Here is a 72,089-nt window from a genome sequence, read left to right as displayed (position 1 = left end):
ACACAGGGGCTCTAATTTCCTCGAGAAGCTTATTCCACAGGCAGGGGGCTACCACCGAGAAGGCCCTGTCTCTCGTACCCGCCAAATGTGTTTGAGGCAACGGCGGGGATGAGAGCAGGGCCTCCCCAGAGGATCTTAAGCTCCGAGGTGGGACGTAGAAGGAGATACGTTCGGACAGGTATGCTGGACCAGCGCCGTATAGGGTTTTATAGGTCAAAACCAGCACTTTGAATTGTGCTCGGAATTGGATTGGCAGCCAGTGGAGCTGACACAACAGGGGGGTGGCATGCTCCCTGTATGATGCTCCAGTGAGTAATCTAGCTGCCGCCTGTTTGACTAATTGCAGTTTCTGAAAGTCTTCAAAGGCAACCCCACGTAGAGTGCATTGCAGTAATCTAGTCGGGATGCGACAAGAACGTGGACCACTGTGGCCAGATCTGACTTCCCAAGGTACGGGCACCGCTGGCGCCCAAGTTTTAACTGTGCAAAAGCTCTCCCGGCCATCACTGAGACCTGGGGTTCCAGGCTCAGCGATGAGTCCAGGATCACTCCCAAGCTGTGAACCTGCGTCTTCAGGGGGAGTGTAATCCCATCCAACACAGGCTGTAACCCTATACCCTGTTTGACCTTAGGACTCACCAATAGGACCTCTGTCTTGTCTGGATTCAATTTCAATTGAATAATAATAACTTTATTTATACTCCGCCACCATCTCCCCAAAGGGGACTTGGGGCGGCTTACATGAGGCCAAGCCCAGCAATGCATTACAACAAAATAAAACCAAAACACAAAATAAACACCACAATAAAATAAATAAAACATAAGAATACAATCAAACAATGCAAAATACAGTGATAGATATACATCATAATCACAATGAGCGAGCTACATGTACAAGGTAAAATGATAAAAACTCAGAATGAGATAGATATGAAACGCAAATATTTGCGAAAGAGAAACTCATTGGAAAACAGAGTAATGGAGACATGGAGACAGACCTGCAAACAGGCAGAGGGAAGTACAGTGTGAGGACATACATTATGGGGGAGCGAACAAAAGGAGCAACAGAGCAAAAATTGGAAAAAAAAACACAAGTTCATGATCCTGAAAATATCATTTTTTTTAAAAAAACTTCCTAAATATGGAACAAAAGAAGGAGAAAAAGGGGGCTATTTCATCTTGAAAATAGTTCATCTCCAGTAAATAGGGATAACTGGAATACACCAGGATAGAAAATGCAATGGATTGCTTTTTATTTCCTTCAGATGGTTTCAGCTTCAGATGGTCCAGCGCTCGGCAGCCAGGTTACTAACAGGAGCGGCACTCAGGGAGCACACCACTCCTCTGCTGAGCCAGCTCCACTGGCTGCCAATCCGCTACCGGGCTCAATTCAAGGTGCTGGCCTTGGCCTATAAAGCCCTAAACGGTTCTGGCCCCGCTTACCTCTCCGAACGCATTTCCGCCTACGAACCGACTAGAACATTAAGATCGTCTGGGGAGGCCCTGCTCTCGATCCCGCCTGCGTCACAGGTGCGCTTGGCGGGGACGAGAGACAGGGCCTTCTCAGTGGTGGCCCCTCGGCTATGGAATGCCTTACCAACAGACATCAGACAGGCACCTTCGTTGCTGGCGTTTCGGAGAATGGTCAAGACCTGGCTTTACGAACAAGCGTTTGGCTAGGCAATGCAACTAACTAAGGAAGACGGTAACTGAACATAGGAACGGCACAATGACTATGAGAATGGATCTGACTTTAACGGAGGCGCTATATATGTTGTTTGTTGATTTGTCTGTCTGATGTTAATTGTTGTGGAGCGACATTGTCGTCCCGGTTGTTGTATTGCTGTGTTTTTAATTGCACTGTAAACCGCATTGAGTCGCCTGCCAAGGGCTGAAATATGCGGTATAAAAGTGAAGCAAATAAATAAATAAATAAATAAATTCCCTGCCACAATTTTTGTCTTCCACGTAAAGCAATAGGAACCCTTCACTGGCGACTTGGCAGCTGAAGGAGGAGATATATTGTGGCCATGCCACTTGAAGAAGAGAATATGCATAACATTGCATAAGTGAAGGAACAGCAGCACACAAAAATTATCTCATGATCATGTGACGTAGCCCTGCATCTAACAAACAAGCCATGCACAAGAAGGGGATTCAGACCACTTGCAACATTCTGAACACACAAAGCTTCCTTATCCTGACTTCAGGCTTATTCATTAGCCCATGATTGTCGTTTCTGTGTCTCAGGCTCTACAAGTCAAGCAGGAAGCACATCGAAAGAAAAATGCCCAATTAGGCTCTGAGTCAGCAGTGACAGACTAGGAAAGATCACAGTTGTTAAAAGACCCACTGTGCATTAGGTGTGAGAGAAATTGAATTCCACGCTAGAGATGACTTGGAAAGGCATCAAAGATAAAATACCAGTTTAGTTTGTTTGATTGACAGAGGGCCCTTCCAGAAAGGCCGTATATCCCAGGATCTGATCCCAGGTTTTCTGTTTATCCCAGACTAGCTGTACCTGCTACACATTGCTGTGACCAACCTTCCCTACCTCTTTCTTTCCTTCCTTCCCTCCCTCTTTCCTTCCTTCCCTCTTTTTCTTTCCCTTCTTATTTCTCTTCTTCTTTCTTCTGTCTCTACCTGTTTCTTTCCTCCCTTTCTTTGCTCTTTGGTTACATCCTTCTCTCTTTCCTTCCCTGCTTCCCTCCCTCTTTCTGTCTTTCATTCCTTCTCTCCTTTCCTCCTTCCTTCTTTCCCTCTTTCCCCCCTCCTTCTCTCTTTCCTTGCTTCCCTCTTTCCTTCCTTCACTCATTTTCTTTTCCTTATTTCTCTTCTTCTTTCTTCCTTCTCTACCTATTTCTTTCCACCCTTTCTTTGCTCTTTGATTACATCCTTCCTTCTCTCTTTCCTTCCCTGCTTCCCTCCCTCTTTCTGTCTTTCGTTCCTTCTCTCCTTCCCTCCTTCCTTCTTTCCCTCTTTCCCCCCTCCTTCTCTCCTTCCTTCCCTCCGTTTTTCCTTCCTTCGCTCTTTTTCTTTCTCTTCTTCTTTCTCTTCTTCTTTCTTCCTTCTCTACCTATTTCTTTCCTCCCTTTCTTTGCTCTTTAGTTATATCCTTCCTTCTCTCTTTCTTTCTTTCCTTCCTTCCCTCTTTCTGTCTTTAGTTCCTTCTCTCCTTCCTTCCCTCTCTCTCTCCTTTAACTTTTTTATTTCCTTTTCTCCTTCCTTCTCTACCTTTCCTTCCTTCCTTCCTTCCTTCCTTCCTTCTCTCCTTCCTTCTTTCCCCCTTTCCCTCCTTCATTCCTTCCCTCTGTCCCTCCTTCTCTCATTATTTCTCAACTGTCCCTTCCAACTCTATTTCATGAGTCTATTTAATTTGTATTATATAGTAATATATAATAGTAACATATTATATAGTAATCTATATAACTAATATATAAAATATTATAATTATATCTTATAATATATATTATATGTTTTATAATATATATAATAGTTATATATTATGAAACATATGTATTATATACAAATATATAAAATAGTAATACATAAAGTATTGTAAGTGTATATATGTGTGTGTGTGTGTGTGTGTGTGTATATATATATATATATATATATATATATACACACGCAACCAGTCAACCAACATCCATAGACGTATATATTCAGGAGGAGGAGACCACCCTCCTGTCATAGCAAGGAAAGAGAAGGGGTTCTGTGCGGCAAACCTCCACCTCCACTCCCATGGTGCCCACTCTTGTTTGTGTGTGAGTGTGTCTGTGTGTGTGTATGGCCATGCATGTGCGCCTGGCTCCCAATGCTTTAATGGCTGGCTGTTTTCTCGTGTGGAAGAGGGGGTGGGGGCGTGTCCATGGGTGCCTTTGTGGACATGTGCTATTTCTCTCCATAGGAATTTTGGGTTTAGAAGTCATTTCTGCTTTTTTTTAATTGTTATTTTGAGTGAAGGACATACATTGAGTTGTTAGGTGTATGTTGGCCAAATTTGGTGTCAATTCATCCAGTGGTTTTTGAGTTATGTTAATCCCACAAACGAACATTAAATTTTTATTTATATAGATTATCTGATAGTGTGGACTCATATAATCCAGTTTAAAGCAGAAAACCTGGGATCAGATCCTGGGATATAGGGCCTGTCTGGAAGATCCCTAAGAGTCAGAGGATAAGAACACAATACAAAGCAGGAATGATAGATAATATATCTTCTTACCTAGTTTTGGGAGCAGGTAAGTTAGAAGCAATATGAAGATCCATGGTCCTATCATCTAAGAAAAAATAAAACAAAGCATTTTCTCTTAATATGGTAAACTGAAGAGCACACCCTGCAAAAAAATTGTGTCAAAGAAGAAGAGCCTTTTGTGTATTTTTGTTATATTGGACAATGGGATAATTAAGCACAAAGCATCAGTCTCTACCAAAGAAATCAATGTCTCAAAACTGAATAGATGTACTGTGTGGTCCTATGTAGATTTAAACTGGATTAAACTGGATTTAATTCCATGCAGGAATTTCAGTAAGAGTTGGTTGATTTGTATTATTTTTTTATTAGAATGCAGCTTTCCTTCTCCCCCCTCCCCCCACACTGGCCTTGTCATTTATTGACTTTTGACATAGACACTTTGATTCCTGCTGGATGAATAGAGCCTATATTAGACGACGTATGTATTCTCTGTCCCCCAGCCCCTGAATGATATCCTATCTATATAAAACATAGGCCTACCAATTTATGGGTGTTAAAAGAGGTGTGCATGTCTGTATTTGTGTGGCTCCTAATCAGCGATCCTTAGCACTGCACATTCCAGCAAAGCTCATATTCGGACAACCCCAGTCACCTCATTAGAGTCAATCTCCCCACATTAGATGACATATCCCTGCAAAAAGCCTAAGTTTGTGCACTGTGATCCACAATACAGTTATGTGTGTGCGTGTGTGTGCGCGCGCACACACACACGAGAGAGACAGAATTCTCAGTGGTGGCCCATTGCCTGTGGAATTCCCTCCCTATCGAAATTAGATCAGCACCTTCCCTTTTGGTCTTCAGAAAGAAAGTAAAGACATGGATGTGGGACCAAGCCTTTGGGCAGTAAGGTATAAAGTAAATAGGAATTACACCAAATTTGGCCACAAAACACCTACTAACCCAAAGAGTGGCCATCACTCAAAAATTGATTTTGTCATTTGGGAGTTGTAGCTGCTGGGATTCATAGTTCACCTACAATCAAATACCATTCTGAACTCCGCCAACAATGGAATAGAACCAAACGGGGCAGACTGGATTCCCATGACCAAAAGAAAATACTAAAAAGGTTTGGTGGGCATTGACCTTGAGTTTGGGAGTTGTAGTTCACCTACATCTAAAAAGCACTGTGGACTCAAACAATGATGGATCTGGACCAAACTTGGCACAAGCACTCAATACACCCAAATATGAACACAGATGGAGTTTGGGGAAAATAGACCTTAACATTTGGGAGTTATAGTTACTGGGATTTATACAATCAAAGAGCATTTTGAACCCCACCAATGACAGAACTGGGGCAAACTTCCCACACAGAACCCCCATACTTAGGCCATCCAGTCCAACTCCCTTCACCAGGGCAAGAAAACGTAATCAAAGCCCTCCTGACAAAGAGCCATCCAGCCATAGATAATAGATTTATTTATTTACTGTATTTGTATACCGCTTTTCTCACCCCGAGGGGAACTCAAAGCGGTTCATATAGATTGATATATATGATTCACACACACAGATATAGTATCATAGATTTGAAAGGGACCCCTAAAGAAGCACAATTATATGTTGCATGTTCCAGAGTAGGCAAACCAGACAATCTCCACATCCACACTGACAAAGAAACAGCAAGAAATACTGTTTACCCACAAGCATCAAGAAATTACATATATTAGAAACCAACACTTTCTAATTACTTTATTTTCCAAATCACCAGACTGGACCACAACAATACGTGGCAAGGGACGGCTAGTGTGTGTGTGTGTGTGTGTGTGTGTGTGTATACCTAATATTGTAGAGTTAACTTTTTACATACATACACACAAGAGATGATGTTTTCATATGTGAAAACATAAGAAAACAAAATAGAAAGAATAAACAACACTGTGAAAAATAATATAAGCAGCAGAGGAGCTATTTCAAAAACATCTTCTCAAAATAATCCACACTACAAACTGGCCCATCAAATGTATTTAGCATCTGTGTTTTTCAAAAGCTACCTCTTGAGACTTCCTCTTAAGATGTATAATTTCATTATTTCCAGCCTATTAATAAACACTCTGCTATATTATCAGTGACAAGATGCAGGCTTTTCAAATACTGTTGATAAGAGAGATACCTTTGCTTTGCTGGAAAAGTTCAATTCCCCATCAAGAAAGAGCTTCCTTAATGGTCAAGGCTGGTCTTGAAGCCTCCTTCCGAAGGTTATGCTGGAGTGGTGTGGACTGGCTATTTGTTCCCGTTATATAAGCCATGAACTCCTGGTCACTAAAGAGGAAAGATAAAAGGTGGCTGCTGCTTCCGCTCAATTCTTAACACAATGGTGCGATCAGGAAAATCAGTTGCCTTAATGGCTACAAAAGAACAATGAAGGGAAGTTGTATTAAATACTTTTACAGGAACAGATAAACCTTGAAATGTGGTATGTACATACATGCGCATGAAAGTGGAAAAGGAAGGAAAATAGTCTTGCTTGGATATTGCAAACAAGATGTTTAAACCTATCAAAATAAAGAGAAATAACTGGCCTTTTAGTCATATATCTTGCCAGTACAAAGGACTGCACCACTTCATTATATCTCTATTGGCCTAGCAAATTCTGATTGTGCCACTGGTTCTGTAGGAGTAGCTTAGTTTGGCTTAATCCTTGTTCTTAAAACTTCCACTAATGGCATTTAAGGCAAACTCCCATTACCACCGTACTACGAAGCATTGGGATTGATTGATCACTTGTCCAAACAGAATCTCACCCCAGGCAAAAACTGTTGAATCCACAGATGGATGTATACTCCAGTTCTCAGCATTTCTTCAATGAAGCTTAAGAAGATGTGCCACATGTTACAAATTGTGCAATAAGAGAAATCGTTGTTCAAAAACATGGGCATTTCCTGAGAGCAAAAAAGAAACAAGCAAAAACAAACAAGCAGATAATTTCTACTTCTATTAAAAATGTTTACACATAAAATACTATCAACAGTCATACTATCCAGATATATTCTGCAACTTACCCAAATGTAGAAATGACAATGGTGTAAGCCTAAAGATCCAGTTATGGACATATTCTGATTCACAACTACTCAGTTGCATAATGGATGAATTGGGCCAATCTTCCTTGAAATTCTTTTGCATCACATACTTCTTCATCATTTTCAGATAATATTTGTCAACACCCAAATCAGAAACTTGGACACATCAGAGCACTGCTGGAAATAACACATAACTCAGAGGATATCTGGCTAAGCATGAATCCAAGAAATACTACAAGGAAGCCAAAGTAGGTATACCTTTCAATAAGTGTATATATGAAATATTATGGCCTAAGGGTGCTTCCAGACAGTGCCAAAATGCATGTTTTAAAGCTGAGGCAAAAAATTCTGGGACCTGACAGCAGGTCCACACACAGACCTGTCAGTCCTAGGAAATGATCCCTCACCACCCTCACAGCCTTCCTTTGTAGTGGATCAAGATGGAGAGTAGACTGGCAACATCTGGCAGAAGTTTTTATTATTATTATTCACTCTATTATGTGCTGGACCTCATATGCGTATAGCTTAATGTAAACTCAAGAAGATTTCTTATCTCTTTCTTCACCCAATTGTTAATTCAAGCCCTGTTTAATATTATAAAGTTTAAAAAAAGGTTCAGAGAGTTCGAATTGCTTTCCAGTTGTGCTTCCCTTGAGCCACTTGTGCATCTTAACTTTGTGTTTTGATGGCCCAATGAGCTGGCCCGATGAGCTGATCCATTGTTTTGGACTTTTAAAAAGTGCATGTGTGCTGGAGCAGTCCACACAGGGGGAAGGGAATGTGTGAAACCTTGTGAAGGTGTGCATTTTGAGGGTGGAATCAGATTTAAATGCACCTTTTTAACACAATCTTTTCCGCAGTTAACTCAATTCCACCTTCCTTTTAACCCAGTTACTTCCAGGTTTTTAGCAATGTGTATAAGGGCCCCTGATCCCTTCAAGCAGGTCTGCACAATTATGGCCCTCTGGGTGTTTTATTAGACTTCAGCCCCCAGAATTCCTGACCAATGGACAAGCTCGCTAGGACTCCTGGGAGCTGGAGTCCCAAATACCTGGAGGGTCACATCCAGTCCACCCCTGCCAAGAAGCAGGAGAATCACATTCAAACACCCCTAACAGATGGCCATCCAGCCTCCAAAGAAGGAGCCTCTATCACACTCCAGGGCAGAGAGTTCCACTGCTGAACAGCTCTCACAGTTAGAAAGTTCTTCCTCATGCTGAGGTGGAATCTCCTTTCCTGTAGTTAGAAGGCATTGCTCTTTGTCCTAGTCTCCAGGACAGCAAAAAAACAAGCTTGCTCCCTCCTCCCTATGACTTTCTCTCACATATTGATACATGACCATCATGTCTCCTCTCGGCCTTCTCTTCTGCAGGCTAAGCATGCCCAGCTCTTTAAGCCGCTACTCATAGGGCTTGTTCTCCAGACCCTTGATCATTTTAGTCAGCCTCCTCTAGACATATTCCAGCTTGTCAACATCTTCCTTAAATTGCAGTGCCCAGAACTGGACACAATGTGATTCCAGGTGTGGTCTGTCCAAGGCAGGATAGAGGGGTAGCATGACTTCCCTGGATCTAGACACTAGACTCCTATTTATGCAGGCCAAAATCTCATTGGCTTTTTTTTTTTTTTTTTTTTTTTTTGCTGCCACATGGGGGACCTTGTCGAAGGCCTTACTGAAATCCAGTTAAGCTACATCCACAGTGTTCCCTGTATCTATGCAGCTTCTAACTATCACAAAACGAGATCAGATTAGTCTGGCATTACTTGTTTTTGATAAATCTCTATTGACTATTAGCGATGACCACATTCCTCTCTAAGTGTTTGCAGACCACTTCCTTAACAATCTTTTCCAGAATCTTGCCTGGTATCAATGTGAGTCTGACCAAACGATAATTGTTTGGGTCATCCTTTTTTCCTTTCTTGAAGATAGGGACCACATTTGCCCTCCTCCAATCTGCTGGAACTTGACCCGTTCTCCAAGAACTCTCAAAGATGATTGCCAATGGTTCTGAAATAACTTCCACTAGTTCCTTCAGTACTCTTGGATGTAGTTGATCTGGCCCTGGGGACTTGATATCCTGTCTGATCTTGGAAACGAAGCAGCATAAGCCCTGGGAGACTACCAATGAAAACCAGATGCTGTAGCTATACTTCAGAGAAACTAGCAAAATCATCTAATATTCCTTGCCTAAGAAAAACCCTTTGAATTAATGGGAGTCACCATAAGTTAGCAGGCAATTTGAAGGCACATACAAACATATATATTTCCTTCTTTATGCATTACACATTGCACAGGCTAAAAAAAACCTGTGTCATACAACTCCAGATACAACTGCCAAGACCCCATCGTGGTCCTGATATAAACATCACAATTGAAGATCCTTCTACACATGTCTAGAACCCGTAGGTTTTTTTCCAGATTAGTCTGAGGTGTCCAAACTAATCCTGTTTAATCTGGAGTAAACCTTCATTTCCAGGTTTACTCTGGGTTAAAAAAATACCTGCGAAGGTGCGGACATTACAGAAAATTATTCTATCTTCTGACAAGTACACAACCATACCACAGCTATTGAAGGGAACTTCATAAGCTCTCTCACCACCTATTTTTAGCAGTCTTAGGGCCCTTCCACACAAACCTATATCCCAGAATATCTAGGCAGAAAATCCCACAATAATCTGGTTATCTGAGTCCACACTCAGATAATGTGGGGTTTTCTGCCTTGATATTCTGGGATATAGGGCTGTGAGAAAGGGCCCTTAGATAGGCAATGGAACAGAACTCCAGAACTCCCTCTGAAACTATCCCCCAACTAAACACCCAAGCAAAATTCATCTATTGGCCTCATTTGTTTGCTTCATTCCTATATGCTTACAGTAGCACTTGCTACTTCTACATTCATTTAGAATATGCAAATGATTGGTGCAGTTTCTGAGAGAAAGCACATGACATTTTTTGCTACCGTGCATACAGCTAGGTGCCAGTATCGTAGACTCTAGAGTTGTCCTTACTGTTCCAATGCATTCTCTGAAGGTCTGTTGCTTCTCAGAATTCTGTAGAAAACATTCTTGAATTACGATATGCATGAAAAGATGGTGAATTTTGTAACAATACATTTTCACTGTGCCTCAGACTGAATTTGAAATGGAAACGTATTGATAACAGTGATAAGAGTGCATCCTGTTCAAACTGAAATTCAGCTTCTTCTTCCAGTTATCTTAAAAAGTGTCACTGTTATAGCAAGAATATCTGTTGTTTTGTTTCATGTGAACAGACCCAGAAAATTAGTACCTACATAGTCTGTGTTAAGTTATGATGTATCCAATGAGTCCATGAAGCCACCAAATTTACAAAGACATCTTGATACTAAACACAACAAACATCCCACAAAGAGCATCAGACTTTTCAAAGGAAAAGAGCAGAAGTTTCAGGAGAGGAATGTTGCACAGAAGCGGATTTTAGCCAAGTCCCATGCAAAAGACACACAAGCAAGAGGAAAAAAGAGCAGAAAAAATGTTACTCTTATCAGTAGAGGCATAAACAGTGCAACAAACTTACATAGTCCTGGTAAGTAACACTGAATAAGGCTTCTTCATCTTCATTCAGAAAGATCAAAACATCCTAGCGTCCCCCGGGCAACGTCCTTGCAGACGACCAATTCTCTCACACTAGAAACGACTTGCAGTTTCTCAGGTTGCTCCTGACACGACCAAATCTTCATTCAAATGAGAAAGCAAAACATAAACCTTGAGTAAATAGCTATTCCACCATAGCAAAGAGCATCGCTGTTAAAGCATAGCAGTATTACAGCATATTGCTTCTCTTCCTCAGAGTAGCATACAGATGCTCACTCCGACCTGGGCTGGCTTTGAACTCATGACCTTTCGGTCAGTAGTGATCTTAATGAAGGAATTAAAGACGTGGATGTTTCGTCATGCTTTCGATTGACAACTCCTATGACAAATGGCCTGCATCATTATTTGAATTGTCATTTAATCTGATGTCCTATATTATATTAACTGATCCTGATAATTTGCTGTTTCCATGATATTTCCTATGCCGTTATGCATTGTTATCCACCTTACTAAACCACCTTATCCTTTAACCAGTTCACATAGTGGTTTTCCTCCCCCCACCTTCAAAATTAGTCTGCCGTTATTGTTGTTGCTAGCTATTATTGTTATGTTGTTTTACGCTGTTTTATGCTGTCAAATCAAATCAAATCATTTATTTCGGTTATTGACCAGCACAGGAAATAGAGTCACATTTTCATACAAACTCCCATCCATATGAACTCCCTTCTCGTTTAGGATTCCCAATCACAGGATCATACCCTGTATCTTCCTAAGTTAAGGCAGTTGTGAGAATGTTTGCTTGTGTGAGACGGAAAGAGATTTGATTGTTTGTGTACTCATTTAGCACTCTATTGTTCTATTTTGTTTTGGTGGGCTTTTCTATCATTCTTGGTTGGTTGTGTGAACTGAGAGAAGGTTTGTGAACTCAATAACTTTTTAGTTTTTTATTGTGTGTAACCCTAAGTTCTCTGCCTGAACACATCGTCTCAGGGAGTCAAAGCGTTTCCTGTGAGGAAGAGAGTGAGAGGCTCTTTCTGCACTGCCATATAATCCAGTTTAAAGCAGAAAATCTGGATATGACAGTGTAGAAGGGGTCAGAGACTTTTGGTGTGGGAGGAGCTGGCAGCCACTAATATTCTCGCACACCCAGTTCCTGAAGTCTGGCATTCAGAAAAGGCCGACGGGGGTATTTTGCATGATATTTAGTGAGGCAGTTTTGAAGCAGAAGCCTGGAGCTCTGTTTCAATGTCTATTTAAGATTATTGAATATGGATGTTGAGGGAGCTACTGCAGCCAACAGCTAAAGCTCTGATCATTTTGTGGTCTTCCCAGGAGGTACTGGTAGGTGCAAGTTTGTTGGGAAACAACAAACAGCAAGTGCAAATTTGTTGGGGGAAAAATCCAGTACCTTGAGGCTTGTATAGAAACTCTTCAGCATATTAGGAAGCATGAGGTTTTTTAAAAAATACTGCAGAGCAGAGTATTTTGGATGAGGAACACATAGGAAATGTAGCTGAGATGGAGCACATAATAGGTGAAGAACCAGTACAGAAATACCTGATTACTCTAAATGAGACCAGATGAAATGCATCCATGCACTGGCAGAAGTAATCTCAGAACCACTGGGAATAATCTTTGCAAATTCCCAGAGAACACATATCCCAGTAGACTAGAGGAGGGCAAATATTATCCCCATCTTCAGAAGAAAAGAGAAGACAAAACAAGACCTAGGCAGTATGACATCAGTACCAGGAAAAATGCTAGAGCTGACTATAAGCACTTAGAAGGGAATGCCAGGCTCACTAAAAGTCAACACTGATTTCTCAAAAACAAGCCATGCCAGACTAATGGTATCTCTTTTTTTACGTTGGAGGCCTCTTCCACACAGATGTATAAACTCCATATTCACCTGGGTTATATGGCAGTGTGGACTCAGCTAACCCAGTTCAATGCAGACATTGTGGATTATCTGCCTTGATATCGGGGGGCCCATCCAGGCAGCCCCTTTATTGTGGAAACTTCTGCAATAAAAAGAAAAACTCTGGTTTGTAGCAAATTAATTTGTTAGTGCATTTATTCCATGCCTTCTTAGAAGGCATGGGATAAATGCACTATTTCCAGTGTCTGGACTACAGTTGGGACACGGTTACCACAGTTTACCAGGCTAAATAAGCCTGGTAAAATGTGGGAATGCCAACCCCACTCTCCTAAGCCCCCAGACCCTTTAGAAAGGTTAAACTTACCAGCCTGCAGTATTCCCTCCATGCAGTTCTCTGGGTGTGTACAAATGATACGCCAGGACAATGGGTGGGGGGGGGGGGGGAGGAAAACTGTTTCCCCATCCCCACATCCCCACCCCGCTCTCCTGGCACGTCATTTTACGTGCTGGGAGAGCTGCATGGAGGGAATACTGAAGGCTGGTAAGGTTTTTTTTTTTTTTTTTACTTTTCTAAGGGTCTGGGGGCTTGGAGGGAGGGGGTAGGGCTTCCCCACATTCTCTTGGGCTAGTTCCGAGAGAACGTGTGGGCAACCCACCCCAGAAAGCATGCTCTTTCTGGGGTAGGTGCGGACAGCCCTCCCAGAACATCCACGTTTTTAAAATGCAGGTGCTTTTGGGATAAAGGGCTGTCTAGATCCAGCCTGGGTTATATGGCTGTGTCGAAGGTTCTGGAATTATCTGGTAGAGTGGTTCTCAACCTGGGGTCCCCAGATGTTTTTGGCCTACAACTCCCAGAAATCCCAGCCAGTTTACCAGCTGTTAGGATTTCTGGGAGTTGAAGGCCAAAAACATCTGGAGATCCCAGGTTGAGAACCACTGTACCTGGTAGATCAGTGGTTCTCAACCTGGGGTCCCCAGATGTTTTTGGCCTTCAACTCCCAGAAATCCTAACAGCTGGTAAACTGGCTAGGATTTCTGGGAGTTGTAGGCCAAAAACATCTGGGGACCCCAGGTTGAGAACCACTGTGGTAGATGAAGGGAATGGTGTGGATGTAGCACATCCTGATCTCTATAGGTAATTCACAAGGTCTCCCGTAACATTCTTGCAAATAAGGTAGTACAATGTGGACTAGACAATGCTATTGATAGACAGATTTATATTTGGTGTGAGGATGATCATCGATGGGTCTTCTTTATCCTGGAAGGGAGGGCCTAGAGGGCAACCACATAGTTCTGTCTTGAGTCAAGTAGTATTCAACATCTATATAAGTGACTAGGATGATAGAAGAGGGTGTATGCTTATCAAATTTGCACATGACTCCAATTTAGGGCCCTCCTGTACAACCCCATATCCCAGAATATCAAGGTAGAAAATCCCACAATATCTGCTTTGAACTGGGTTATCTCAGTCCACACTCAGATAATGTGGGATTTCCTGCCTTGATATTATGGGATATAGGGCTGGGTGGAAGGGCCCTCGGTATCCTAGAGGACAGAATCAGAATCCAAAGTGACTTTCACAGATTAAAGAGTTGAAACAAAAACAACAAAATGAATTTCAAGGGGAGAAATATATGGTTTCACACTAAGGAAGGAAAAAAAGAAATGCAGAGATATAGAATGTATGACACTTGTCTTGACAACAGCAACGTAAATGTCGGGTGTTTTTATATTGTGTTATGCTGTTGTTTATTTGTTTTATGTTGTTGTTTTATTAATTTTAATGTTTCCTATCTTAACTATGTTGATCAGGCTTGACCCCGTGTAAGCTGTCCTGAGTCCCTTCGAGGGGATGGAGGCGGGGTACAAAAATAAAGTCTTTATTATTATTCATAGATCCATAGGGTCTTCCATCTTGAATTCTTTGATTGTGTATCCCAATGTAGTAGAAGGAAAAGGAACTGGATGTCCCTTGGGGTCTCTTCCAATTCTATGATGTGAGAGGGAATGGAAATTTAAACAATACAAAAATGGCCTGTACTGTATTTATTTTTCACCAAGCCACAGCTTTTTAGATACAATTGTTCTTTCTTCAACACAGACTTTTTGTTCATTTTCCTCTTTTATGGTGAAGCACTCAGCTGTTATGTAAATCGTCTCCATCCCCATGAAAATGACATATCTCCTTTTGGAGAATGTGACTTAACCTAGTACAAGAAAACCCATGTTACTCATTGTGAGGATGGTTGAGTCTTAAGACATTCACTGTTTTTAAAATGAGCAATTGGCGCAAATATGCTTCCTCCACCTACTTGGCGATTTTAAGACAATCATAAGAAAATCCCTTTTCCAGATTTTGAAGCATATTTTGAAGTTCTGTGCATATTTCATAAGATTTATTTATAGTTTGCTAGATTGCTATAGCTAACACTTTAACACTTTTATTTACAAGATTTGAGATTTCAAACCTAGAAGCCAGCCCAAGTTGAATTGAGCTTCTGACCAATTTTGCGTAGCTTGCTGTCGACCTTTGCAGCCCAAAAGACAGTTGAATCTATCAAGTAGGAAATTTAGGTACCGCTTATGTGGGGAGGCAAATTTAACTATTTTACAAGGCCATAAAAATCCCCAGCAAGCATGCAAAGAATGAGGAAGTACCTCATCAGTGTCACAAATGGTAGGTGAAGGGACAACTCCCATGGTGGCCAGAATACCCTCAAGAAAAGCTGGAATGTTAAATTGCCTCTGTGTCTGTCTATATATGTTGTGTGTCTATGGCACTGAATAGAAGGGCGGGATATAAATACTGTAAATAAATAAAAAAATAAAATTGTGGAATGTCTGGGGCGGGAGAAGTAACTCTTGTCTGTTTGAAGCAAGTATTAATTGTGCAATTATCCAGCTTGATTAGCGATTAAGTAGCCTTGCAGCTGCAAAGTCTGGCTGTTGCTGCCTGGGGGCATCCTTTGTTTGGAACGTGTTAACTGGCACTTGATTGTTGGCTGTTTGGAACCCCCCTGTTTCTGAGTGGTGTTCTTTATTTACTGTCTTGATTCTGTTGTTTTTTAAATACTGGTAACCATGTTTTGATCATTTTCATATTTTCCTCCTTTCTGTTGAAATTGTCCACATGCTTGTGAATTTCAATTGCTTCTCTGTGTAGTCTGACATGGTCGTTGTTAGAGTGGTCCAGCATTTCTGTGTCCTCAAATTATATTCTGTGTCCAGATTGGTTCATCAAGTGCTCTGCTATAGCTAACTTCTCTGGTTGAATTAGTCTGCAGTGCCTTTCATGTTCCTTGATTGGTGTTTGGGCAGTGCTGCATTTGGTGGTCCCTATGTAGACTTGTCCACAGCTGCATGGTAAACAGTAGACTCCTGTAGTGGTTAGAGGATCCCTCTTATCTTTTGCTGAATGTATTTGTTGAAATTTTTGGTGGGTCTGTAGATTATTTTGAGGTTGTGTTTCTTCATCAGCTTCCCTATGTGGTCAGTGGTTCCCTGGATGTATGGTAAGAATACTTTTCCTCTACGTGGATCTTTATCTTTCCTCTCATGGCTTGGTCTTGGTCTTGCAGCTCTCCTGATGTCTGTAGTGGAGTAACTATTGGCCTGTAGACCCAGCTTAGGTGTTTAGTTCACCTTGGAGAAGGTGGGGTTTGCAGATTTTGTTTACACAATCTGTCAGGGCTTTAATTGTGCTTCTTTTTAGACCTGGGTGATGGCTGGAGTTTTTATGTATGTATCTCAGTGTGCATAGGTTTTCTGTAAACTGTGTGGCACAATTGTTGATTTGATTTGTGTAGGAGCCCCCAGTGGCACAGTGGGTTAAAGCGCTGAGCTGCTGAGCTTGTTGACCGAAAGGTCGCAGGTTCGAATCCGGGAAGCAGCATCAAATCCACTATCAGCCCCAGCTTCTGCGAACCTAGCAGTTGGAAAACATGCAAATGTGAGTAGATCAATAGGTACCGCTCCGGCAGTAAGATAACGGCACCCCATGCAGTCATGCTGGCCACATGACCTTGAAGGTGTCTATGGACAATGCCGGCTCTTCGGCTTAGAAATGGAGATGAGCACCACACCCCAGAGTTGGACATGACTGGACTTCATGTCAGGGGAAAACCTTTACCTTTACCTAGGATATCTAGAATTTTTTTCCTTCATTTTCTTTTTCCATGGCAAATTAGATGTTTGGGTGGATGCTGTTGATGTGGTGCAGTAATGGACTGGATGATGGCAAACAAATTGAAACTTAATCCAAATAAGACAGAGGTGCTCCTGGTCAGTCAGAAAGCAGATTAAGAAATAGGGATCCAGCCTGTGCTAGATGGGGTCACACTGCTCCTGAAGGTACGTGTTCGCAGTTTGGGGGTCCTCTTGGACTTGGCACTGAACCTGGAGGCCCAGGTGATGGAGGTGGCCAGGAGGGCCTTTGCACAATGAGAACTTGTGCATCAACTGCGCCTGTTCCTTGGGAAGCAAGGTCTGGCCACAGTGGCACACACCTTTGTTGCATCTCGTTTGGATTACTGCAATGCACTCTACATGGGGCTGCCTCTGAAAAGTGCTCAGAAACTTCAGCTGGTCCAAAGAGCTGCAGCCAGATTGCTAACTGGTGCTGGCTATAGGGAGTGGACAACCCCCTGTTGCAGCAGCTTCTCTGGCTGCCAGTCTGTTTCCGGGCACAATTGAAAGTGTTGGTTATGACCTTTAAAGCCCTAGATCAGGGGTCCCCAAACTACGGCCCGCGGGCCACTTCCGGCCCGCCAAGGGCCCTGATCCGGCCCGCGGAGGAGGAGCGCCCCCCCCCCCCACACAGTGCCCCTCCTTTGGCTGGCTCACGCTATCTGTTAGGCCCGATGGACAGCGCGAGCCAGCCAAGGGAGGCTGCTCCGCATGGTCTACTCGCGCGTAAAGCACCTCGCGAGGTGCTTTACGCGCAAGTAGACCACGCGGAGCAGCCTCCCTTGGCAGGCTCACGTTGTCCATCGGGCCTGATGGAAAGCCTGAGCCAGCCAAGGGAGGCTGCTCCGCGTGGTCTACTTGCGTGTAAAGCACCTCGCGAGGTGCTTTACTCGCAAGTAAGCCGCGCGGGCCTGCTCCTCCCTTGGCAGGCTCGCGCTGTGCATCGGGCCTGAGCCAGGCAAGGGAGCCTGAGCCAGCCAAGGGAGGCTGCTCCGCGTGGTCTACTTGCGCGTAAAGCACCTCGCGAGGCGCTTTACACGCAAGTAGACCACGCAGAGCAGCCTCCCTTACTCGCAAGTAAGCCGCGCGGGCCTGCTCCTCCCTTGGCAGGCCCGATGGACAGCGTGAGCCAGCCAAGGGAGGCTGCTCCGCGTGGTCTACTTGCGCGTAAAGCACCTCGCGAGGTGCTTTACTCGCAAGTAAGCCGCGCGGGCCTGCTCCTCCCTTGGCAGGCTCACGCTGTCCAAGGGAGGCTGCCCTGGTGCTCCATGCAGTCATGCTGGCCACATGACCTTGGAGGTGTCTACAGACAACGCTGGCTCTTCGACTTAGAAATCCAGATGAGCACCACACCCCAGAGTCAGACACGACTGGACTTCATGTCAGAGGAAAACCTTTAACCAGGAAAATCTTGGAAGATCCAGGGTGGGAGAAAGAACTCTTGTCTGTTGGAGGTAGGTATGAATGTTTCAATTGGCCACCTTGATTGCCATTTCATAGCCTGACAGTTTTTAGGGAGAATCCTTTGTTGAGAGGTGATTAGCTGGCCCTGATTGTTTCTTGTCTGGAGTTCCCCTGTGTTTGAGTATTGTTATTTATTTACAGTTATAATTTTAGATTTTGTTCAGACTGGAAATAGGAAGATTTCCCATTCTCTTCTCCTGGAATTGCTGTCTAAAGAGGGCTAGAAAGAACCCCCTCTAAGGGTCCTTCCACACAGCAAAATAAGATATGTGCAATGTGCATAGGAATTTTTTAATTGATTTTTTTTAAAAAACTATAGTCCGGCCCTCCATCGGTCTGAGGGACAGTAAACTGGCCCCCGGTTTAAAAAGTTTGAGGACCCCTGCCCTAGATGGTCCAAGTTTAGGTATTTGACTGACCACATCTCCTTGTGTGAACCTGCCCAGTCCTTGAGATCTTCAGGAGAGGCCCTTCTCTTGGTCCTACCTCCATCTCAAGCACAGTCGGTGGGAACGAGAGAGCAGGCCTTTTTTCTCAGTGGCTGTCCTTCAACTCTGGAACCCCTGCCCAGGGAAGCCAAAATGGCCCCTTCTCTTCTGTTCCTTCCAGCGGCAGACTAAAACCTTTTTATTCAGGCAGGCTTTTAAATATGAAGGTGTTTAAGGCAGGGGGTGCTGTGGATTTATATGCTTTTATGGTTTTAACTTCAATTGGTTTTAATATGAATTATGCTTAATATTATTTTCATATTTGTATATTGTATATTTTAAGTTGTATCGTAATACTTTTAATTGTGAGCCACTTTGAGTCTCCATATGAAGAGAAAAGGTAAGATATAAGTAAACATAACATGCTGCCTAAAAAACTCACAGCAACCCGGCATTATTTTCATTAAGGAAAATTACAAACTCAGGGCCTAGAGACTGGTGGAAATAATAGTACTCCCCTCAGCCACAGAAAATGAAGTTTCTGGAGTATAACAACTACTTTCAAAGTAAGTACCGCACAATTTAACAAGAAATAACACTTTCAAAGCAGGTGAAAGCTTCTCTGGGACCAAAGGGAAAAGCAGTCTTTCTGGAGCCCAGCAAACAGTCCCAGTGTAAGTGGGAGGGGAGGGGAAAGAGAGAGAGGGAAGAAGAGGGAAAGAGAGGAAAAAAGAGAGGGGGAGAAGGGGAGAGACAGAAGAGTGAGTGAGGGGGAGGGGGTCAGAGAGAGAGAACAGAGGGAGGGAGGGAGGAGAGAGAAAAGGAGGGGGAGAGAGATGAGAGAGGAAGAGAGGGAGGGGTGAGAGAGAGGGGGAGGGAAGGAAGGAAGGGGAGAGTGAGGAGGGGAGAGGGAAGAAGAAGGGGAGAGGGAAGGGTGAGAGAGGGAGGGGTAGAGGGAAGAAAGAAGAGAAGGAAGGGGAGAGAGAAGAAGAGAGGGGGAGAGTGAGGTGCTAGAGAGAGGAGGGGAGTGGAAGAAGAGAGAGGGGGAGATGGAGAAAGAAGGGAGAGGGAGGGGTGAGAGAAGGAAGGGTAGAGGGAAGAAAGAAGAGAAGGAAGGGGAGGGAGAAGAAGAGAGAGGGAGAGTGAGAGAGGAGGGAGGGAGGGGGAGTGGAAGAAGAGAGAGAGGGAGAGAGAAAAAGAGAGGGGGGTGAGGGGCCAGAGAGGAGGGAAGAAGGGAGAGGGAGGGGGAGAGAGGGGGGAATGGGAAAAGAGAGGGAGGGAGATAAAGAAGGGGAGAGGGAGGGGGAGAGAGAGGGGGGAGTAGGAAAGAGAGAGAGAGAGATAGCAGGGGGAGAGAAGAGAGGGAGGGGGGAGAGACAGAAGAGAGGTGGAGTGAGAGGGTCAGGGAGAAAGAGAGAATAGAGAGGGGAGAGGGAAGTGGGAGGGATGGGAAAAGGGAGAGAGAGGGAGGGAGGGGAGAGAAAAGGAGGGGAGAGGGAAGAGAGTGGGAGAGAGTAAAGGGCCAGAGAGATGAGGGAGTAAGGGGCGAGAGAGAGGAGGGAGCGAAGGAGGGGGAGAGGGAGGAGGGGAGAGGGAGGGAGAAAGGGACAAAGAAGGGGAGAGGGAGGGGTAGAGGGAAGAAAGAAGAGAAGGAAGGGGAGATAGAAGAAGAGAGGGGGAGAGTGAGGTCCCAGAGAGGAGGGAGGGGGTGAGAGAGAGGGAAGAAGAGAGAGACATGGAGAAAAAAGGGGAGAGGGAGGGGGTGAGAGGGGGGTAGAGGGAAGAAAGAAGAGAAGGAAGGGGGAGAGAAAAAGGGGCAGAGAGAGAGGGGAAGAAGGGAGAGGGAGGGGGGAGAGAGGGGGGAGTGGGAAAAGAGAGGGAGGGAGTTAAAGAAGGGGAGAGAGGGGGGAGAGGGGGAGTGGGCAAAGAGAGAGAGGGAGATAGAAGGGGAGAGGGAGGGGGAGAGAAGAGAGGGGGAAGACAGAAGAGAGAGGGAGGGAGGGGGTCAGGGAGAAAGAGAAAATAGGGGGAGAGGGAGGGGAGGGAGGGATGGGAAAAGTGAGAGAGAGGGAGGGGAGAGAGAGAAGAGAGGGAGGGGAGAGAAGAGAGGGAGGGAGAATAAAGGGCCAGAGAGATAGAGGGGGAGAAGAGAGGGGGGGAGAGGCAGAAAGAAGGAGAGAGAGAAGAAGAGAGGGGGAGAGAAGAGAGGGAGGTGTAGAGGGAAGAAAGAAGAGAAGGAAGGGGGGAGAGGGGAAGAGTGAGGAGGAGGAGAGGAAGAAAGAAGAGAGGGAAGAGTGGGGAGAGAACAGAGAGAGAGGGAGAGATGAGGGAAGGGCGAGAGCGGGGCCCGCAGGCCTGGCGTGACGCCGGCGAGGGCGGGCGGAGGAGCCCAGGGAGCGGCCCTGGGGGCCGGGGTGGAGCCCGCGACGAGCCGGTCTGAGGAGTGGCCCTAGGGAGCGCCTTTCCCTGCCGGGGCTGCTCAGACGCGCCTCCCGCCTCGCCACGCAGAGAAGCACCGCCGCTCCCGCTGCCTTCGAGTCGCCGCCATGCCCGTCAAGGGGGGCACCAAGTGCATCAAGTACCTGCTCTTCGGCTTCAACTTCGTCTTCTGGGTGAGTCCCCAGCACTGAGAGCAGGCTCGCCTCAGCCGCCGCTCACCTGGGCAAAGAAACTCTCCCCTCCCCTCCCCCGCCCGGTCGAAAACCGAGCGCGAGCCCCTTCTCCGAACCCTTCCGAAGCGTTCCGAGTGAGGCTTTTTTTCCCCTCCTTTCCGAAGAGGCATTTGCTAGGGAACTCTAAATGCAGAAGGAACTTTAGCGCGCGCGCTCTCCACCGAGTAGAAGCCGCCCTGGTTGGCTTCTTTGAGGCAAAAAAAGCAAGAAAGCCCCGGATGGTGGGCACGCGGACCCCCCCCCCCCTTCTTCTCCCTTCCCAACCTCCCAGGTGCCTGGCTCCTTGGAAGGTGAAGCCACAGTAGTGCGTTCCCATCAAAATACTGTAATACTCCAATAATAATAGTTGGTAGAGACCCCATGGGCCATCTAATCCAACTCCTTGCCATGCAGGATAAGCACAAAGTACTCCTGACAGATGGCCATCCAGCCTCTTTAAAAAAAAAAAAAACCTCTAAAATCAGGACAGTAAATAAAGAGCAACACTCCAAAAGCAGGGGAATTCCAGACAAGAATCAATCATAGCCAGCTAACACCTCCCAATAAAGGATTCCACCAAGCAGCAACCAGCCAGGCTTTGAAGCTGCAATGCCATTAAAAGTAGTCAGTTACAACATTCACACCTGCCTCAAACAGACAAGCGTTCTTTCTCCCACTCTGGATATTCCACAGATATATAAACACAGATATGGAGCCCCCAAGATGCAGTGGGTTAAAGCGCTGAGCTTGTTGACTGAAAGGTCGCAGGTTCGAATCTGGGGAGCGGCGTGAGCTTCCGCTGTCAGCCCCGGCTTCTGCCAACCTAGCAGTTCGAAAACATGCAAATGTGAGTAGATCAATAGGTACTGCTCCAGCGGGAAGGTAACAGCGTTCCATGCAGTCATGCCGGCCACATGACCTTGGAGGTGTCTATGGACAACGCTGGCTCTTCAGCTTAGAATGGAGATGAGCACCACACATGAGCTTCCACTGTCAGCCCTAGCTTCTGCCAACCTAGCAGTTCGGAAACATGCAAATGTGAGTAGATCAATAGGTACCACTCCGGCGGGAAGGTAACGGCATTCCATGCAGTCATGCCAGCCACATGACCTTGGAGGTGTCTACAGACAACGCTGGCTCTTCAGCTTAGAAATGGAGATGAGCACCACACCCCAGAGTTGGAGACCACTGGACTTCATGTCAGGGGGAAACCTTTACCTTTACTATAAACCCCACTTGCCTAGTTTAGACCTCACAACCTCTGAGGATGCCTGCCATAGATGTAGGTGAAATGTCAGGAAAGAATGTTTCCAGAACATGGCCGTACAGCCCAGAAAACTCACAGTAACTCATCCAGCCTCTGTTTAAAAGCTTCCAAGTAAGGAGCCTCCACTATACTCCGAGGCAGAGAGTTCCACTGTTGAACAGCTTTTCCAGGGCCTTTCCACACAGCCATATAATCCAGACTATCAAGTCAGATAATCCACAATATCTATTTTGCACTGGATTGTCTTTGTCTTATGTTTGTTATAACAGGCTGTGCTTTTTATTTAATTTTAGTTTGTTAAGTTACAATTCGCATTAATATGTTGGGTTGTATAAATTTTGTTATTATGGATGTATTGTTGTTGTATTTAGGCATTGAATGTTTGCCTTTTATGTTTGGAATCTGCCCTGAGTCCCTCTGGGGAGACAGAGCAGAGTATAAATAAAGTTTTGTTATATTACTAGCCATCTCCTGCCACGTGTTGCTGTGGCCCAATCTGGTGATCTCAAAAATAAAGTAATGAGAAAGTGTTGATTTCTAATATATGTAATTTCTTTTTGCTTGTGGGTAAACAGTATTACTTGCTGTTTCTTTGTCAGTGTTGATGTGGAGAGTGTCTGGTTTGCCCACCCTGGAACATGGAACATATTATTGTCCTTTAGGGATCCCTTTCAAATCTATGATATTATATCTGTCATATACATATATATGTGTATGTGTGTGTGAATCAAATATACCTATCTATATCTATGGCTAGATGGTTCTTTGTCAAGAGGGCTTTGATTATGTTTTCTTGTCCTGGTGAAGGGTGTTGGACTGGATGGTCTTAAGGCAGTATATCTCAATTTGGGGGTCACAAGGGGGGTGTTATAGGGATGAGGTCTGTCTACAGTGAAATAGAGTGGGACTGTGACTTTCCTCGGTCTAGACACTATATTCCTGTTGATGTATCCTAGAAGCATATTGGCTTTTTTAGCTGCCACATCTTTCTATTGCAATGTTTCTCAACCTGGGGGTCAGGACCCCTGGAAGGGTTGCGAGGGGGCATCAGAGGGGTCACCAAAGACCATCAGAAAACACAGTATTTTCTGTTGTTCACGGGGGTTCTGTGTGCCAGGTTTGGCCCAATGCTATCGTTGGTGGAGTTCAGAATACTCTTTGATTGTAGGTGAACTATAAATCCCAGTAACTACAACTCCCAAATGTCAAGGTCTATTTTCCCCTAACTCCATCTGTGTTCACATTTGGGCATATGGAGAATTTGTGCCAAGTTTGGTCCAGATCCATCACTGTTTGACTCCACAGTGCTCTCTGGATGTAGGTGAACTACAACTCCCAAACTCAAGGTCAATGCCCACCAAACCCTTGTAGTATTTTCTGTTGGTCATGGGAGTCCTGTGTGCCACGTTTGGTTCAATTCCATCATTGGTGGAGTTCAGAATGCTCTTTGATTGTAGGTGAACTATAAATCCCAGCAACTATAACTCCCAGATGTCAAAATCAGTTTTTTTAGTGATGGTCACTCCTTGGGTTATTAGGTGTCTTGTGTCCAAATTTGGCGGCAATTTGTCCAGCGGTTTTTGAGTTATGTTAGTCCCACAAACAAACATTACATTGTTATTTATATAGATGATGATGATGATGATGATGATGATGATGATGATTATTATTATTATCTGCCATATAGTCCAATTCAATGCCACCTTCTGGACACCTTCCAGCTTGTCTATATCTCTTTTGAACTGTGGTGCCCAGCAGTGGACAGTATTCCAGTTGAGGTCTAACCAAAGCGGAATAGAGAGGGACCATGACTTCCCTCGATCTAGACCCTATACTCCTTTTGATGGATCCCAAAATCCCATTGGCTTTTTTAGCTGCTGCATCACATTGTTGGCTCATGTTTAACCAGTTCTCCATGAAGACTCCCAAGATCTTTGCCGAGTATTAATTTTGGAGTGTTTGTTAAGTGATTTGATTCTCACTTCTTTTTTGTGGCTTGATATATCTGGAGAACATCGATGGAAAATATATTTCTTTATCAGCATCTGGATGATCAGAGGACATGCCACATTTGAATCCTATCACAGAGTACATGGAGATGATCTCATATTGTCCTCACAGTGGCCCATGTATTAAATTTGTGAGAAAATGGCCTTTAAATGTCAAGCAAAAAGTTTCATGACCAAGCTTTATTTCGATCAATAACACTATGTAACACAATGTTTGTTCCTGGGTTATAAATGTCATTTCTGTCATAAAAAAACATGGGAAGAGTGTATTAAACTGCCCAACGTTTGTTCTCGTGGGACATACCGAGGTGATAGTTTTTCAATTATAATATCTTCAAGAGTTGCAACCAATTCAACATAGTTTGTGGCAGTCACAAAACAAAGTTTCAGGAGTAGAATAAATACTTTCAAAGTAAGGATTGTACAATTAAATAGCAAATAACACTTTCAAACCAGGAATAGAAACTGTTTCAATTTTTGTTACATAAAAGTAAAGGTTTCCCCTTGACATTAAGTCTAGTTGTATCCGACTGAGGGGGTGGTGCTCATCTCCATTTCTGTTGTCTGTAGACGCCTCCAAGGTCATGTGGCCGGTATGACTGCATGGAGTGTTGTTACTTTCCAGCCAGAGCGGTACCTATTGATCTACTCACATTTATATATAAAATATAAAAATTTATTTATATACCGCTCTATCTCATCATATTTTATGGTGATGTTGCTTGGTAGGGAGAGATGGGTCTTAAATGCTTATTTGGCTGTCCAAACTCTGTCCTATTCGCATAGAAGAGTTTGCAGGGTGCCCAGGTGGGGGATTAAGGTTCCAGTTGCCAAACACCCCAACAACGGAACATCCAATTCACTATGACAGGGGTCCCCAAACTAAGGCCTGTGGGCAGGATGTGGCAGTCCAAGCTCATTTACCCGCCTAAACTTGAGACTTCGGGTCATCCTAAGTCTGAAATGTCTTGAAGGCATACAACAATCCTAATTAACTTAACTTCTCTATCTCATCAGCCCAAAGCAGGCCTATGCTTCTCATTGAAATACTGTTGAATGTATGTTAGTTAAAATTGTTCTTCATTTTAAATATTGTGTCGTTCTTTCATGTTTATTTACACTACAAATAAGACATGTGCACAGGAATTTGTGTTTGTCTCAAACTATAGTCTGCCCCACCCCAAACAGTCAAAACCAGCTTAAAAAGTTTGGAGACCCCTGCTTTATTGGAATCAAACAGAGGCAGAGAGCTATGTAGGCATCCTCAAACTGTGGCCCTCCAGCTATTTGGGCCTCCAACTCCCAGAAGCCCTAATGATCTTGTTCAATTATCAGGAATTCTGGGAGTTGAAGACCCAAATAGCTCGAGGGCCACAGTTTGAGAATGCCTGGATTAATGCCTTGAGCTCATTAGAAGACAAGATGGGAAATAGATATACTGTATATACTCGAGTATAAGCCTAGTTTTTCAGCCCCCTTTTTAGGCTGAAAAATCTCCCCTTGGCTTATACTCGAGTCAATGTTATTTACTATTTTACTCTGTTATTAGTATGATTTTTATTGCATTTATTATTTTACTCTATTTATTATTATTATTATTATTATTATTACATTTATTATTTTACTCTTTATTGTTATTACAACATTTATTATTTTACTCTCTTATTACTGTTATTACATTTCCATTATTTTACTCTATTATTATTTTTATTACATTTATTATATTACTCCCTTTATTATTATTGGAAGGATATGTAAGCACATTTACACTGGAGAAGGTTAGAATAATGGTTTAATCAGAGTTGGACAGCTTTGTCTTAAATTACAATTTTATGTAAATATTTTTGAATATTTACTCTACTGATGTCTCAATTAATGTAATTTTATTGGTATCTATTTCTATTTTGAAACTTACCAGTAGCTGCTGCATTTCTCACCCTTGGCTTATATTCGAGTCAATACATTTTCCCAGTTTTTTGTGGTAAAATTAGGTATCTCGGCTTATATTCAGGTTGGCTTATACTCGAGTATATACAGAAAATAACATAATTGATCAGTATTGTCAACCTGTCATTTCAGCTATCTCACATATCTTCAAAAGCCATTCTTGCATTGGGGTAGCCCCCGGTGGTGCAATGGGTTAAACCCATGTGCCGGCACACTGACAGGTCGCAGGTTTGAATCTGGGGAGAGTGCAGATGAGCTCCGTCTGTCAGCTCCAGCTCCCCATGCGGGGACATGAAAGAAACCTCCCATAAGGATGGTAAAACATCAGAACATCCGGGCGTTCCCTGGGCAATGTCCTTGCAGATGGCCAATTCTCTCACATCAGAAGTGCTTTGCAGTTTCTCAAGTCACTCCTGATATGGTTAAAAAAAATGAGATAGCTGCATCTTTCCATCTCTAGGAAAAAATGATTCTCATTGCTATAGTCAAATATAATACTTGCCAATACACATTTTTGTGCCACACGTGTTAGAACTGTTTCTGGGTATATCTGACCTGCTAATTCCCAAAATGACACCAGTATTCCCTTATCGGGTTTAGTTTTTGAAACACAGAACATCTGCCATCTACCAGCAGAACCGGCCCTAGGTAATTTTCAACGGTAAGCAAACAGTATTTTGCGCCCCCCCCCCCCAACCAATCACTAATATATAGGGTTGTTGTAGGTTTTTTCAGGCTATATGGCCATGTTCTAGAGGCATTTCTCCACTGATATATATTTTTTGTTCATCGTGAGAGTTCTGTGTGCCATATTTGGTTCAATTCCATCATTGGTGGAGTTCAGAATGCTCTTTGATTGTAGGTGAACTATACATCCCAGTAACTACAACTCGCATATGTCAAGGTCTATTTTCCCCCAAGAGTGCCTCAAGAGCGCCCCTGGGCAAAATCAACTATATTGCACATGCTTACTTTGCGTAATGGGTTGAGCCGCCCCTGTCTACCAGTTACCTTCTTCTCACTCATAGAAAATCCTGATAACCATATCTAAAAAACTAAAGCTGATGCAGTCTATCCCATCCAATTTCTGGATCAGTGCCCCAAATAACCCTAGAAACAGGCCTAAAAAACAAAGATGTCGATAAAAATTTTCTATAGGGCTCTGTAATCAATATTTACATTATCTTTTTCTCTCCCAACTGATTAATCAAGCAATTATTTACAAAACTGGGTTGTTGTGAGTTTTCCAGACTGCATGGCCATATCCCAGAAGCATTCTTTCCTGATCTATGAGATCCTCAGAGGTTGCCTGTTATAGATGTGGGTGAAATGTCAGGAGAGCATGCTTCTGGAACATACAGCCTGGAAAACTCACAACAGCCCAGCGATTCCGGCCATGAAACATATTTATAAAACGAATGATACCGCAATGAGTTAGTGGCCTCTTTGGGTGAGGAAGGAGATGTTTTGGAAAATTTCCCAAATTGTTGTGCTCTTTGAAAACAAGACTGCCTCTGAAGGTGTTCCCTTGGGAGGGTACAATTTCCAAGCTTTTTTATTCTAGACATGGAAATAAGATCTAAAAACACACTCTCTTACTTTGGATTTGCTTTGAAGCTTTTTTTTTTTTAAAAAAAAATCTCCTTGTTGCCTGGAACACGCCTAAGAGATGAACATTCAGGAATGAACTTGTTTTGCATCTAACTCTCCAATGCTATCCTGCCCCAGAATGAGCATTCAAGACTGCTTTGTTGAAAATTGAATCTCATTACATGACAAGCCCGCCTTTCTTAAGAATTTTTTTGGGGCTCCTATAGTTGGATGGCTAAGCATGAATTGCAAACCTCATGATACTCATTTTGTAGCTCACTTTCTGAATCTTGCTGTGAACTTCCTGTCTCTTTTGGAGTAGCCCCCTTATCTGCTATTGAGAGGAGGGAAAATGCTTAAACTTATCAGACAACATCCAGATCAAGTTTGTCAAGAGTTTTCAACATTTGGAGACACCACACAGACATTAAATATTTCTGATTAATTCAAGAAAACTTCATTCAGATTAGAGAACAAATCACAGCAGAGACATTTTGAATAAGGAGTATTTTGTCCAATTCTGGGAACCACAATGGAATGCGTCCAGGGGAGGGAGACTAAAATGATCAAGTCTGGAGAACAAGCCCTATGAGGAGCGGCTTAAAGAGCTGGGCATGTTTAGCCTGCAGAAGAGAAGACTGAGGGGAGATATGATAGGAAGGAGGGAGCAGGCTTGTCTTCTCTTGCCCTGGAGACTAGGGGCCCTTCCACACAGCCCTATATCCCAGAATATCAAGGCATGAAATCCCATATTATCTGAAAGTGGACTCAGATAACCCAATTCAAAGCAGATATTGTGGGATTTTCTTCCTTCATATTGTGGGATATAGGGCTGTATGGAAGGGCCCTAGGACATGGAGCAATAATAATAATAATAAATATAATAAAACTTTATTTATACCCTGCTACCATCTCCCTTACATGAGATGTAAGGTGCGGCTTACATGAGGCCGAGCCCGCAATACAAACAATAAAAGCAATACAAGCAATAACAGGTACAATACAAAGCAATTAAAAATAAAACACATACACAAATAGCATAAACATTAAACAATACAGTGCACAATTAAAACTATGGCTGGGCCAAAAGTAATTAAAGTTTAAAAAATAATGCTAGGCATGGACAAGATGCAGAAGATGGGGCATTGATGGAGAAATACAAGCAGTCCTAGATCAATATAAAGTGCTTTGTGGGACATGGTGCTAAGGGTTCATTATTCTTGGACGGCACACTGGAACAACCACGTTTTCAAGCTCCTCCTGAAGACTACCAAAGATGGGGCATGCCTGATGTCCTTAGGGAGTGAGTTCCAGAGTCGAGGGGCCACCACCGAGAAGGCCCTCTCTCTCGTCCCCACCAATCGCGTTTACGATGCAGGTGGGAGCGCGAGTAGGACTTCTCCAGATGATTGAAGAGATTGTGTGGGTTCGTACACAGAAATGCGGTCACGCAGGTAGGCAATGGCTTCAAACTACAGAAAAGGAGATTCCACCTGAACATTAGGAAGAACTTCCTGACTGTGAGAGCTGTTCAGCAGTGGAACTCTGCCCCGGAGTGTGGTAGAAGCTCCTTCTTTGGAAACTTTTAAACAGAGGCTAGATGGCCGTGCTTTGATTGCAATTTTCCTGCTTCTTGGGTGGGGGTTGGACTGGATGACCCATGACGTCTCTTCCAACTCTATGATTCTAAGGCAGCGTTTCTCAACCTGGGGTTCGGGACCCTTGGAGGGGTCGCGAGGGGGCGTCAGAGGGGTCACCAAAGACCATCAGAAAACAGTATTTTCTGTTGTTCATGGAGGTTCTGTGTGCCAAGTTTGGCCCAATGCTATCGTTGGTGGAGTTCAGAATACTCTTTGATTGTAGGTGAACTATAAATCCTAGTAACTACAACTCCCAAAGGTCAAGGTCTATTTTCCCCAAACTCCACCAGTGTTCACATTTGGGCATATTGAGCCAAGTTTGGTCCAGATCCCTCATTGTTTGAATCCACAGTGATCTCTGGATGTAGGTGAACTACAACTCCCAAACTCAAGGACAATGCCCACCAAACCCTCCTGTTGGTCATGGGAGTTCTGTGTGCCAAGTTTGGTTCAATTTCATCATTGGTGAAGTTCAGAATGCTCTCTTATTTATTTATTTGTTTATCGTGCCAGGGCAACCAGTCAATTATATTACATTTCTAACAGAACAAAGCAAACAAACAGACAAAATACAAAATGTGTGAGTTTGGTAGTTGATTAAATGTCCTTTGACCAGTATCTGGCCACTTAGAGTGCTTCTGGTGTTGTTGCAAGGAGGTCCTCCATTGTGCATGTGGCTGGGCTCAGGTTGCAGCAGGTGGTCAGTGGTTTTCTCCTCTCCACACTCTCATGTCGAGGATTCCACTTTGTAGCCCCATTTCTGAAGGTTGGCTCTGCATCTCGTGGTGCCAGAGCGCAGTCTGTTCAGCGCCTTCCAAGTCACCCACCCAGTCCTCTGTGTGCCCGGGGGGGGGGGGGGGGGGGAGTCTCCCATTTGGTATCAGCCATTGATTGAGGTTCTGGGTTTGAGCCTGCCACTTTTGGACTCTCGCTTGCTGAGGTGTTCCAGTGAGTGTCTCTGTAGATCTTAGAAAACTATTTCCAGATTTAAGTCATTGACGTGCTGGCTGATACCCAAACAGGGGATGAGCTGGAATGTTCTCTGATTGTAGGTGAACTACAAATCCCAGCAACTACAACTCCCAAATGACAAACTCAATACCCCCCCCCCCCCCCACAACCCCACCAGTATTCAGATTTGGGCGTATCAGATATTTGTGCCCAGTTTGGTCCAGTGAATGAAAATAGATCCTGCATATCAGATATTTACATTGTGATTCATAACAGTAGCAAAATTACAGTTATGAAGTAACAATGAAAGTAGTTTTATGGTTGGGTGTCACTACAACATGAGGAACTGTATTAAGGGGTCGTGGCATGAGGAAGGTTGAGAACCTCTGTAAGGAGAGCTTTTCATGGGTGTTAAGATGGTGAGTTCCCATGAGAGACTGGTTTGTAAATTGTACTTCTGCCTCCAAGAATATCCAGAGGAGTGAGATTGAGACGGGGCAGCAGCAAGCCCCAGGTGAGTGGATTTTGGCAATGATCATGTCTTATAATGAAAGGGATGCAAAGTTTTCCCACAATGGTGATGACATTCGCTTGGTAAGATTCCCCAAGAGTCGTTCTGTTCCTTCTCAGGAGACAAATTAACTCTCTTCCCTCTATCTGCAACTTTCAGGAATAACCTGCTGGGTGGGTGACACATGCATTGACGTGTTTTTTCCAGCTCAAGGAGTCTTCTTGCCAGAGGCAAAGAACATCTAAAGGATGTTTCAACTCCACACAAATGTAGAGTAAGGGCTTCAGAGAACTCTGCTGAAATCAGCCACGTACATTGAGAGCACATGTTCACTTATCGTGTAATCCGGTTTGAAGTTAACCAGCTTCAAACAGCAATGGCTACAAAATACACACTGCCAAACCCTGTTGCAGCACAAAGCAGGCCTTTAAAGCACATTTGGCAAAGTCTAGGGAAAGTCCAAGTTAAATCTATATATATAAAAATGTAATGTTCGTTTGTGGGATTAACAGAACTCAAAAACCACTGGGGGAATTGACACCAAATTTGGACACAAGACACCTAACAGGCCATTGTATGTCCTTCACTCATAAAAACACTGAAAAGCACAGAAGAAGCGACTTTAAAAGCCCCAAAAAGCTAAATGATAACAAACTAAATGACAATACAGAAAAATACGGAAGAAAGAGGGAGGGAAGGGGAGGAAAAAAAAGAAAGGAAGGAAGGAAGGAAGGAAAGAAAGAAAGAAAGAAAGGGAGAAGGAAGCACTGAAGCAAAGAGAGAAGGAAAGAAGGAAAGAGTCAGAGAAAGGAGAGAAAGAGGGAGGGAAAGAAAAAGGGGGAAGGAAGGAAAGTTAGAGAAGGAAGGAAGGAGATGAGGAAAGAAGGAGGAAAGCGGGAGCGAAGGAAGGGGGGAAGATGTAGAAAGAGGGGGGGAAGGAAAGAAGGAAAGAGAGAAGGAAGAAAAGAGAGACAGTAGAAGAGAAAGAAAAAGGGGGAAGGAAGGAAAGAGATAGAGAAGGAAGGAAGAATAGAAGGAAAGACGGGAAGGAAGGAAGGAAGGAAAGAGGGAGTGAAGGAAGGAGAGAAAGAGGAAAGGTTGGCCACAGCAAAGCGTGGCGGGTACAGCTAGTCTATATAAATAAAAATGTCATGTTCGTTTGTGGGATTCACATAACTCAAAAACCACTGAACGAATTGCCACCAAATTTGGCCACAAGACACCTACTAACCCAAGGAGTGATCATCACTAAAAATTGATTTTGTCATTTGGGAGTTGGAGTTGTTGGGATTTATAGTTAACCTACCATCAAAGGGCATTCCAAACTCCACCAATGATGGAATTGAACCAAATGAGGCACAGAGGACTCCCATGACTAACAGAAAACACTAGAAGGGTTGGTGGGCATTGACCTTGAGTTTGGGAGTTGTAGTTCACCTACATCCAGAGAGCACTGTGGGCTCAAACAATGAATGATCTGGACCAAACTTGGCACGAATAACCCATATGCCCAAATATGAACACAGATGGAGTTTGGGAGAAATAGACCTTGACATTTGGGAGTTGTAGATACTGGGATTTATAGTTCACCTACAATCAAAGCATTCTGAACCCCACCAATGATAGAATTGGGCCTGAGGGCCAGATATGAGGGCATGTACCTCGTAGAGTCGGATCTGGCCAGGGTGGTCCACGCCTTAGTCACCTCCACTGTAATGCACTCTATGTAATGCACTCTATGTGGGGCTGCCCTTGAAGATGGCTCAGAAATTTCAATTGGTCCAACGGGTGGCAGCCAGGCTACTTACTGGGGCAACTTACAGGGAGCAGTCAACTCCCCTGTTTAAAGAGCTACATTGGCTGCCGTTCATTTTCCGGTCCCAATTCAAAGTACAGGTTCTGACCTACAAAGCCCTGAACGGTTTGGGACTCAGCTACCTGCATGACCACATTTCTGTGTACGAACCCACACGATCTCTTTGTTCATCTGGGGAGGCCCTGCTCTCGCCCCCACCTCCCTCACAGGCGCGATTAGTGGGGACAAGGGAGAGGGCCTTCATGGTTGCCGCCCAACTCTGGAACTCACTCCCCAAGGATATCAGACAAGCCTCCACATTAGCAGTCTTTAGGAGGAGCCTGAAAATGTGGCTGTTCCAGTGCACCTTCCCTGAATAAAGGAAACAATCCCCTGCAAAATACCCTGAGAAGCACTTCAATTACCCTGTCTTGTTCTCTACTTTTGGTTTAAAACCCTCCTACTAGATACATCCTCTGTTCCTGTCCAGCATTTATTTTTAAAGGTTTAACTGTTGCATCTGGCCCAGCCATAGATTTTTAAACTCTTGTGTGTTATTGTTTACCTGTGAGTTATATTAACTGTATTGTTTATTTTTGTTTATTGCTTGTTGTTTTATTACTGTGTTTTTTTTTGATGTGTTGCTTGGCTTGGCCTTATGTAAGCCACTCCGAGTACCTTGGGGAGATGGTGGCAGGGTATAAATAAAGTATTATTATTATTATTATTATTATTATTATTATTATTATATGGCCCTCCAAGGTCATTTACCCAGCCCTCGCTCAGGGTCATCCCAAGTCTGAAATGACTTGAAAGCACACAACAACAACAATCTTATCTCACCAGCCTGGGCAATGTCCTTGCAGACAGCCAATTCTCTCACACCACAAGCGACATGCAGTTTCTCAAGGCGCTACTGACACACACACAAAACAGCCAAAAGCAGGTCCACACTTCCCACTGAAATACTAATAAGTTTATATTTGTTAAAATTGTTCTTCATTTTAATTATTGTATTGTTTTAAATTGTTTTTTGTGCTACAAATAAGATATGTGCAGTGTGCATAGGAATTCATTATGTTTTTTTCAAATTATAATCCGGCCCTCCAGCAGTTTGAGGGACGGTGACCTGGCCCTCTGTTTAAAAAGTTTGAGGACCCCTGCTATACAGGGAGAAATTATTCCCTCGCTGTAGTCAGCTCCAGTTACCAATCTTGCTGCAATCCTTTGGACAAAGTGAAATTTCCTTCTTCACGGAAGCCCTAGGCAGAACCTGTTAGTCATGCAATTAGAATGTAACTAAGGCATATGTCACTGCTGAGAGGTCTACCGGAATGAATAGGACCGAACACCCCGTGTCTAGTTCCCGGCATAGGTCATCTGCCAAGGTCAAAGCCACCTCTATCCCATATACAAGCTTAAAACCAGATTTGTTTTCAAAAACAAAAGACCTCTGTCAACCAGGCATGGGCAAACTTCAGCCCTCTGGGTGTTTTGGACTTCAATTCCTAACAGCCAGTAAACTGGCTAGGATTTCTGGGAGTAGAAGTCCAAAGCACCTGGAGGGCCAGGTTTGCCCATGCAAAAGTTTGCCCATAGCTGCTCTAAACAATACAAAAGGACAAGCTTCAAAAATATATCAAATAATACAAGCGGCTAATTTCGCAACTATAAAGGAACAGGAACTGCTTGGGAATTGGTAATAAAAATAGATAAAAACAAATTTGGGGAAACTTACCTTGCAAATCAGTACCAGTGTACATTACAGAAAACACATTTAAAACTATTCATAGATGGTGTTACTATCCACTGAAGCTCCACAGGATTAATAAGAAAATGTGATACTTGTGTGCCCCACATCTTGTGCTCCCCATCTCATTCTCCAACCCATATTGCCTCTTTCCACCACTCTAGTAGGTTAATGGCCATCTACTAAACAGTTAAATAGGCCTGTGTTGCAATATTTATGTTTCTTTAAAAGCATTTTCCTCCTATCTTAATGTTTATTCTAACTTTCTAGTGATTAGCATTTATATACAGTAGTATGTTGAATTGATTACATTTCGTTTATCATTTATTTATTTATTTATTTGGTAGTTTTGTATTCCGGTCTTCTTACCTCCATTCGAGGGACTCGGGCCGGTTTCCAACATCAATATTACAGACCGTCATTAAAACATCATATTTCTAAATCACACTAAAACATTAAAACATTGAAACAATTAAAATGGCAAAAATACAATCATATGATTACAGTGGTCAGTCGTCATCAAAGTCATTATTCGTCGTCATCCATCCATATCACAGGATCATGGCTCATTCGTTGAATGCCAATCCCCAAAGCCAGGTTTTCACCTGTTTCCTGAACGTTACGATCGAAGGGGCAGTTCTGATCTCCAGTGGAAGGGAGTTCCAGAGTCGAGGGGCCACCACCGAGAAGGCCCTGTTTCTCGTCCCCACCAGCCGCGCCTGTGAGGCCGGTGGGATCGAGAGCAGGGCCCCTCCAAACGATCTTAGTAATCTTGATGGCTCATAGGGGAGGATACATTCGGACAGGTAAATTGGGCTGGAGTCGTTTAGGGCTTTATAGGTTAAGACCAGCACTTTGAATTGTGCTCGGAAGCTGACTGGCAGCCAGTGGAGCTGGCGCAACAGAGGAGTAGTATGCTCCCTGTACCCCGTTCCCGTTAGTAATCTGGCTGCCGCACATTGGACTAATTGAAGCTTCCAGGCAGTCTTCAGAGGCAACCCCATGTAGAGAGCGTTGCAGTAATCTAAACGGGATGTAACAAAAGCATGGACCACCATGGCCAAGTCAGACTTCCCAAGGTATCATTAATTTCCCAACAACTTCTCAGATTGAACATTAAAAGTGAGGTAGCCTAGGGAGTGCATGCAAGATCCACTACTTATTTACTCCATGGTTCTCTGTGAGATCTTCATGCATTAAACATCAGGGTCCTCGGATTGCCTATCATGGCTTGATTCACCTGAACTCATAAATTAGAGTTCCCAATTGGGGGTGGTCACTTTTAAGTACACAATCTGTTTAGAGCCCCTTACAGACCTTATTGCACTCAGATGTTTGTGACAGCCCTCTTTGACATTACATAATGGATGATAACTACACAGTCCTCCACTTACAATCCAGTCTCAGAATGCACCCACTGAAAACTAACAAAAAAATAAGCTAGTTGCATGAATAACTTTAGAAGGGAAAGGTTTCCCCATGACATTGTCTTGTTGAGTATGACTCAAGGGTAGTGATCATCTCCATTTCCTAGCCAAAGACCCAGCGTTGTCTTTAAACACCTCCTAGGTCATGTGGCCGGCATGACTGCATAGAGCACCGTTATCTTCCCACCAAAGTGGTACCTCTTGATCTCACATTTGCATGTTTTCGAACTGTTAGGTTAGCAGAAGCTGGGGCTAACAATGGGAGCTCACCCCATCTCGCAGATTCAAACTGACGACCTTCTGGTCAGCAATTTTTGAAGTTTAGCAGTTTAACCCACTATGCCACCGTGGCCCCTGAATAACTTTAAGTCATGTTATTTCAATTGATTTTTTCAAAGTGTGACTAATTCTGGATCAGATGTATTGGGAAGCATGCAAGGCACAATATATGCAAAATGAAGAAACTCCCAAGGTCTTCAGATGATATTACTGAGGAAGATTTGACAGTACCATATATTGTTCTCTTAAAATGCTTAATTTTAAGAGTCGCATGGAGTTTTTGAGATATCTCTACAAAGTTGTGTACAATGCTTGAAGGGACATATCACAACTTCCCTTGGAAAACTAGAGACTTTAAAAAATATTTTCATGATTTAGGAAAATATGCTATTGAAAGGCAGCTCTGAGTGTTTTTATTCAAAAAGCAAACCTTCTCTATTGATGTTCAGTCACATTGAACAAACGCAACCACGTATAGAGACCATAGTGCATCTTAAACTGCTTAGTGATGTCAGGTTTTACTGTTGATTTTTTGGTGTGTTGTCATGAAGGTCTTTTGCACAAGGAAGGAATATGAAGAAAGTCATGTTTTCTATTCTAGAATCAGTCGTTGTTTATATTGCCCTTGGTGCTTTCTCAAAAGATTTATTTTAATTTGATGTGTTTTTGGGTTGTGTTGTTTGGATTGATTAGTAGCAAACAACTTGACATTTCCTCTAGATCCACCATTTTTCACATTTTTCAGAATGAATATCTGAATATCCCAATTACATGAAATTGATGCTAGAAGGGATTAAGCTAATATTTGCATCTCTACCCTCCGTGGCTCTGTAGCGTGTATCCAAAATTTTACAAGCTTTAATAATAGCATTTGCACAGTGATGCAGTAAATTAAGAGATTAATGTATTGTCGAAGGCTTTCATGGCCGGAATCACTGGAAACAAACAAGGACATCTAATCACCTCTCAACAAAAGATTGCCACAGGCACTGCCAGGCCATCAAATGCTAATCAAGGTGGTCAGTTGAAACATTCACACCTAGCTCCAACAGACAAGAGTTCTTTGCCCCACCCTGGTCATTCCACAGATATATAAACCTTTTTTCCTAGTTCCAACAGACCTCACTACCTCTGAGGATGCTTGCCATAGATGCAGGTGAAACATCAGGAGAAAATGCCTCTAGAACATGGCCATATAACCCCAAAAAAACCTACAACAACCCAAATTAAGAAATTTATGGACAAAATGGGGTAGCATTTTCTTATTTCCAAATTTAACACATCAGTATTGCATGGCTCTATCTCCTCATGGATATTCAAGCCCCTTATCCACAGGGATGTATCTTTTTTGTGTCTCCCTTGGAAGCCACATAATAGTATTGAAAATAATAATAATAATAATAATACTTTATTTATACCTTACCACCATCTCTCCAATTGCTCTACAATTACTGAGGACTGAAGAAAAATAACATAATTCTGTGTACTTTAAATGAAAGCACTCAGAGGGCAAAACTAACATTTCTGGTGTTGTCATCTCTCCGCAGCTTGCAGGAACAGCTGTTCTGGCAATTGGACTATGGCTTCGGTTTGATTCGCGGACAAAAGATATTTTTGATCATGAAGAAAATGATACAACATTTTATACTGGTAGGTCATGAAATGTTCTGTGGGCTTCTCGATGTTGGAACATTGCACCAAAACAAAACAAAGGGTTTGATGACTTTTTAAACCTAGTTCAAAAGAAAACTTTGAACGTAGTATGTAAGGCTTCATTAAGATTCTGCAGGAAAGCTGATGAATGTGATTCCACCTGAACATTAGGAAGAACTTCCTAACTGTGAGAGCTGTTCAGCAGTGGAACTCCCTGCCCCGGAGTGTGGTGAACACTCCTTCTTTGGAGGCTTTTAAGCAGAGGCTGGATGGCCATCTGTCAGGGGTGTTTTGAATGCGATTTTCCTGCTTCTTGGCAGAGGGTTGGACTAGGTGGCTCACGAGGTGTCTTCCAACTCTATGTTTCGATGACAGCAACAGCCAGGATACTGGAGGCAGTGTATATTGGCGTTCATATTGCTCAGTATGATGAAACATGAAGTTTACGTAGTAGAGGGTAACAACGGATAATTCTGTTTTCTTTTTAAACCCTTCCTCAGGAGTTTACATTCTAATTGGAGCTGGTGCTCTCATAATGCTTGTTGGTTTCTTGGGGTGCTGTGGAGCAATACAAGAGTCCCAATGCATGCTTGGTTTGGTAAGTAATGATCCTGAGTGACTAAGCTTGAAGTTTCTGTAGAGCTGTAAAATGATCAAGGGTGCGGGGTGGGGTGAGGAGCTTATGCTAAAGAATATTTACCTGAAACATTTGCTCATTTTTTCCTGTCTATTGTCTGGCGTCTCCAGCTTTGCTTTGCTGCTGATCCACCCCCTTAATTTTCGGCATCAGCAGACCAGCTGCAGGTGACAAAGTGGAGCCAGAAAAGCCAGGCAAAACACACACACAAAAAAATCAACAGCCAGTTCAACCAAATATTTCTCAACACTACTGATGTTTTTTGCTCACCATTCAGATGAATTTCCCCACTCTCCACCGTTCAAGAGGTTGCTGATTTCTCATCTTTTGCCTGCTTGCTCTGGCTCCACTTTCATCCTCACCCTGCTTCAATTTTCCATAGCCAACTACTTGTCTTCCTCCTCCTTCTGTAACATACTAAATGTGTGAAAGTAAATATTTATTTTCATATTGCTCCAAACTCAAATAGTGGATTCCAACCAGAGTATACCCATTGAATCAATGGACTGTTTGTTAGTGTTGATCTATTAAATGTGTATTGATTTGATGGATCTACTCACATTGAGATTAAGAGTTGAATTTAAACTATCATAACTCCCCTTTTCAACAAGCTGTGCTCATTGCAGTTAACAGTAATAAGACGTCACCAAAATAATACCTAGCAATGACACTTAATGAATTGGTTTCCAGCTGAATGTAGAAGCCAATATACATTAAATTCTGGCCAAACCAAAATCTCCCTGAAGAGAATTATTTCTATCTGTATTTACGGTGGAAAGAAAGCTTTTCAAACAATAATCTGAGGTTTTAATCATAGGTACTAGGCATGGTTAGGTACCGTCGGAATCTTCATAATTTGAAATAAAGTCAGAAAAATTATGTTTTTGAAGCGATTTTGAAGTTTTTAAGAAAACCAGAAGTCTCTTTGCCCCTCCGAAGCTTTTTCCGCCATTTTTCTTACGATTCATAAAATGAGTCGGAAATTATTCAGCTTTTCCCCGTTTCTAGTCCCTGACCTCGACTCAAGCCAGAGAAGCCAGTTTTAAACCAGAGATGGAAGGGTCTTCCTGGCCTCGGCTCAAGCCAGAGAAGCCAGTTTTAAACCAGAGATGGAAGGGTCTTCCTGGCCTCGGCTCAAGCCAGAGAAGCCAGTTTTAAACCAGAGAAGGAAGGAATTTCCTGGTCTTGGCTCAAGCCAGAGAAGCCAGTTTTGAAGCCAGAGAAGAAAGTTTTAAACCAGAGAAGGAAGGAATTTCCTGGTCTTGGCTCAAGCCAGAGAAGCCAGTTTTGAAGCCAGAGAAGAAAGTTTTAAACCAGAGAAGGAAGGAATTTCCTGGTCTTGGCTCAAGCCAGAGAAGCCAGTTTTGAAGCCAGAGAAGAAAGTTTTAAACCAGAGAAGGAAGGAATTTCCTGGTCTTGGCTCAAGCCAGAGAAGCCAGTTTTGAAGCCAGAGAAGCCAGTTTTAAACCAGAGAAGGAAGGAATTTCCTGGTCTTGGCTCAAGCCAGAGAAGCCAGTTTTGAAGCCAGAGAAGAAAGTTTTAAACCAGAGAAGGAAGGAATTTCCTGGTCTTGGCTCAAGCCAGAGAAGCCAGTTTTGAAGCCAGAGAAGAAAGTTTTAAACCAGAGAAGGAAGGAATTTCCTCCGCTTGCTTTTCTCCACTTCTGGTCCCTGGCCTCAGCTCAAGCCAGAGAAGCCAGTTTTAAACCAGAGAAGGAAGGAATTTCCTGGCCTTGGCTCAAGCCAGAGAGGCCAGTTTTAAACCAGAGAAGGAAGGAATTTCCTCCGCTTGCTTTTTCCCACTTCTGGTCCCTGGCCTCGGCTCAAGCCAGAGAAGTCAGTTTTAAACCAGAAAAGGAAGGAATTTCCTGGCCTCGGCTCAAGCCAGAGAAGCCAGTTTTAAAGCCAGAGAATCCAGTTTTAAAGCCAGGGAATCCAATTTGAAACGAGAGAAGGAAGGAATTTCCTCTGCTTGCTTTTCCCCGCTTCTGAAGTAAAACAACTACTTTCAAAGTAAAGACCACCCAATGAAACAGGAAATAACACTTTCAAACTATTAAAGAAAGCATTCGGAAGCCTTGGAAGTTTTGAAAAGTTTTGAACATTTTTTTCTGTGAAAATTGGAATTGACTTTAGAATTGTACCACCAGCGCCCCTACATCTGAAACAAGTTTTGAACCATATTTTTTTTTTGGATCAGCCAAGCCTAATAGGTACACCATCACTGAAAATGTATTGTAACTACTTTGTAGAAGAGCCTCCTTGGAAAAGCATGAGACTTGAGGAAAGGCACAGATAATCCCTTTGATACCATAGTAAATAAACATTCCCTGATGTACAGGCCTGCAGATTCTTTCAAAATGTGTTAATGGTTGTAATGCTCAGCAGTAGTTTTCCAGGATTTATCTTTCGGATTATGGCTGCTGCTTGATTACATTCCAACATTCTTGCAGTGAATTGTAGCCTATGTTTTAATAGCTGTTGTAATGTAGCCTGTGAAACATCTGCCCTTTGTTAGGTACACTGAAACCTTGTCTTACTGTAAAGAAGCTTTCTATTTACCTACTCAGTCAATCCCACAACAGCCCAGCCTCTTTTAGGAAGAATTCCAGTCTAAGATACCTATGGAAGCTCTGACTTTTCCAAGACTCCTGATCATATCCTTCCACTGCACAAATTGAAGAGTAGCCCTTCCCCTGGACTTACGTATATCAGCTGCAGAGTCAAAATCAGAACTCATACAAGTGATTTTATCTGCAGATAGTTATTGACAGACTATATGCAAACAGTTTACAGTGGGCAGTTGGGTGTCTCCATTTTCGTTCATGGGCCACTGACCACTCACTGGGTACAACACTCAACATAATGTTGTCATCCTGCAATCTGCACATCATATCATAAGGTAGTGATTCTGACAAGAGGCACATGTACACTGAGCATTGACAGTGCCTACTACAATGAAGCAGCTCCATGGTGACTATGCAAAACATAGAGCTAATCCACGTTAAAACAGGCCAAATCTGCTTAACGTAGTCTTGAGCTGCCTTAACCAAAGTTGTGAGTTGCTCTGATTTTTTTCCCAGAATTGAAAGCAAACCACACCTTTACTCCCATATATACAATTGGGATGGTTCAGCCACAACTATTTACATAGCAATTCTGTGTTCAAGCGGCCTGGGGACAAGAGATGGCACTCGCTATCCCATCTTAGTAAATGAAGCCTACCTTATAGAGGACCTTTCGCACACACCCCCAAACTCTGGAATGACCTGCCAGAAGAGCTCCAACATTTAAATAAGTGGTCAGAATTTAAAACACATCTGGAGACCGACCTCTTCTGGTAGGCCTACCCAGCCAGTTTGAATCATAAATTTTAAGTCGTGTACTGTGTTTTAATTTCTGTTCTGTGTATTTTAGTATACATTTTATAGAAATACGTTTTAATATGTGTCTTTTATAATAATATATGTATTTATAGAATATGTAAATACATATATATGTATTTATAGAATTTTGACAATGTTTATGTGTTTTTTAACCGTGCTGTAACTTGCCTTGAGCCACAAGAAGAGGTGGGTAAGAAATAATAATAATAATAATAATAATAATAATAAAGAAGGAGTCAGAAGGCCTGATTCTTGCAGCCCAGGAGCAAGCCATCAGAACCAATGCAATTAAGGCCTGGATCGAAAAATCAGCGGATGACCCAAAATGTAGACTGTGCAAGGAAGCTGATGAAACCATGGACCATATCCTCAGGTGTTGCAAGAAAATTGCACAGACGGAATACAAACAGAGGCACAACTCTGTGGCCCAGATAATTAACTGGAATTTATGTCACAAGTACCACCTGAGAGCAGTAAAGAATTGGTGGGATCATAAACCTGCAAAGGTTGTGGAAAATGAACATGCAAAAATACTATGGGACTTTCGAATCCAGACTGACAAAGTTTTGGAACACAATACACCAGACATCACGATTGTGGAAAAGAAAAAAGTCTGGATTACTGATGTTGCCATTCCAGGTGTAAGTGGCATTGAGGAAAAACAACAAGAAAAACTCAGCCACTATCAAGACCTCCAAATTGAATTGCAAAGGCTCTGGCATAAACCAGTACAGGTGGTCCCAGTGGTCATTGGCACACTGGGTGCCATGCCAAAAGATCTCAGCCGGCATTTGGAAACAATAAACATTGACAAAATCACAATCTGTCAACTGCAAAAGGCCACCTTACTTGGATCTGCATGCATCATCATCACACATCGAAAATACAACACACAGTCCTAGATACTTGGGAAGTGTTCGACTTGTGATTTTGTGATACGAAATCCAGCATATAGATCTCGTTTGCTGTGACATACTGTGCTTTTGTATCAATAATAATAATAATAATAATAATAATAGGGACTTCCAAATTCAGACTGACAGAGTTTTGGAGCACAATACTCCTGACTTCACGATTGTATTAAAAGACAAAGTATGGTTCATCGATGTTGCAATCCCAGGCAACAGCAGGATTGAAGAGAAACAACTGGAAAAGCTGACACGATGTGAGGATTTAAAGATTGAACTGCAAAGACTGGCACTAGCCAGCCAAGGTGGTCCCAATGGTGATCGGCACACTGGGTGCAGTGCCTAAAGACCTTGGTCTGCACTTAAACACCATAGTTGCTGACAAAATTACCATCTGCCAACTGCAAAAGGCCACCCTCGTGGGATCTGCACACATCATTTACCGATACATCACACAGTACTAGACACTTGGGAAGTGTCAGACCTGTGATCCAATACAACAGCCAGCAGAGTGATCTTGTTTGCTGTGAACTCATCTTGTTGTGTTTCAAATAGTAATTATTATTATTGCATATTATTATTATAGCTGGGATGTGATATTTGGACTATCATCATTATCCTTTGCGTGCATACTCACTTAACAAAGTGCTAGTTGGCATTGGTTTTAGCTCTGGGCCTATCCGTCTGTGGTAGGTTGATATTGCTGCCCTGTCTTTTAGAATAAATTTGTCAAATGCAAGTGGTTTGAACAGTAACCTGATTTAAATCTTTCTTTCTGTGTTTCTCTCTCTTCCCCCCAGTTTTTTACTTTTCTTCTCTTGATTTTTGCCCTTGAAGTAGCAGCCGCCATCTGGGGATTTGCAAACAAGTCAATGGTAGGTCATTATCTTCTAAATCAAGTCATGCAGCCTTTCACGTGTTGTTGGACTTCATCTCCCAACATTGCTTATCATTGTTTATTCTGGCTAGGGTTTCTGGCGTCTGGAAAGCCATATTATTCATATATTTTTTTCCAAATAGGAAAAGTTTTAAAGGAATGGCATTTAATATATTATCTAGGATTGTAGCAGCATGTCCATCATTTTTCACTCAAATGGACAGCAAACCAGAATTGATTGTAGGTGTTCAGCCATTATTTCAGTCCTGATCCGTTCTAGAACGGTTCCCAGAATATCCATATTTTTTTTTCTGCTGTTGGCTCTGTTAAGTTCTTGGTAGTTCCCACACCAGAAGACATTGCTTCCATGAATCCAAGATATAGTCTTCTGCCAAGTTAAACTCTGTTCTCAACAAGGTCGAGGACTGTTTATTTATTTATTTACAATATTTCTACCCCACCCTTCTTAAGGAGGGACTCAGAGTGGCTAACACTGGCAACATTCGATGCCACAATATCACAACATAACAACAATATAAAACCATAAAAACACAATAGAATAAAACAATAACATTAGTGATACAATCATAGCCGTTTCCATTATCATAACAATCATCATATGGTCCAATTCAGTGTCCAAAGTGCCATTGTGCCTGCTAGCCAAAAGCCTGGTTCCAAAGCCACAATTTCAGTTTTTTTCTAAAGGAAAGGAGGGAGGACACCAATCTAATCTCGCTGGGGAGCAAATTCCACAAGTGGGGGGCCACCACCAAGAAGGCCCTGTCCCTCCTACCCACCAGATGCATTTGCGAGGCCGGTGTGTCCGTACCTTGGGAAGTCAGACTTGGCCATGGTAGTCCACACTCTGGTTACATCCCAAATAGACTACTGCAACGCGCTCTATGTGGGGTTGCCTTTGAAGACTATTTGGAATCTTCAAATGATCCAATGGGCTGCAGCTAGAATGTTCACTGGGGCGGCGTGCAAGGAGCATACAACCCCTCTGTTACACTAGCGCCACTAGCTGCCAATCTGCTTCCAAGCACAATTCAAAGTGCTGCCTTTAGTCTAAAAAGTCCTCAACTGTTCTAGCCCAGCTTTCCTGTCTGAATGTATCTCCCCATATGAACCATCTCAGAGGTTAAGATCATCTGGGGAGGCCCTGCTCTTGGTCCCGTCTCCTTTGCAGACATAATTGGTGGGGACGAGAGACAGGGCCTTCTCAGTGGTGGCCCCTTGGTTGTGGAACGCCCTCCCCCTCCCTCCTGGCCTCCTGAAAGAAAGTGAAAATGTGGCTCTGGGATCAAGCCTTCAGAGAATCATTGTAGTGCAATAATAGATATGGAATATGCGCAATGAGTATTGGAATGGCTCCGGATTATGATTATGGATGATGTGGTTTTCATACTGAATGTAATGTTTTTAGATGTTTAAATATGAGTTAATTTAAAACTTTAATTTAAATGTTATTTAATTGTATGTTGTTTTAAGGCAGAGGTCCTCAAACTAAGGCCCCGGGGCTGGATACGGCCCTCCAAGGTCATTTACCCGGCCCTCACTCAGGGTCAACCAAAGTATGAAACTAGTTGAAAGCACACAACAACAACAACAATCCTATCTCATCAGCCAAAAGCAGGTCCACACTTCCCATTAAAATACTAATAAGTTTATATTTGTCAAAATTGTTCTTCATTTTAATTATTGTATTGTTTTAAAGTGGATTTTTTTTGCACTACAAATAAGATATGTGTAATGTGCATAGGAATTCATTCATTTTTTTTTCAAATTATAATCAGGCCCTCCAACAGTTTGAGGGACTGTGTCCTGGCCCTCTGTTTAAAAAGTTTGAGAACCCTATTTTAAGGCATTGAATAGTTGCCTATATGTAAACCTGCTTTCGGGATTGAGAAAGATGGGGTATAAATAGGGCAAATAAATAAATATATTTCTTCAAACCAAAAACCCAAGGACCTTCCACACAGCCTTATATCCCAGAATATTGAGATAGAAAATCCCACAATATCTGCTTTGAACTGGGTTATCTGAGTCCACACTCAGATAATGTGGGATTTTCTGGGATATAGGGCTGTGTGGAAGGGCCCCCTGTCACTTTTAGAATTTTTAAAGCATTTTTGGCCACTCAAAGGCCACTACAGGGACCTGGGGCAGAAATTGCCCCCAGACTCACTGAGGTTTGTCGTCTCCTAGTTCAGTCATTCAAATGTAGTGATGGTTTAGTCTTAGATCTACATGGGACCCGAAGAACCGGGGGGGGGGGGGGTGCGTTGGGGTTTTTGTTTTTCAAGATTAAGATGCATATGTCAGTGGTTCTGTTTTTTAAAAAATAACCGAAATCTGGTCATTCCTGAGTTCAATTCTTATCTCTCATTATATTAGGTTGCTGATAATGTGAAGAATTTTTATGATTCAGTATATAAGAAAAGAAGCGAACCTTCAGCCAAAGAAACTCTGAGAGCTCTTCAACATGCTGTAAGTCCGTTCTCTTACATTATTTTTGTGTCTTTGCACTTTGCCATCATAAAAAAATGGGCTTACTTATCTTTCTTTACTCCTTGAGTTTCCCTTTTTCCTTCCCAACTTCCTCTGTAGTTGATGTTATATCTGCGTAAAGCAGTAACGTAATATAAATCCACTTCTTCAAATTCAGTACATAAAAAAGCTCATGCAAAAACAAAAAAAAGCAGTTAAAGATGCTGCCGTGTTCCTTTTCTTCTCCCCCTCGCTTCCTCTTTTTTTATGCTGCACTGCTACTTCTATGAAAACTTCTGCAACATTCACTTCTTTTCTCTTCCTTTTGCATCCATTTAAAAGTATGATAACTGGTGGATTATCATACAGATAACTGGTAGATTATCATACGGTAGATTATCATACAGTTAAAACTAGTGCGCCAGCTGTGCCCGTACCTTGGGAAGCCTGACTTGGCCCGGTAGTCCATGCTCTAGTCACATCCCGTTTAGACTACTGCAACGCTCTCTACATGGGGTTGCCTCTGAAGACTGCTCGGAAGCTTCAAATGGTCCAACGATCAGCAGCCAGGATGCTAACAGGAGCAGCATTCAGGGAGCACACCACTCCACTGCTGCGCCAGCTCCACTGGCTGCCAATTTGCTACCGTGCACAATTCAAAGTGCTGGCTTTAGCCTTTAAAGCCCTAAACGGTTCTGGCCCGACCTACCTGTCCGAACGCGTCTCCTCCTATGAACCAGTTAGGACATTAAGATTGTCTGGGGAGGCCCTGCTCTCAATCCTGCCGGCTTCACAAGCACACCTGGCGGGGACGAGAGACAGGGCCTTCTCAGTGGTGGCCCCTCGACTGTGGAACGCCCTTCCTGCAGATATTAGATCAACCCCCTCCTTGCTTGCATTCCGGAGGAAAGTAAAGACCTGGCTGTTTGAACAGGCATTCGACTAAGCAGTGTGATTGATTGACTGACTATCGGAACACGGAATATCGGATAACGAGTTTGGATTCTGATTTCATTGATGACACCTGATGGATTTGTTATATTGATGTAGTGATGTATTGATATTGATGTTTAATGATTTGTGATGCTATTGCTTTTAAATGCTTAATGATTTTGTATTGTGTATACCTAAATTGTAAACCGCTCTGAGTCGCCTAAGGGCTGAGAAGAGCGGTATACAAATAAAGTAAGTAAATAAATAAAATAATAGATTGTGAAGAAGGTTAAGAGATAAAAATGGAGGGCCAAGGACTGCCGAGTTAGATAAGGAATGCTCTTAAGGTAGGGCATTTGGTCTATCAAAATTGATAAGTTGTCACCAACTGGATCGTTGTTGTTTTTATCAGAATTGCAGCATGAACTTGTAGTTAAGGGGCTCTGAGTCCCCTTCAGGGTGAGAAGGGTGGCATATAAATGTCATCTATATCTATATCCCTATCTATCTATCTATCTATCTAGTTTAGGCCAGGGTTACAATGTTTACATAGGACTGGGGTTCCATGTGCATTGGTTGGATATCAGCAAGAGAAAACACTTATCATAATGTAATGAGTTCTTGAGAAGAATATTACACAGAAAGTTTCAGTACTTTCCAGGATTTTCTGCAAGTAAGTCTTAGCATAACCCTTAAAGCTACTTGACAAAGCTCTCCTACTTTAGGTATTTTGATTTAGGGCACATCTACACTGACTCTTTGAGTCAGTTGGAAACCAGTATTGAAGAAAGTGGTTTCACTTTGCATATGATTACATAGGAACTTCTGGAACCAGTTTGAGGGTGGGTTGCTGTCAGTTTTCTGGGCTGTATGGCCATGTTCCAGAAGCATTCTCTCCTTACCTTTTGCCCACATCTATGGCAGGCATCCTCAGAGGTTGTGAGGTTTGTTGGAAACCAGGCAAGTGAGGTTTATGTCCTGTCTGCCCAAGGCAAGTGTGAATGCTGCAATTCAAAACCTATTTATTTATCATGTCAGGAGCAAACCAAACCGTTGTATTGCATTTTTTAACAAACAAACAAATGAACAAACAAAACACAAAGTTTGCAAGCTTGGTAGTTGATTAAATGTCCTTTGACCAGTAGCTGGCCACTTGGAGTGCCTCTGGTGTTACTATAAGAAGGTCCTCCATTGTCCATGTGGCAGGGCTCAGGTTGCATTGCAGCAGATGGTCTGTAGTTTGCTCTTCTCCACACTTGCATGTCGTGGACTCCACTTTGTAGCCCCATTTCTTAAGGTTGGCTCTGCATCTCATGGTGCCAGAGTGCAGTCTGTTCAGTGCCTTCCAAGTCACCCAGTTTTCTGTGTCCCCAGGAGGGAGTCTCTCATTTGGTATCAGCCATTGATTGAGGTTCTGGGTTTGAGCCTGCCACTTTTGGACTCTTGCTTGCTGAGGTGTTCCAGCATATTTCTCTGTAGATCTTAGAAAACTATTTCTTGATTTAAGTTATTGACGTGCTGGCTGATACTCAAACAGGGTGGGTTGGAGATGTCACTGCCTTGGTCCTTTCACTATTGGCTGCTACTTCCTGGCGGATGTCAGGTGGTGCAATACCGGCTAAACAGTGTAATTTCTCCAGGGGTGTAAGGTGCAGACACCCTGTGATAATGCGGCATGTCTCATTAAGAGCCACATCTACTGTTTTAGCGTGGTGAGATTTATTCCACACTGGGCATGCGTACTCAGCAGCAGAGTAGCATAGCGCAAGGGCAGATGTCTTCACTGTGTCTGGTTGTGATCCCCAGGTTGTGCCAGTCAGCTTGTTTCTAGTGCCCACTTTTTGCTTGATATTCAGGCAGTGCTTCTGATTGCTGCCTGGGGGGATCCTTTTGAGAGTGGTTCCACAACTCACAAAGGACTGATGCACATTAAGCGGATCCTTTTGCACACTTTTGAAAGACTTTGTTGTCAAGCTGCAGCAGTGATGCTAGCTTTGAACTGCGTTAAATGGTCAGTGTAGATTAGTAGCTATTTCCAGGACATTTACTTTTGAAATGCAATTTCATTTTTCAAATGTTTCTTTTCTGTATGTTGTAGCTAAACTGCTGTGGCTATACTGGAGCTATTGAGGCGACATTTCAAGACACCTGCCCCAAACAAGAACTTTCTGAAATGCTTAAATTACAGGTATGTTTGAATAATCCTCTGAACCAAGAAAGTCTGTGATTTCCCTTTTATGTGCAACTATACATTGAATTTAATATAATTCTTGTCCTCCTCTTGACACTTATGAACTTATTTCTGGGATCATCTGTACTGACCAATTAGGTGAGTGTGTAACTGCATCAACCCCGTGGTGGCTTAATGTGGTTTTTAACCTGGTTGCAATTAAGTCAGGAGAAAGCCCAAATCATGACCTAGGATTCCGGTTGTCCTCCAACTTAGAGGCAGTCAAACCAGTTGGACCAGTTCCTAATCAGAATCAGCTGCAACTGGCTTGACTGTCACCCAACTTTCCCCAAGCTCAGGTGACCTGGATACATGAGATGACAGTCCCCTGTGTCCTATCTCCTCCCCATGCCTCACAACTGTTTATGTCTGCATGGGTACATCTGAAATTTGGAGATGCATGAATGTAAGACTTTCATAATCCTGTCAATGAGCAACTTTTCAGAAATAGGCGTGTCATGGAGAAAAAGAATGGTGAAAAAGGAAGATATTTCTTAAGATTCTGTTCAACTATCCTTGTAAAAAGTGAGAGAAACAAACCATTCAGCTATTTTTGCATCTCTACCACAAAATAAAGAGGTCAGACAACAAATAATAATAATAATAATAATAATAATAATAATAATAATATATTTATATATCGCTCTAACTCCCCGAGGGGACTCAGAGTGGTTCCCCGGTAACATCACAAAACATACAAAGTAAAACGACATAACCATAAGATTAACAAAACAATACAAGCATAAAAATTGTTGCCATAGCACACATATATTAAAAGTAATCTTGCCTGTTCAAGGCAATTTAAAAATTTAAATATATATATGATATAATATATATAATATAAATATGATATATATTATATTTATATATATGATATAATATATATATCATATAAAATTTAAATTTATAAAAATGATATTTTATATATATATATATATATATATAAATATATATATATAAAATGTCAAATATATATGATATAAATGGACCAATATTTTATCAATCTGTTTAATTATTCATTGTAACTGCTGCAACCTGCAGAAAAAAGAGGCAATTAAATCCTCCTAATGGATAGGTGGATAGTCGTGGTCTAGGTGTCAATCCTAAGGCTATTTCAACCTACTACCTCTGGGCCAACACCTAAATCCCAAGGGCAAGCTAAATTATCATGCCCTGTTCATTTTAATGGAGGGTGCTCCCTCCCAAGCCCCATTCACGCCCTAAGGGCAGTCCCATTCCCAACAACCCAAGCCATGGCACCCAGAGTTTGTTCCAGAAGCCCACCCTTCACCCATAAAGATTTTTATCATGCTCCAAAAGGTAGCTCTTTTTGTGCCCTTGGCTTTATCCTAAGAGGCTATGCTTGTAAATTAATGCAATTTAAATTTACACAGGGCTCATCCTAGGCTTTTAGGTTTCAAGCTTTGCCATTGGACACTAAAGACCTAAATGGAACATTCATAGAATCATAGAGTTGGAAGAGACCTCATGGACCATCCAGTCCAACCCCCTGCCAAGAAGCAGGAAAATCGCATTCAAAGCACCCCTGACAAATGGCCATCCAGCCTCTTCTTAAAATCCTCCAAAGAAGGAGCCTCCACCACACTCCGGGGCAGGGAGTTCCACTACTGAACTGTGCTCACAGTTAGAGATCATCTTACAGTCTGATCCAATGTTAGATATTTGTGTGGCATCATTTTTGCTCTAGTCTTCTTTACATTACAAAGTACATGAAGTGTATATTTCAGGAATATAAAAGAAGAGGGGGACAAAATGAGGGAGGTAAAGTAAGAGGAATATGGAAAGATTTTCAGACAAAGATTTCATGAAAGGATTAAACTTGATTTATCATTTGAAGGAGAGAGTGGCCACAATGTTGATACTGTACTAACAATACTGTAGCTCAGGCGTGGGCAGCCTTTGGCCCTCCAGGCGTTTTGGACTTCAACTCTCACAATAATAATAATAATAATAATAATAATAATAATAATAATAAATCACAATCCAGAGCAGAAGAGAAAACTGGCTAAAGAAGGCTCTCCATGGACAGTTCCTGGGAAAAATTCAGAGCCAAATTGACAAAGAAAAAAACATGGCTGTGGCTCACAAATGGAACTCTGAAAAAGGAGACGGAGGGCCTGATTTTGGCAGCCCAAGAACAAGCCATTAGAACCTATGCCATCAAAGCCAGAATTGAAAATTTGACGACAGATCCCAAGTGTAAACTCTGCAAGGAAGCAGATGAAATAATAGATCACATCCTCAGCTGCTGCAAGAAGATCACGCAGGCAGACTACAAGCAGAGGCATAACACCATTGCTCAGATGATTCATTGGAACTTGTGCCACAAATACCATCTGCCTGCGACAAAGAACTGGTGGGATCACAAGTTGAAAAAAAGTTACAGAGAATGAACACGTCAAGCTACTCTGAGACTTCTGAATTCAAACAGGCAGAGTTTTGGAGCACAATACTCCTGACCTCACAATTGTGTTAAAAAACAAAGTATGGATCATCGATGTTGCAATCCCAGGTGACAGCAGGATTGAAGAGAAACAACTGAAAAGCTGGCGCGATATGAGGATTTAAAGATCGAACTGCAAAGACTTTGGCACAAGCAAGTCAAGGTGGTCCCAGTGGTGATTGGTACACTTGGTGCAGTGCCTAAAGACCTTGGCCTGCACTTAAACACAATCGGTGCTGACAAAATAACCATCTGCCAGCTGCAGAAGGCCACCTTACTGGGATCTGCATGCATTATTTGCCGATACATCACACTTGGGAAGTGTCAGATGTGTGATCCAATACAACCGTCAGCAGAGTGTCTGCTATGGACTCATCTTGTTGTGTTTCAAATAATAATAATAATAACAACAACAACTATTACTACTACTACTACTACTATTTTATTTTTGTACCCCATCTCCATCTCCCCAAAGGGACTCGGCATGGTTTACAATGTGCCTAAAACAATGCATAAAATAAACACAAATACAATACAAGATAAAACTGATTGCATATAAAACAATAATTCAAGCTCAAAAACAGCGCATAATAACCTATGGTGAGAATTGTTGTAAAACATGGCCAGCTGTAAACAGGAACAAGGGCATAGGATAGATAATGAACTAGAGCATGGGACGAAATTATGGACCATTGGGGCTAAATATTCCCAACAGCTGGTAAACTGGCTGGGATTTCTGGGAGCTCACGTCCAAAGAACCTGCAGGGCTGAAGTTTGCCCATGCCTGCTGTAGATGTTATAACCATTTGAACCTTGGTTTCATTGGCATTTATCTAGAGTTTAACATGAGCAGAGTGCTTGTGGAACAATAAAAGGACATTTAGAGTAAACAGAAGCTTGAAAGGAATGTGACCAGGGCCAATAAAACAATTCTTCCTCAGCGACTTTATTTTCTGTTTGTTCTTTGAGCTGTCAACCATGAAAATATTACCTCCATATCTGCTACCTCTAGCCCCTTCCTGTCCATTTACTCAATGTGATTGCTTCCCATGGCCCTTTTGGACACAAATCTCAGTCATGGTTCATTATATCAGTTTCTGAGAAGAGGCAAAAAAGCAGAATGAGTGTGACTTTCTGGCTTTGGGTGATATAGATGGGAGCCCCTCTTCCCCCCCCCCCCCCACTCCAGCACCAACCGCTGTTCTAAGATCAGTGAAGAGAGGGGCCATGAAGACAGTTCCATCTTGCCTCCTGCACTGTACTTAATATAATATAATATATTTTATATATGTACTAGCCATCCCCTGCCAGGCGTTGCTGTGGCCCACTCTGGTGGTCATGGGGGTTCTGTGTGGGAGGTTTGGCCCAATTCTATCGTTGGTGGTGTTCAGAATGCTGGGATTTGTAGGTAAACTACAAATTCCAGCAACTACAACTCCCAAATTTCAAGATTCTATTTTCCCCAAACTCCACCAGTGTTCACATTTGGACATATTGAGTATTCATGTAGAGTTTGGTCCAGATCCATCATTGTTCGAGTCCACGGTGATCTCTGGGTGTAGGTGAAGTACAACTCCAAAACCAAAGGACACTGCCCACCAAACCCTTCCAGTATTTTCTGTTGGTCATGGGGGAACTGTGTGTCAAGTTTGGTTCAATTCAATTGTTGGTGGGGTTCAGAATGCTCTTTAATAGTAGGCGAACTATAAGTCCCAGCAACTACAACTCTCAAATGACGAAATCAATTTTTTTTAGTGAAGGACATATATTGGGTTGTTAGGTGTCTTGTGTCCAAATTTGATGTCAATTCGTCCAGTGGTTTTTGAGTTAAGTTAATCCCACAAACGAACATTACATTTTTATTTATATAGATAATATAGATAATATTATAATGTAATACAATATAATAGTAATAATATGGTATTATAATTATATATTTTATATTAAATGTAATATTACTAATAATATTGGAGTATAATGTTATAGTACAATGTAATATATAATATTAGTATTGTGCTATGGTAATAATAAAATATATTGCATTTACTTTGTACTTGTAAGCCGCTCTGAGTCCCCTTCGGGGTGAGAAGGGCGGCATATAAATGTCGCAAATAAATAATAAATTATTATTATTATTTATTTATTTCGGTTTCTTCTATCCCGCCCTTCTCACCCCGAAGGGGACTCAGGGCGGCTTACAAAAGCAAAGACACAATTCAATGCCCGCATCACATAACAGTCGTAAAACAAAATAGCATCAATTCACAGTTAAACAACAATTCCTGCATTACAACCATAAAACCAATAATAACACAAGTTTAAAGTGGGAAAATAAAGGAGAAGTAAAGGAAGGAAGAAAAAGATATTTCCTTGTGTGTCTTGGGAGGGCTTCAAACTTACTCCCGATCTACTTTTTGCAGTTACTTTCGCATTAAATGCAGACATCTAAGGGCCCTTCCACACAGCCCTTTATCCCAGAATATCAAAGCAGAAAATCCCACGTTATCTTGGTGTGGACTCAGATAACCCAGTTCAAAGCAGATATTGTGGGATTTTCTGCCTTGATATTCTGGGATATAGGGCTATGTGAAAGGGCCCTAAGTTATTCTACGCAACCTTAAGGAGCTGCCATGGAATATAGACATTGCACTGACTTGGTTATAGAATTCTCAATAGCCGCTTTGTGTCTTAGTGACCAAACTGCCTCATAGTGAACTTTTTGTTCCACGGTTGAAAGAACAAAATTCGAGTTGAGCCTTCAGATGGGTGATAAATCTTGGCTTGAAATGCCCGTGAGCCCCCCCCCCCCCGCCCCCCCCCTCGGTTGCATTCTCAAAGCAGTATTGTGCTGCTGCTGCTCTGTGAAACTTGTTCTACAGCTTTCACTGCCCTGAAACGTTAGTCATGGAAGCAACAAACAATTATTGGCAGAACATTTCTCACATTTTTGCCAAGGATGGACAAACTGGTTCAGTTTGCACAGAGGAGTTTGATCCTCCAGTGGAAGCTTCCTCCTTCGTCTTGCTTATCCTCTTCTTAGAATCATAGAATTGGAAGAGACCTCATGGGCCATCCAGTCCAACCTTCTTCCTAGAAGCAGGAAAATTGCATTCAAAGCACCCCTGACAGATGGCCATCCAGCCTCTGCTTAAAAGCCTCCAAAGAAGGAGCTTACACCACACTCTGAAGCAGAGAGTTCCACTGCTGAACAGCTCTCACAGTCAGGAAGTTCTTCCTCATGTTCAGATGGAATCACCTTTCTTGTATTTGGAAGCCATTGTTCTATGTCCTAGTGTCCAGCAGAAAACAAGTTTGCTCCTTTCTCCCTATGACTTCCTCTCATGTATGGCTATCATGTCTCCTCTCAGCCTTCTCTTCTTCAGGCTAAACATGCCCAGCTCTTTAAGCCACTCCTCATAGGGCTTGTTCTCCAGACCCTTGATCATTTTAGTCGCCCTCCTCTGGACACATTCCAGCTTGTCAATATCTCCCTTCAATTGTGGTGCCCAGAATTGGACACAATATTCCAGGTGTGACAGAATAGAGGGGTAGCATAACTTCCCTAGATCTAAGCACTATGCTCCTATTGATGCAGGCCAAAATCCCATTGGCTTTTTTTGCCGCCGCATCACATTGTTGGTTCATGTTTAACTTGTTGTCCATGAGGACTCCAAGATCTTTTTCACACATACTGCTCTCAAGCCAAGAGAGCTCTTTTTCTTCCCACTCTACAGGAGGATTGCCCATGAACATGAGGTCCATCACTAAAGAAAGTGGCTTGGGAGACACCTAGCAAGAGGGACACTAGGGCAGGACTGCATTATATAATAATAATAATAATAATAATAATAATAATAATAATAATAATAATAATCTTTATTTATACCCCGCCACCATCTCCCCAAAGGGGACTCGGGGCAGCTTACATGAGGCCAAGCCCAGAAATGCATTACAATACAGTAACAAAAAAACATAAGGCAATATCATAATAAAATAAAATAAGACAAGCATAAAATATAACAAAATAATACAATAGAAAATCAAACACAATCGCAAGGAGCGGGCCACATGTCAAATACAGTGATAAAAACTCAGGGTGAGATAAAGATAAAAACCTACATATTTGTAAAAGAGACTCGTGAATGGAGTAGTAGTGAACCTTTAGGTTGGGCATAAGATTGACCTAATGAATGAGATGTATGCTTTGTGATCTAGTAAAAATCTTGCACAGCCTTCATTCTCCAGTATTATTGAACATGGCTGATTCATTTCTCTTCTAGTCATGTCATGCTGCTATTGATGATTTCTTCACCACAAAACTGAACGTGATTGGAGCAGTGGGCATTGTTGTTGGTGTGGTGATGGTAAGTTGTGACTTTTTCATGAATTTATGGGTAAATGTGATATAATTAAAATGTGATTCTTAAGTTAGCTAAACATGTAAGGGAGGCATAGCACCCCTAAATTGATGGCATATGGGGGGGGGGGGGGCAGGGGACAATTCCATCTTGCCTCCTGCATATGTCATCAGCTGGGGACCCCTCCTCCCAGCACCAACTGCTGCTCTGGGACAGAGTGGGGAGGGGGGGGGGGCAGGGGACAGTTCCACCTTGTCTCCTGTGCTATGCTAATAATACAATACAATACAGTACAATACAATATATTGTATATACATATATTTACAATATTGTAATATAATGCAATATACTACTACTAATAATATGATATTATAATTATATATGTATATTACATGTAATATTACTAATAATATTACAATATAATGGTATAGTAAAAAGGTAAAGGTAGTCCCCTGACATTAAGTCCAGTCATGTCTGACTCGGGTGTGGTGCTCGTCTCCATTTCTAAGCCGAAGAGCCGACGTTGTCCATAGACACCTCCAAGGTCATGTGGCCAGCATGACTGCATGTGGCCACCAGGAAGTTTGGAAGTATCTCTGTGAAATTGACTCCCAAATCTCAAAAGTTGTCCACTGATAGCACAGTGGGTTAAAGCGCTGCTGAACTTGCTGACCTAAAGGTCGCAGGTTTGAATCTGGGGAGCAGCATGAGCTCCCACTGTTAGCCCCAGCTTCTGCCAACCTAGCAGTTTGAAAACATGCAAATGTGAGTAGATCAATAGGAACCGCTCTGGCAGGAAGGTAACGGCGTTCCTTGCAGTCATGCCAGCCACATGACCTTGGAGGTGTCTACGGACAACGCCAGCTCTTCGGCTTAGAAATGGAGACGAGCACCAACCCCCAGAGTCAGACATGACTGGACTTAATGTCAGGGCATGACCTTTATCTTTACCTTGAAAATTATTTGTAGTGTTGTAGAACAGTTGTCAGATGTGAATATTTAAAATGTTAAAAAATCAATGAGTCCCTTTAAGTGTCAAGGGCATTTAAATTCTTTGTGGCAGTGCTCAAGATACAAAGTGTTGTGCACAGATTTTATTTTAGGAAACAGAACCAGGTTATAGTCAAGGCAGATTAATGCCTAGATGAGCTGGAATGAACACAAGCATTAGAAACATGGATCTGGGAGGGGTTATTTCAACATGCATGAGCTATTGATTTGGCTTTATTTCTGTAGTTATTTCTTTAGTACATGCCCTAGTAGTGCAGTGGGTTAAACTGCTGAGATGCTAAACTTGCTGACTGAAAGGTTGGCAGTTCGAATCTGGGGAGTGGGGTGAGCTCCCGCTGTTAGGCCCAACTTTTGCCAACCTAGCGGTTCAAAAACATGCAAATGTGAGTAGATCAATAGGTACGGCTTTGGCAGGAAGGTAACGGCGTTCCATGCAGTCATGCTGGCTACATGACTTTGGAGGGGTCTACGGACAATGCCGGCTCTTCGGCTTAGAAACGAAGATGAGCACCACACCGCAGAGTCGGACTCAACTAGACTTAATGTCAAGGGGAAACCTTTACCTTACCTATGCCCATTCTAGCCTTTAATAGACTAAGACCCTGCTTCTTTATGGACTTCTTACAAATGTTGACATTGAATAGTTTTACAAAACAATATAGTTGTGCTGGACTCATTAATCTGCTTTATCTTTGCAGTGTGAGTCACTTTTAAGATTTCTAACACCGGCTGGCAATACAACAATGAAAAAATGTTGTTGACCCATCTTTATAGGGCTGAACCAATACATTTTCAGTCACATCTAATTCCAAATATCAAAGATCACACCATGTTTGTCTTGCTGATCCATATCACTTCTCTTGAAGTAATTTTCTGCCTGGGTTTCTTTTTCAGATTTTTGGTATGATTTTCAGCATGATCCTTTGCTGTGCTGTTCGCAGAAGCAGAGAAATGATTTAATACCATCTCGGTGGACGCCGTTCCTGTATACAAGGAATTTGTGACTATTAAATCAGCATTCCTAAAGGCAGTTCTTAAATTAATATGTATATTTAATTCTTTATTTCATACTGATGTTCTTAAATTTTGCTGATGTTTATAAAAACTTTTAAAGGAATCTGCTATTGAAAAATTACCAACAACTTGTATATAAGGTTTTTATCTCTAAAATTGTGTTTTTCTTTCTTCAGACTTACAACTGGCATTGTAACTTGTATTGAAGAATATTTGATACCTAATAAAGATTTAACAACACACAACTGCTTTAATTTTCTTGAGTCTGTTGTGGGAGATGAGGTTGACTTGATCTCTTATGCAATGCTCTAGAGCAGCATTTCTCAACCTGGGGGTCGGGACCCCTGGAGGGGTCATGAAGGAGTGTTAGGGGGGGTCACAAAGACCATCAGAAAACACAGTATTTTCTGTTGGTCCTGGGGGTTCTGTATGGGAAGTTTGGGCCAATTCTATCATTGGCGGGGTTCAGAATGCTCTTTGGTTATAGGTGAACTATAAATCCCAGCAACTACAACTTCCAAATGTCAAGTCTATTTCCCCCAAACTCCACCAGTGTTCACATTTGGGTATCTTGAATATTCGTGCCAAGTTTGGTCCAGATTCATCATTGTTTGAGTCCACCGTGCTCTCTGGATGTAGGTGAACTACAACTCCCAAACCCAAGGTCAATGCCCACCAAACCCTTCCAGTATTTTATGTTGTTCGTGGGAGTCCTGTGTGCCAAGTTTGGTTCAATTCCATTGTTGGTGGAGTTCAGATTGTTCTTTGATTGTAGGTGAACTATAAATCCCAGCAACTACAACTCCCAAATGACAAAACCATAATTTTTGAGTGATGGTCACTCCTTGTGTAGTGGGATGTTTTGTTGCCAAATTTGGTGTGAACTAAAGTAGAGATACTGTTACTGGGACCAAGCGTTCCATTAGTGAGCAGCAAGTAAAAGAAGATTTTAATATTTATGGCAATGATTTGACCCGGACTGGATTTTAGACTCCGATTTTAATAGGTGTATGTTATTCAATTGTTTTAATTATTGTTTTAATATTTTAATGTATTTTATTGCTTTATTATGATGACACCGTATGGTGTTTGTGAGGCCGCCCTGAGTCCCCCCTCTGGGGTGAGAAGGGTGGGGTATAAATATAGGAAATAATAATAATAATAATAATAATAATAATAATAATAAGTTATTTACTTTACTTATATACCGCTGTTCTCAGCCCGAAGGCGACTCACAGCGGTTCACAACAAATAGGAACAGCAAAAATTCAATGCTACAGTATAAAAACAGTTAACAACCTAACATATTACATAATTAATAAACAATTACTACAATAACCATTCACTATTCACTATCGTCTCATCATCAAAAACATGATCCAGATTCGTCATCCATTATTCCGTTCCAATGTTCATTAACCAATCATTGTACTAATTATTCGAATGCCTGCTCAAACAGCCAGGTCTTCACTTTCCTGCGAAATACCATTAGAGATGGTGCTAGTCTAATGTCCGTAGGAAGGGCGTTCCACAGCCGAGGGGCCACCACCGAGAAGGCCCTTTCTCTCGTCCCCGCCAGCCGTGCTTGAGAAGCAGGCGGGATCGAGAGCAGGGCCTCCCTGGAAGATCTCAAAGTCCTGATGGGTTCATAGGCAGAGATGCGGTCGGATAGGTAGCTTGGGCCGGAACCGTTTAGGGCTTTAAAGGCCAATGCCAGCACTTTGAATTGAGCCTGGTAGCAAATCGGTAGCCAGTGGAGTTGGCGCAACGGGGGGTTGTATGCTCCCTGCGCTCCGCTCCTGTTAAAATCATGGCTGCCGAGCGTTGGACTAGTTGGAGCTTCCGAGCCGTCTTCAAAGGCAACCCCACGTAGAGAGCGTTGCAGTAGTCTAAACGGGATGTAACCAGAGCGTGGACTACCGTGGCCAAGTCAGATTTCCCAAGGTACGGGCGCAGCTGGCGCACAAATAATAATTTGTTTCACAAGCCTAACTGACATTTTATTATACAGCAGGATATACCTTGGTTTAAATACTGTGGTAAAACTTCTCCTTATTCTGCTTATACACATTTATCAACCCTCACAAGATTATCAATACAGCCATAGAGTGCTGATAAGCAAGCCTTTTCCAAGCCCATGCAGGGAAACAGCTTTACCGCAACAGACACAGCAGCCTTACATAAATTAGGGCAGACCTGCAGAACTTGGTTGTAGGTATGGGCCAAAATTAAAATAGGCTAAACTTCTTTGGGCCACATGGCAAGAACGAGTGATTTGGGGGAGCCTGCCCACAGAACCTTTGGCATCCTTCCCACAGCCGTCAGCATATGATGTGATTTAGGGGAACACTGGGTGTGACAGGAATACTAAAACACAAAAGAGTTCACAAAGGTTGGAAGTTTCTGAGAAATGAAATATCGGAGGCACTACTTCCAACAGTTCTAATCAGGAGGAGGAATGGGAGGTTATCTAAAGAAACCAGAACAGACATGTAAACAACTTCCAAGCGAGCTAACATTTATAGAAATGGAGAAAAGTCACCAAAGAAGAAGGGGAGAGACTAATAGAACATTTGGGATGCTGGATGTTTCGTGAAAGTCTGTGCCATGTGTAAACCTCCTTCTGGAATGTAATCTCCTGTAAATGCCAATAGGGCAGAGACTGTACCACAGTGCAAAAGTCAGATGGAAAGTAGGTTTGCTGCCAAACGGCCTTAGGCACAGGTCCCAGATTGAACATGCGCCTCCCCCAGAAAAGTTGAGGTCGGATCTAGATGAGGTCTGGGGAGGTCTGATGGAAAGGCCTCCGCCCAGTGTGTGTAGGAAGTTAGTGACTGGAGGCTGATAGTAAAAACAAGCAGCAGAGTTTACATCACAAAAGTAACGCACAACAGAATGAACAAAGCAATGAGAAAAGAACAGCAAAATATCCGCTCTCCTAGACTGTGTCCTTCAGAACAGGAGAAGAGGTGGGGGTAAATCTCAGGATGAACAAACGTGAAACTTTTATTTGAAGGACATGGCTCTCAGAAGACGCTTACTTCTTGGGAGGAGAGCAATGACCAATCTCAATAAAATAGTGAAGAGTAGAGACATCACACTGGCAACTAAGATCTGCATAGTAAAAGCAATGGTATTCCCCGTAGTAACCTACGGATGTGAGAGTTGGACCTTAGGGAAGGCTGAGCGAAGGAAGATAGATGCTTTTGAACTGTGGTGTTGGAGGAAAGTTCTGAGAGTGCCTTGGACTGCGAGAAGATCCAACCAGTCCATCCTCCAGGAAATAAAGCCCGGCTGCTCACTGGAGGGAAGGATACTAGAGACAAAGTTGAAGTACTTTGGCCACATCATGAGGAGACAGCAAAGCCAAGAGAAGACAATGATGCTGGGGAAAATGGAAGGAAAAAGGAAGAGGGGCTGACAAAGGGCAAGATGGATCGATGGTATCCTTGAAGTGACTGGCTTGACCTGAAGGAGCAGGGGGTGGTAACGGTCGACAGGGAGCTCTGGTGTGGGCTGGTCCATGAGGTCACGTAGGATCGGAAGTGACTGAACAAATGAACAATAACAATATGGCTCTCCTATTACCAGCTTCCTAGTTCCTCTCGGGATCATTGTAGTGAATCTGAGATGGATGGCCCTGACACAGGAAAGGACCACTTTTCTCTTTTAGGATCCAGATCTAAAGCCCTTGGTGGCGCAGTGGGTTAAATCCCTGTGCCGGCAGGACTGAAGACCGACAGGTTGCAGGTTCAAATCCGGGGAGAGGCGGATGAGCTCCCTTTGTCAGCTCCAGCTCCTCATGCGGGGACATGAGAGAAGCCTCCCACAAGGATGATAAAAACATCAAATCATCCAGGCGTCCCCTGAGCAACGTCCTTGCAGATGGCCAACTCTCTTACACCAGAAGTCACTCTTGACATGACAAAAAAAAAAAAACCAATCCAGATCTAGACAATTTGGTTGGCATTCTATCGAATCTTGACTTCCTCTTTCTCCTATTCAACTGTGTGAAAGGAAAATGTGCATCATCTCTTTTGTCTCCTTTGAGTCATAGCACTGGAAGAGTCTGCGTGAGCCATCTAGTCCAACACAATCAAAGCACCCCCAAAAGGTGACTATCCAGCTTCGGTTTAGAAGACTCCAGGAAAGGAACTTCCACCACACTCCAAGGCAAAGAGTTCCACTTTTATAAAGGGACCCTGTCTTTGGGCCCTTACACACAGCCATATAACCCAGAATATCAAGGCTGATCATCCACAATATCTGCCTTGAACTGGATTATCTGAGTCCACACTACCATATAATCCAGTTCAATGTGGATTTTATACAGCTGTGTGGAAGGGGCCTTTATTTCTCAATTGGCATGTTTGTACATGCCCAGGGCGTGTGCTTGGGTGCTGCAACTCAACATAAGAGAGCTTGGCTGCTTGTGAGTCATTCCTTTGAGGGGGTGGTGGTGGAAGATGTGTGTTTTTTCCAGCTTTTGTTTTGTCCCGTTCATTCACTTGGCCAGTTGCTAGGAAAGATGTGTGTGTGTGCGCACACGCGTGTGTGCACATCTGCCCTTTTGCTGTTAGTTTATGATAATTTGCTGGTGGGGGGAGCCAACCTCTACCAAAAGGGAATGGAAATTTGGAAAAAGAGGGATTGATTCAGACCCACCATGAACCTCTTTGAAGCTGTTCCATTCAACACAATAGTGTTGATGAGAAAAACAAGACACAAACAGCATAGATATGTGGTTCCCAAACTTTTAAAGCCTGGAGTCAGTTCATGGCCCCTCAGACTGTTGGGGACCAGACTAGAGTTTGAAACAAACATGAAAAAATTCCTATGCACACTGTACATATGCATTGCAAAAAAAAATATATGGAAGAATAATACGTTATTTAAAATTAAGAACATTTTAACCAACATAAACTCACCATTATTTGAATGGGAAGTGTGGGCCTGCTTCTGGCTGACGTGATAGTCAAGTTAACTAGGATTGTTGTTGTGTGCTGTCAAGTCATTTCAGACTGAGGGCAATCTGGTTTAGGGTGGGGAATGGTTAAATTCCCCACCCTAAACTACCTAGGCCGACCCTAGGTAATTTACAAATGCAAGCAAACAGTATTTTCCCCTTCCTTCCCCACCATCACTGCCTTCTCCTTCCCGAGCAGGAGCCAGAGAGGGGGAGAAGCAACAGGAGCAAAGAGAGGCATGCTGAGCGTGGCGAGGAAGGCCCTGGCGGCAGCAGCGAGGAGGAGGAGGAGGTGGAGGAGGAGGAGGTGGAGGAGGAGGAGGAGGAGGAGGAGGAAGAAGAAGCACCAGCAGCAGCAGCACGAAAGGGGAGTCACCATGTTGTCGCAGCCTCCTCTGAGGGCCTGACCAGCCCCCTCCTTCCCCGCTGCCATCTCCTCCACCTCCTTGGGGTCTAACCAAGCTGCCCTGGGCGGCCACGCCTTCGCCTCAGGAGGAGGAAGACTGCCACGAGACATGGTCCTCCTCCTGCCCTCCTCCTCCTCCTCCTCTCCTCCACTAGGCCATAGGGACTGTATCCCCAGGGGGCACTCTTCCTGAGGGAGCGCCTAGCCTGCCTGGACTTGCGCCCCTCGGGGATTGGCGCTCTACGCAAATGCGTAATTCGCCTAATGGTTCAGCCACCCCTGGAGGGCTGCATCTGGTCTTAGTTTGGAGTCCTTTGGCATAGACTCTTATTTATTTTCTCCACTTACTGGAGAAAGTGAGAGAAAACATCAGTTGAACAAGGAGGGAGGGGGGAGGAGGAGGAGAAAGAGGATTTGAGCTCATAAATTTCAGATCTATCCTCCTAACCAAAATTATAGAGGTACAGTAATATTGCATTGGGATCTAAAGTCTCTGTGTTTCTAAGGCCCTATATCCCAGAATATCAAGCGGAAAATCCCACAATATTTGCTTTGAACTGAAATATATGGCAGTGTGGCAGTATGGACCCAGTTCAAAGCAGATATTGTGAGATTTTCTGCCTTGATATGTTGGATAATAGGGCTGTGTGGAAGGACGTTAGAAGGTATTCACAAGACTGAGACTGATAAAGAATGGAAATAAGTTGGCTGCAGTATGTGATTTATGTAAGGACAGAGCATATAAAGACATTATATTGGCTTCAAAAGGGGAAAGGACTTTGAGAGGTTTACATGGCCATTGACAGGGATGTGTTCAATATAAAGGAAATGAAAGGAAACTAAAACATTGGAAGAAGAAGAGATGCTGCTTTGTTATTAGCTGACAGAAAAGTCATTATGGAAAGGAACTGGAAAATTCCAAGGGTTACTGGAGCCCAATCATGGGCATGCATATCATTTCAAAGTTTTTGATGAATGCCAATGTATCCGTGATTTCAGTACCTTGTCATGGTCTTTAACTAACCCAGAGGTTGGACAGAACCATGACCAGATTGTAGTATGACATCTACTAAATCCCAGGTATAGACCAGGTACAGACGAGATACAGTGTAAATGGGAGTGATTGAACAGGAATCCTTCACTGCTCAAATAACCAAATCCCTGATTAAGGTTTTAGACATAAAATGGAAATTTTGATCTCCACGACATCCAAAATCCAGTGGAAAAGTGAGGAATCAGATTTTTAAAGTAATTCAGTTAAGCTGGACCAAGATGAGAAGTTACAATATTATGACTGCTTTATTTTTATCTAAGCATCTTAGCAACTAAGGTACTAGGATAAAATATCTGCTTTAGACACTTTTCTTTATTCTGACTTCTTTCATGGCTGTGTTGATCTTATAAGCAAACACATCTAGGGGAGAATTGTGAAACCGCATAGCATTACCAAGGATACAGAATATTTCAGCTTTAAAATATATTTACTTTGGCCTCATCTATATTATCATCTAATGCAGTTTCAAACTGCATTATATAGCAATGCAGATGGGACCTATGCTCTGATTCCTGTACTACTAGGTTCATGAGCATCAGGGACTCTGGCTGTTGTGTAAGAGGTGGTCTCATTCATTTGGGGAAAAGAAAAGACTTTCTCTTGTGTGCTGTGTGATGCTTAGTTGCTTAGATGCTTTTGAACTGTGGTGTTGGAGGAAAGTGCTGAGAGTGCCTTGGACAGCGAAAAGATCCAACCAGTCCATACTTCAAGAAATAAAGCCTGACTGCTCATTGGAGGGAAGGATAGTAGAGGCCAAGATGAAGTACTTTGGCCACATCATGAGAAGAAAGGAAAGCTTAAAGAAGACAATGATGCTGGGGAAAATGGAAGGAAAAAGGAAGAGGGGCTGACCAAGGGCAAGATGGATGGATGGTATCCTTGAAGTGACTGGATTGACCTTGAAAGAGCTGGGGGTGGTGACGACCAACAGGGAGCTCTGCCGTGGACTGGTGCATAAAGTCCACGCCAGAAACAACTGAATGAATGAACAACAACCTTAGTTGCCTTGAATATCCAGATCCATCACTTGGCCTGAAAGCCCTGTCTCCAGAAGACTATTGGATGATGGAGATACTCAAATTTCAGCTGAGGAGGGGTCCCCGTGAGAGTGGCAGGTGAACAGCAATTGGGAAATCTCACCTGTCCATCTGACTGGCAAGAATAAGGTCAGAAGCAGTTGAGATAAGAAGCAGATGAGAAGCAGGATGAGAAGCAGGTGAAGATGACAACGGAAAATGCAGTGATCAGACGCAGACACAAATTCAAATGGAGCACCGGGATTGTGGCGCAGCTGGCTGAGTGTCAGCTGCATTAAGATCACTCTGACCAAAAGGTCATGAGTTCGAAGCCAGCCCAGGCTGGAGTGGGTGTCCAGCCATTGTGTAGCCCGTTGTCGACCTTTGCAACCCGAAAGACAGTTGCATCTGTCAAGTAGGAAAATAAGGGACCACCTTGTGTGGGAGGCTAAATTTAACTAATTTATGAGGCCATAAAGAAAGAAGACTCCGGGGAATGTGGAATGCGGAAGAACTTCATCGGTGTCGTTGATGGACGATGAAAAGCAGCAGCTCCCCTGGCGGCCAGGAAAAAAAAGTTAAATAGCCTTTGTCTGTTAAATGTTGTTTGTCAAACTGGCATTGAATGTTTGCCATATATGTGTTTACTGTAATCCGCCCTGAGTCCCCTGCAGGGTGAGAAGGGCGGAATATAAGAACTGTAAATAAATAAATAAATAAATAACCTAGACACGCACATAGTTTTTGGGCTATTATGTGTTAGTGCATTCCATCAGTGGTATTACTTGCCCCACCGTCCTCTAAAGATAAGACTTTGGTGACCCCACTCTCCCAAGGTCCTTGTCAGTTTCCCAAGCCTAGAGGCTGATTTAGACTGTGGAAGCAGTCCCCACAAGGCCCTCACCTCTAAAGACCCGGACCTTATCTTAAGGTCCAGATCTTTAGGAGTGTTTAATTAATGTGGAATAAACTGGGAAAGCCCAATTTACTCTGCAGTAATTCACTTTTACCTGAGGAGTCATTTGGATGCCTGAGGTAAAAAGCGAGACAGGTCCTGCATTTTGGGCCTGTCTGGAAGAGCCTTAGGATGGTGAATGTTGTGCCATAGAGGTTTGAATGTTTACATACTCCAAGCCCTAATTCAAGTTCCATTATTCCAGTTGGTGATAAATCCATAGACTATTCAAAGAATTTGCTTCATATCCCATGCACCCAAGGGTGTGGTGCCTACTTCTATGTATGAGTTGAAGGGGAGAGGGAGTGGTTAGTTGTTTTTGTTTTGTTTTTTCTGGCTGCCATAGCCGATACCAATTTGGCAGTCTCCAATAAACCTTACTTCTTGGTATGACATTAGGCAAATGAATCCTCCAAGTGGAAAGCAAGGCTTCAGAGACACAATTATATTCACTAAATCTGATACCTGAGAGCAATTCCACATGGGCATTCAAATGCAATTTGAAGTCATCTTGATGTTGGGGTGTCCACAAAACATACACCCCCATTACACACTGCAGCACACATCCGATTGGAAACAGAGTATTTTAAAAACTCACCAGAAATCCCAGAATAGGCCATAAATTATATGATCAATATATATTCCATGCAGAACTGGACCCGAGATAGAGAAATGTGGAGTGCTTGTCAGGACAGGGCAAGTGGTGATGCATTTGAAAATCCTGGAAACACAGCTCGGTGGAAGGTAAGCAAAATCTCTCTGCCTACCCTCTCCCCAAAAACACATTTTTTTCAATGGAAACGCCTGCTTTCCATCTGATTGTTGCTGTGCTTTGCCTTGTTCTAGCACTGATCCCAACCAGACATGCTGCTGCCCATCAGTGTTGGTCATGCCACTGCCCAATGCCCATCAGTGCATTGTTTATACAGAAATGAACCCAGTATTACACAAAGGGAAATATATATATGATGGGAGTGCACAAAAAGCAGATGAAGTGCACAGCCTCATTTGTGGGCAGTACTTGGATCTCACAAAAAAATCATCATGCCATAGCAATTTCCTTAGACAACAGGTTTTTAGAATTACTGGATCCAAGATATACACAGTTACCTTTTATAAAAGAAGATTCTTTTATAAAATATTAATCCCAGACTTTTCCTTGTCCTCTGCCTAGCTGGAAGTTTTTAAAGTAACATCAGCATTGAAAGGGTGATGAAGGAGGGGCTGGAAAAACACAGACTTTGTTTAAGTTACAACAGTGTGTGATAAACAAGCTGGGGAAAATGCATTCTTCTCTAGATGCCTCTCATCGGGAAAGGTAAATAACAGCTGCCTCCAAAATCTCTTACTATGTGTCACCAAAACAGAGAGAAATGTGGAAAGCAGATAAGCTTCCTGCACCAGGATGTGGAAAATATGTAGGATTGGGATTTCAACCTTGAATTCCTCAAAGATAATTTTGCCCATGTTATTATTTACTGGTATCAAATGAACATTGTTTTCCAGGGATTTTCTTATCAGTTTTGGTTAATATCTGTTTTAGTTATATTATTACTGGATTTACAATTTTGCAGTATTTTAAGTACAGTTTGTAACCTGGATATTGCTGATTAAGGGTACAATAAAAATGCCCTAAAATATGTTCTATAGATTCTATAGATACGTTTTATTGATTGGCCTATTGGCCGTATCAAAACATTTAACACATAACACATTTAACACATAGTCATACAACATACAACCCTCAGTATAAGAGAGGTTAAAATAAAAGAGGTTAAAATAAGCAAACTGTTGGCAGATCCCATTCAGGTCAAATGTCTGCGTCACCTCCACAGTTTACCCCAATTGATTCTAAATGTGCAATTCTTAGCTGTGTTGCTTTGAATAGAAAAAGGACTGTTTTGTGTTATTTTAGGATTCTAGCCGGCCAACAGAAATGAAGTTTTAATACGTGGATCCCAGTGTGTTTTGTGAATAATGTATGGTCCAAGGCAATGGCCTCTCTCTTTCTTATACAGCTCACAGTTGAACAGAACATGTGTGATATCCTCCACCTCTGATGCTCCGCAAATACAAACTCGTTCGTTGTATGGGACCTGATTAAACCGTCCGTGCTTGACCATTGAATCCAGCTGCTCAAAATGAGCTCTGGTAAATACCCTCCTAAGGTGTTTTGGCATATCTGTTTTTAGATATCGAGCTGTTTGGAAAGTGTGTTTAAAGAGGCTTAGCCATTTCAATGAGCCAGCTTTACTGAGGGTAGCAATGTCTTTTTGGCCTTCTATATCCAATACTCGTTGAACAACTATTTTTGGGTCTAGCTCTTCTAAGAGGTTCGGATACCGAGCCGGGAGTCCACAGCTCCTAATATATTTTGTCAGGAGAACTAGCCAAGAGGACTGATGTTGATTTTCTTTTTGCTCCAACAGGCACAATTTTGGAAGTCTATCATTTGCCATGGCAATCAGTTTTGCCCAGTAGTTGTAGGCCCTGATTTTAGATAAGCCATCCACTGTATATACTCCCAGTTCCGCTCTTACTGCGGCAGCTGGGGTCGTCCTGTCCACTCCTAGAAAACTTCACAGGTGCTGTGATTGTGCTTGCTCTAATAATGGTACCTGGTTTAGACCCCAAACTTCAGCTCCATATAAGAGCATGGGAGTTACCTTTGCTTTATATACTTTAAGAAGTGGGTCTAAGGATCCTGGATGGTTGTCGTTTATCAATTTAAGTAGTTGATTTGCACGTACTCTTGCCCTGACTGAGCTTTTTTGATGGTGTGGTAGCCAAGAGCCGGTCTCAGAAAAAACAATTCCCAGATATGTGAAAGTGCAAACTTGCTCTATTGGTTCACCGTCCAGGAACCATCTATGTCTGTTATGTCGTTTGTCAAATACCATTATTTTTTACTTTGATTTATTAATAGTTAGAGCGTTGTTATGACAATAAAAATTAAATCTTCTCAGCAGTCTGCGTAGCCCAACTTGCGAATATGATAGTAAAATCATATCGTCGGCATATAGAAGGATGTTAAGATGTGTGTTGCACAGCTTAGGCATATGTGTCTCTGGGTCCTTCAACTGTTTGGGGAGATCATTTACGTATAAGCTGAATAACAGTGGTGCTAATATACACCCTTGTCTGATCCCTTTGTATGTTTCTATACTGTTTGTCATGGCTCCTTGCATCCCAAATTGCACTTTCAGGTAGGTGCTTGTGTAGAGTGCTTTGATTAGCGCCAGCAGTCTGGGTTCCATATTGAGATCAGTTAGTTTCTTCCATAATGTCTCTCTGTTTACAGTATCAAATGCTGCACTAAGATCTATAAAGGCGGCATACAGTTGTTTCCCTAAGATATGTTGATTATTGAATCAGAGTTGAACGAGACCACAACTCCCTGCCATACAGGAAAAGCACAATTAAAGCTCCTCTGACAGATGGCTATCCAGTCTGTTTGAAAGCCTGCAAGGAAGGAGCTTCCACCACACTCCGAGGCAGTGCATTCCACTGTTGAACAGCTCTTATGGTCAGTAAATTCTTCCTAATGTTTAGATGGAATCTGCATCCTGTATCTGCATTTCATATTTTTCATGAAGCTAATGAAGTAGATGTTTTCCTGGGCATTATTTCTTTAACATAATATTTGGTACGAGAGGCAGTGACATGAACAGAAAACTGGTAGCTTCCTGCATCACATGCACACAAAACCATGAGCAACAAGCTTCAACTCTTTTAAAATCCAAAATTAATAATCATAGTCATGGAGTTGGAAGAGACTATGACTTGTTGATTTGTGTTGCTTTGGTTGCTGATTATTACTATGTCTATGAATATATGAAGTAAAACAACCCAGGTACGTCTGCATGAATAAAAAAAAAGTAATATTGAACTTTAGTGTCGGTGGGGGAACTAAAAGGTTTCTTCCAAAATGCTTCCAGGGATGTCTTTCTTTCACAAGCCTTTCATGTGGTTTCTATTTTGATCTTCAAATGTCTAGATCTATGGTTCTTTAACATGCTGTGGAAAGTATACCCTCCCCACCTTCAACCCTCCATATATGGTTCTCATCTCAAATAACTATTCTTAACCAAGGGTAAGAATATCGCTTGATTGTTGACTCACTGTAACAAGGTTTATCTTGTATTTACTACTTTTGTGCCCAATTATTATATTTTCCTAGTATTTAAAACTTCATGCAAGTCATTCTAACTCAGGAAAGAGTAATTCTGGAAATGGAAATGTTTATGTAGATTAAAGGAATTTGTAATGACGGCAGTCTACAAGCACTGACTTGACTAATCTTTCATTTGTGCAGAGAAGTGAACTGATCTGCACATTTTTCTGAAGGTACTGGGAGTATTACAAAAACAGGAAGGCTTCTTTCAAAAGCAGAGCTTTTGTGAAAATAAACCTTTGCCGACATCAGATGAGAAACTGAAAGAGTTATGGGAAATGTATTCTCCACCCAGTGCCCTTGTTATTGTTAGAATGCTTCCACTGTATATATGCCCTTAGCAACCTCTTCCTTCTGTTTGTTTATTATGACCACACAGCCTACACAAACCTGGAAGGTACTTCTTGCTGAACCAGTTTGGTGCTAGGAAACAGGTGTGGCTTCTGCTGTAACAGCAGAATGTTTCATTTATAAGACTTTATGAGCCTTGGGCCTAATATGTTCTTGTTGTAAACCTTTCTCTAGAGATTAACTACCTCACAGATGGACTACTTGGCCAGTCGTATGCCGCTTGTTATCCCTCTTTCAGGACTGAGCCCATTGTACGCATTACGTGTATTTCCGGCCAGGCTCCAGCTGGAAAGAGGAAAGCAAGTGGTGTACACTGCTTTCAGCAAACTGGAAGATGACCTTTGTGATGAGGTCCCTAAACAGACCTACAGACATAAACTAAACACTTCACAAAATTGTTTAAAACTAGAATCATGTGTTATGGATTGACGATCCAAAGATACTTTTAAAACGGGACAATATTGAAAGTTTTTGATCACAGGTCTTGATTGCAGCTCACTCACAATGGAAAAAGAACTTGTGTATAAACATGTCCATTTGTCTTCAATCCAAACAGTTAATGGTATATGACTCATTTGTAAGTCTA

The 72,089-nt window shown here is 42.6% G+C and overlaps 2 protein-coding genes across 3 annotated transcripts in view; one reads left to right on the top strand and one right to left on the bottom strand.

The window, feature by feature from the left end:
• VWF (von Willebrand factor) overlaps window positions 1-7,550 on the bottom strand; it is a 161,484-nt gene extending 153,934 nt beyond the window's left edge. The window contains exons 1-4 of one of the 2 annotated variants that reach the window (XM_067468939.1): window positions 7,258-7,550; window positions 7,000-7,137; window positions 6,369-6,517; window positions 4,229-4,283 (exon numbers count right to left, since the gene is read on the bottom strand). In XM_067468939.1, the coding sequence (XP_067325040.1) occupies window positions 4,229-4,283 (55 nt within the window). In that variant the 5' untranslated portion in view covers window positions 6,369-6,517; window positions 7,000-7,137; window positions 7,258-7,550. Of the gene's footprint in view, window positions 1-4,228; window positions 4,284-6,368; window positions 6,542-6,999; window positions 7,138-7,257 lie in introns of those variants that run through there. The other variant, XM_060778086.2, reaches the window with a different exon arrangement.
• A 13,677-nt stretch (window positions 7,551-21,227) lies between these two features.
• On the top strand, window positions 21,228-58,826 carry CD9 (CD9 molecule). The gene is made up of 8 exons (XM_067468938.1): window positions 21,228-21,416; window positions 38,169-38,271; window positions 38,775-38,872; window positions 44,005-44,079; window positions 46,479-46,571; window positions 49,603-49,692; window positions 56,479-56,562; window positions 58,462-58,826. The coding sequence occupies exons 1-8, from the start codon at window positions 21,351-21,353 to the stop codon at window positions 58,525-58,527; spliced, it is 675 nt and encodes a 224-aa protein (XP_067325039.1). The 5' UTR covers window positions 21,228-21,350; the 3' UTR covers window positions 58,528-58,826.
• The last annotated feature ends 13,263 nt before the right edge of the window (window positions 58,827-72,089 follow it).

The sequence above is a fragment of the Anolis sagrei genome, chromosome 5 (assembly GCF_037176765.1).
Source record: "Anolis sagrei isolate rAnoSag1 chromosome 5, rAnoSag1.mat, whole genome shotgun sequence".
NCBI lineage: Eukaryota > Metazoa > Chordata > Lepidosauria > Squamata > Dactyloidae > Anolis > Anolis sagrei.
Note: the sequence above shows the minus strand (reverse complement) of the source record. Positions and strands in the feature narration are given on the sequence as shown.

Coding starts and splice junctions, on each gene's coding strand:
- CD9 (XM_067468938.1), top strand. CDS start 21,351: ATGCCCGTCAAGGGGGGCACCAAGTGCATCAAGTACCTGCTCTTCGGC. Junction 49,693..56,478: donor CTGAAATGCTTAAATTACAG/GTATGTTTGAAT, acceptor TTTCTCTTCTAG/TCATGTCATGCTGCTATTGA. Junction 56,563..58,461: donor TTGTTGTTGGTGTGGTGATG/GTAAGTTGTGAC, acceptor TTTCTTTTTCAG/ATTTTTGGTATGATTTTCAG.